The following is a 72,089-nucleotide window of genomic DNA, read 5'->3' as shown; positions in this document are numbered from 1 at the left end:
AAGTCAGAGATAACTGCTTCTGAGACCTTCATTTTGGGGTATCATTTTCTGAGACCCTACAACACCTATCTTTTCCTTTGCTCAGAGTTGAAAACCAACTTGCCCATCAGCTTCAGAATTCACAAAAATGGGCACAGCAACTGAAAGACAAGTGTCATTATTCTTTTAAAATCCGAAGAAGGCCAATCCCAATGACTTTTATAAAGCTGTATTTCCTGAGTTAATGGAAAGAAAACTTTAGTATTAGACATTTAAGGGTGTCATGCTTTATTTTCTCTTATCCAAATAAGGTTTATTTCATAGCTTATCTTTCTTGTCTGTGTCCTTATTTTTGGAAGTTTTAAGTTTGTAGTACCTTTATCCTGACTACAGATCAAAACCAGTTAAACGCCCTTTAGCGAAGAAGAACATATTGAGAAATCACAAATCATTGCTGTGTTTACATTTCTATTATAAGAGTTAAATATTTGTTTTAAGTAAGGGATTATTGTTACTCTTAGTTGCTTCCTAATGAAGGTTGTTTAGCAAAGCCACTTCAAAGCTGTGAGAACATGAAAATTTTGTATCTTTCTTCATATTTTATAGCAGGAATCAAAGTTCAGTCAGGGCTCCAACTTGCAGAGACCTCCAACTTAGGTTAATAAATAACTAGTCTTTTATGTGGATTTTGTCGTTGTTGGGCAATATTTAAGGGACTTGCTAATAGTTCTTTGGAAATTAAAGAGTTAGTTGTGGAAGACCAATAGAAGGGCAGGGAAAACATTACTTGGGTGAAGTAGCCTGAAAACTTAGTTCTAAGGCCATAACTTATTAACTGAATGACCCTGGGCAAATCACCTTGCTGAACCGAATTATTGGAATTGCACTGGAATTGAGGAAAAGGTAGCTGAAAAACCCTAACATGGAACAATTAGTATATTGGTCCTGAGCAAGCACTCTGGAATCAGACTGCCTGGGTTCAAATTCCAGCTTGGTTGCCTGCTGCATTTGACCTAGAGCAAGTTACTCAACCTTTCCATGTGTAAATTCACTATCTATAAAATGTGGACGAAAATAGTACCTACCACATAGAGTTGTATGGTGAGTAAATGAGCTGGTATATGTAGAGCACATAGGAAGTTCTATTACTTCCAAATGTGAGTTAGTATGCTTACAGTGGTCTTAATATTGAAATCGGTTAATGATCAGTTCACGTACAGAATAATTTGCCACATACGATGCTTAAATTTTTATGATCATGAAGAAGAAAAAGGCCTTACAGATGACAACCAAAACCATCTACACCCACAGAGCTCACTATTTACAATCATTGATGTGACTTTACTACTCCATCCTCCACTGTCTTTATTTTTAAAGTTTTAAAATGTTTAAAAATTTTTATTTTATTTTTTATTTTTTATTTATTTATTTTTTTTTTTTGAGACGGAGTCTGGCTCTGTCGCCCGGGCTAGAGTGCAGTGGCCGGATCTCAGCTCACTGCAAGCTCCGCCCCCCGGGTTTACGCCATTCTCCTGCCTCAGCCTCCCGAGTACCTAGGACTACAGGCGCCCGCCACCTCGCCCGGCTAGTTTTTTGTATTTTTTAGTAGAGACGGGGTTTCACCGTGTTCGCCAGGATGGTCTCGATCTCCTGACCTCGTGATCCGCCCGTCTCGGCCTCCCAAAGTGCTGGGATTACAGGCTTGAGCCACCGCGCCCGGCCAAAAAAATTTTTATTTTTAAAAAATATTTTATTTGAATTTTGGTGGGTACATAGTAGGTATATATATATTTATGAGGTACATGAGATATTTTGTTACAGGCATGCAATGCATAATAATCACCTCATGGAAAATGGGGTATCCATACCCTCAAGCATTTATCCTTTGTGTTACAAACAATCCAATTCGACTCTTTTAGTGATTTTAAAATGTACAATTAAATTATTATTGACTATAGGCACCTTTTTGTGCTATCAAATACTAGGTTTTATTCACTCTTTCTGTTTTCTGTGTACTCATTAACCATCGGTAACTTGCCCCCACCACCCACCACTATCCTCTCCAGCCTCTAGTAATCATCCTTCCATTCTCTATGTCCATAAATTTCATTGTTTTGACATTTAGATCCTACAAAGAAGTGAGAACCTGCAATGTTTATCTTTCTTTGCTGGGTTTATTTCACTTAGCAGAATGGCCTCCAGTTCTATCCATGTTGTTGCAAATGACAGGATCTCATTCTTTTTTATTGCTGAATAGTACTCCATTGTGTCTAAGTACCACACTTTCTTGATTCATACCTCTGTTGATGGACACTTAGGTTGTTTCCAAATTCTGGCCATTGTGAACAGTGCTGCAAGAAACATGGGAATGCAGATATCTCTTCAATACTCCAATTTCCTTTCTTGTGAGTAAATACAGTATATCCAGTGGAATTACTGGATGATATGGTAGCTCTATTTTTACTTTTTTGAGGAACCTGCAAACTGTTCTCCATAGTGATTGTACTAATTTATTCCCACCAACATTGTACAAGGGTTCTCTTTTCTCCACATCCCCGCCAGGATTTGTTATTGCCTATCTTTTGGATTAAGCCATTTTAAATGGGGTGAGATGACATCTCATTGTAGTTTTGATTTGCATTTCTCCAACGATCAAAGATGTTGAGCACCTTTTCATATGCCTGTCTGCCATTTGTATGTCTTTTTTTGAGAAATGTCTATTCAAATTTTTTGCCCATTTTAAAATTGGATTATTAGATTTTTCCAGTAGAGTTGTCTGAGCTATTTATTTATTTATTTATTTATTTATTTATTTATTTATTTATTTTGAGACGGAGTCTTGCTCTGTCACCCAGGCTGGAGTGCAGTGGCCGGATCTCAGCTCACTGCAAGCTCCGCCTCCCGGGTTCACGCCATTCTCCTGCCTCAGCCTCCCGAGTAGCAGGGACTACAGGCGCCCGCCACCACGCCCGGCTAGTTTTTTTTTTTTTTTTTTTTTTTTTTTTGTATTTTTTAGTAGAGACGGGGTTTCACCGGGTTAGCCAGGATGGTCTTGATCTCCTGACCTCATGATCCGCCCGTCTCGGCCTCCCAAAGTGCTGGGATTACAGGCTTGAGCCACCGCGCCCGGCCTAAACTATTATTCTTACCCAATAATAAGACTCCTAATTGAAAGGCCTGCCTTAAGTCAGATTTCAAACTCTCATAAATATCTTGACTTTCCCCTCCCTGCCCAAGATTCTGTCAAGGTTTCTTTCTTTTACTTCAATAAGAATAAAGTCATCTTTGTCTGATCAACAAGTCATCTTGATGATATTTATGGGAAGCCAGTCTTCCACATGGATTAATGGAATTAGCTCTGGAATTTGAGTTAGAAGAGTTTAAGTCATAGTTCTGCTACTTGGTCCACTAATTTTTAGATACCTCTTCTGTAAAATGTATGTGTATATAAAAGTGCCGGGCCGGGCGCGGTGGCTCAAGCCTGTAATCCCAGCACTTTGGGAGGCTGAGACAGGCGGATCACGAGGTCAGGAGATCGAGACCATCCTGGCTAACACAGTGAAACCGCGTCTCTACTAAAAAATACAAAAAACTAGCCGGGCGAGGTGGGTGGGCGCCTGTAGTCCCAGCTACTCGGGAGGCTGAGGCAGGAGAATGGCGTAAACCCGGGAGGCGGAGCTTGCAGTGAGCTGAGATCCGGCCACTGCACTCCAGCCTGGGCGACAGAGTAAGACTCCGTCTCAAAAAAAAAAAAAAAAAAATTAAAAAAATTAAAAGTGCCTAGTATAGTGTGTGATAAAGGATACTTAATAAATGTTTCTTACATTATCCTTACTTTTCTTTTTGGTTACCTGCTGGAGAAGGGAAAGCTGGGGAAATGAGTATACTGTTAGTCTGTTTAAGCCATCATCTTTGGGTAAGTGCTCCTTGGCCACTAGGAACTCACCTTATAAATATAGCTAGTGCTAGTTGAAGACCCTGGGGGATGGGCATACTTCTCTCTGCCAGGGCCACCATAGTTTTCTGAAAGCAGTGCACACAAGACCCAGAGCAAATAGTAACTTTTCATAACTGCAGAGAACTAGTAGCTAATCCTTATGGGCAGAGGGCTGAGGAGGACCAGCACTCAACTACTTTCTATACATAAGAACCTTGTGTGTATGCAGGAGGTGTCCTATGTAGGCATTTCCTAGGCCTTCCAAGGGTTTTCCCCATGAACATAATCTTGCTCACTGGCTCCTCTCTGCTTTCTTTCTCACTTCCTGTGCCAGTTATTGATTCATTGACTCTCAGATCCATATTCACCCTTTTTGCCTGCTATGGGAAAATGGATCTGGGCCTTTTAAATATGCTTCTTTTGCCAGCTGCACAAAGTTCATCTTTGTCAGTAGAAGGTGCTAGAGAGACGTTGTAGGAGAAAAGTATTTCATTTCATGCTCTGGTATGCTTGCTCAGGCACTCTCCTGTAGGGCTCTGGGCTTCTCCAGTGTAGACAGTTTCTCCAGTCCCCAGTCCCCACAGTGCACAGATGCCAGCAGCATGTAGTGTCCAGCAGCTTCACCTGGCCCCCATCTTGGGTGGTTTTGTAGTAGAGTGCCTCTCATGAGAAACCTCCCTGCAAACATCTTCTTGGGAATCCTTGATGATGGATTTTTTTTTCTAGCAAGTTAACAGAAGGTGGGTTTCTAGCATTAAAGTATTAAATTTCAACAAATTGATTTTTAAAAATATAATTGACTTTTATTAGTAATTTATGAACTGGGCATCATCCAGTCTACAAAATAGACAGAAATTCCACTGGGCATAGCAGAGCAGTCAGTTTTTGTAAGATAACTTTGGCAGGAACAAGGAAGCAGCATAGTGCAAAAGGTGAATTGGTTAACAACAGGTTACTTTTCTTGTATGAGTTAAAGCAGAGGGGATTTTCTTATCCTGCAGGCTCAGGTTGCCTTGGCCCCTTTTGGTTGGTTGCTCTGAATCTCCTGTTTTTGTTTTAGAAAACTGGCCCATTTGGGAATTTGGCTCTCATTTCTTTCCTGATTTCTTGGAAGGTCAAATCTTACAAGTAAAGAGCTTAGGTTTCAGTTTGATTATATCGAACCTTAGCATGAGTGACTCCATTTTGGGCTGGTTTATTGGGGTATAGTACATCAGCTCTGTCCAAATCAATTGCCTTCCATAAATTTTATTTAACACCAGCAAATTCTGCTGGTGAGGCACCACAACTTCTCTGTCAGTGAGTCATAACCATGACTTGCTGACGAGGTCTGGATCTCATCCCTGGGTGAGGTAATCTTCCTTGGGAACTCTATTTTGGGACCTGGTCTGTTTACTTCTGTATCTGCTATTCTTATATTCTGTAGTGTTCTCCTTACCTTTTACTAGGCAGTCTCTCATTTCTCCAATCCTCTGTTATAGTTAATAATTGTTTTTTGTTGTTGTTTTGCTTTGTTTTGTCTTGTTTTGTTTTTTTGAGATGGAGTCTCACTCTGTCACCCAGGTTGGAGTGCAGTGGTGCAATCTGGGTTCACTGCAACCTCTGCCTCCCAGGTTCAAGTGATTCTCATGCCTCAGTCTCCCAAGAAACTGGGATTACAGGTACCTGCCACCACCCCCAGCTACTCTTTTTTTAAATTTTATTTATTTATTTTTTTTTGAGATGGAGTCTTGCTCTGTTGCCCAGGCTGGAGTGCAATGGCGTGATCTCAGCTCACCACAACCTCCACCTCCTGGGTTCAAGTGATTCTCCTGTCTCCGCCTCCCGAGTAGCTGGGATTACAGGCATGTGCCACCATGTATGGCTAATTTTGTATTTTTAGTAGAGACAGGGTTTCTCCATGTTGATCAGGCTGGTCTCAAACTCCTGATCTCAGGTGATCCACCCACCTCGGCCTCCCAAAGTGCTGGGATTACAGGTATGAACCGCCACGCCTGGCTACTCTTTATTTTTAGTAGAGACACGGCTTCACCATGTTGGCCAGGCTGGTCTCGAACTTCTGACCTCAAGTGATCCGCCCACTTTGGCCTCCCAAAGTGGTGGGATAACAGGCGTGAGCCACTGTGCCTGGCCAATAATTGTTTATAATAACATTTCTTTGTGTATTTTTCCCCTGATTGAACCCAAACTGATATGCTTCTCAAGCCATTTCTTTATCTTATCCTCTTTGATTTAATGTGGTGTACCAGGCTGTTCTTGCCTTGCTATAAACAAATACCTGAGACTGGGTAATTTATAACGAAAAGAGGTTTAATTTGCTCATGGTTCTGCAGGCTTTACAGGAAGCATGCTGCTGGCATCTGCTTGGTTTCTAGAGAGGCCTCAGGGAGCTTTTACTCATGTTGGAAGGTGAAGCAGGAGCAGACATTTCACAGAGCGAAAGCAGGAGCAAGAGAGAGATAGAGCCGGGGGAAGTGCCAAAGACTTCTAAATGACCAGATCCCCTGTAAACTCAGAGCAAGAGCTCATTTTATCACCAAGGGGATGGCCCAAGCAATTCTTGAGGGATCTGCCCTAGGATCCAAACACCTCTCACTAGGCCCCACCTCCTACACTGAGGATTACATTTCAACAAGAGATTTGGGCCAGGATAAACATCCAAACTATATCACTGGGAAAGGAGACAAGGCCCTGCCCTAAGTATTTGCCAAATCCCCCATTAGAAATAACTAAATCACAGTACTCATCGGTCTTTTCTGGAGCTTTGGAGATTTTGTAGCTTCAAGTACCCCTAATTTCAATGTTTTTTTCTCCTCCTTCCAGTCACCACTGCTCCAAGGCAGACAGTTTCAGAGCCTTGTAGTCTGTATTATGGAAAGAGCATCATAGGGAAGGGGGGCATAAAGAAGAGGGGCTCTAGTTGATCTTCTAGAGAATTTGAGAGCAAACACGTCCTGCCTTCACAGAAATTAATTTTCTTTGAAAACTTCCTCTACAAGAGGCAAAAGACCCAGTTATATAAGAAAAATCCATTGTTCCTTTTATTTCCTTTTATTTATTGGGAGCTAGAACCCTGTCTGAATTACGTTAAAAGAGCATTTTGGGCCGGGTGCAGTGGCTCATGCCTATAATCCCAGCACTTTGGGAGGCTGAGGCGGGTGGATCATGAGGTCAGGAGTTTGAGACCAGCCTGGCCAACATGGTGAAACTGTGTCTTTACTAAAAATACAAAAATTAGCTGGGCGTGGATGCGTGCGCCCGTAATCCCAACTACTTGGGAGGCTGAGGCAGGAGAATCTCTTGAACCCGGGAGGCGGAGGTTGCAGTGAGCCGAGATTGCGCCATTGCACTCCAGCCTTTTTGAGACTTCGTCTTAAAAAAAAAAAAAGAAAGAGCATTTTGCCTTCTTTCAGCCATAATTTACATTACAAGGCATGATACATTATCTGGTAATGTCCGGTCACAATGATTGCAATCTCCTTCCTCATGTGCTGTGTGTGTATTTCCCTGTTTTTTAAATTTAAATGAAACAATCTCAAACTTCAAAAAATAAGACAGGCTACTAACAAAATACATTTAGAAATAATTTATGAAATTGAGAATAAACAGCATTTATTTATAAAATTGCTTCCCCTTTCTGTACTAACTTTTTACTCGATTGAAGTTATTTTTACATTCTTTTAACCCACAAGGCAGCTGCTATTTGACCATGTCCCTCATTCTGTTCATTACTTATGAGTGTTTGTAATCCTCTCCTGCATCTTCCATTCCAAGGCAACCACTGATCTGTTTTCTGCTGCTATTGATTAGTAAGCATATTCTAGAATTTTATGGAAATGGAATCATACAGCATGCACTCATTTTTGTTTGACCTTTATCACACAGAAAAATTATTTTGAGGTCCATCCATGTTGTATGTGTCAGGCCCCTGAGCCCAAGCCAAACCATCATATCCCCAGTAACCTGCACGTATACATCCAGATGGCCTGAAGCAACTGAAGATCCACAGAAGTGAAAATAGCTTAACTGATGACATTCCACCATTGGTGATTTGTTTCTGCCCCACCTTAACTGACCAATGTACTTTGTAATCTCCCCCACCCTTAAGAAGGTTCTTTATAATCTTCCCCACCCTTAAGAAGGTTCTTTGTAATTCTCCCCACCCTTGAGAATGTACTTTGTAAGATCTGCCCCCTGCCCCCAAAACATTGCTCTTAACTGCACCGCCTATCCCAAAACCTATAAGAACTAATGATAATCTCACCACCCTTTGCTGACTCCTTTTTCGGACTCAGTCCACCTTCACCCAGGTGAAATAAACAGCCTTGTTGCTCACACAAAACCTGTTTGGGGGTCTCTTCACACGGATGCGTAAAACAGTATGCACTGCTAATCCATTCCTTTTTCAGTTCAGCAAATGTATTTCTCAGTTCCAAGATTTGTTTTTATTTTAAATTATTTCAATCTCTTTGTTAAATTTCCCTGATAAGTTTCTGAATTGCTTTTCTCTGTTATCTTAGAGGTCACGGAGTTTCCTTGAAGCTACTATTTTGAATTCTTGGTCAGAGAGATCACATACCATCATCTTGTTAGGGTCAGTTACTGGTTCCTTGTTTTGTCCATTTGGAGAGGTCATGGTTCCCTGTTTGCTGTTGTTTCCAGTGTATGTCTTTGCATTGAAGGATGAGTTATTTATTCCAGTCTTCTCTGTCTGACTTTTTTTTTTTTTTTTTAAATTAGATATATTTGCTTAGAGGTTGTTTACTGCTAGGTCACTGCCTCCTTTTAGCTCTAGGTGGTGCTTGAAGCTCAGGTTCACCTTTGCTCTAGTAAACAATCAGAGCACTGCCCAACCCAAATCAGGGAGGTCCTAAAGGGGATAGCCCAGCATTTTGGGAAGGCTATCTAGTGGTTCATGCCCAGGGGATCTATAGGATGAACCTCCTACAGCATGGTGATACTGAGCAGCCACTCTGATTTGGCGTCTCCTGCTTATGAGTTTTCAGGTCTGGGAATGGTAGTCCTGCCTCCCGCCTTTGTCACTGCCTGTCCTCAGGATTATTTTTCCCTTCAGGCATTCGCGATGCTTCTGGTGGGTTAAGGCAGAAACATCCTGCCCAGGAACCCAAGATGGTGGGGAAGTTGATTGTGCACCTCAATCTTACTTTTTCCAGTGTAGAAACAGTGAGTTGGGGGAAAACTTTCTATGCACTTGGTGCCAGGCAGAATGGGGCAAGGGCACTGTGGATGTTGAAGTTTGATTCTCTTACCGTCGGCTTAGAGTTTTTTACTTCTCTGCTGCCCTGGAAACAGTCTCATCTTCATATATAAGATCTAGGATGTTTCTGGTGATAATCTTGGCAATGTATATTTGTTTTTGGTTTTCTGTGGGGAGGAGAATGAAGTGAATTTGCTTCTATATCATCATTTTGGAACAAGGAGTCCCAATCCTTTTTATGGTTTAGTAGTATTCCATTGCATGATACATCACAATTTTTTTTTTTTTTTTTGAGATGGGGGTCTCTCTGTGTTGCTCAGACTGGTCTCAAACTCCTGGGCTCAAGCTATCCTCCCACTTCAGCCTCCTGAGTAGCTGGGATTAGAGGCACACACCACTATGCCTGGCTTACATAATTTTTATTCATTCACTTGTTGATGGATATTTGCGAAGTTTCCGGGTTTTGGCTACTGACAAATAAAGCTGCTATGAACATTTGTATACAAATCTTGTGTATGTATGCTTTGATTTCTCTTTCGATGAGCAAATACTTAGGTATATGTTTAACTATTTAATAAACTGCACAATTGTTTTCTGAAGTGGTTGTACCATTTTACATTTCCACCAGAAATGCGTAAGAGTTTCAGTTGTTCCACATTCTCACCAACACTTGGTATGATCAGTCATTTTAATTTTAGACATTCTAATAGGTGTGTAGCAGTTGCTCATTGTGATTTTAATTTGCATTTCCCTTTACTAATGATGTCGAATCATCTGTTAATGTGCTTATTTGACATCCATATATCTTCTTTGGTGAGGTGTCTATTCAAAATTTTTGCCCACTTTTAATTGAGTTGCTTCCTTTATATATTCTGGATACTAGTTCTTTAACAGATATGCAATTTGCATACATATTATCCCAATCTGTGGTTTGTCTTTTTATTCTCTCAGTATTTTTTTGAGGAGTGAAAGTTCTTAATTTGGTCGAAGTCCAATTTTCATTTCTTTTATTATATGTATCATGGTTTTGATGTTGTATCTAAGAAATCACTACCAAACCCAATGTAACAAAGATTTCCTCTTATTTTTTTTTCTAGAAGTTGTACAGTTACAGGCTTTACCTTTGGGTCTCTGATATATTTTTAGTTAATTTTGTATATACTGCAAAGCGTGAATTTAAGTTTGCTTTTTCGAATATGGTTGAATATCCAACTGTTCCAGCACTTGTTGAATAGACTAGCTTTTCTCTGCTGAATTGCCATTGTACCTTTGTAAAAAGCCAATTGACTATATTGATATGGATCTACTTATGGATTCCCTATTCTGATCAACTGACCTATTTATCAATCCTTACACCAACACCAACTGCAACTTTATAGAGTAGCTTACTCTTATCCTCAGTGTATATGTTCCAAGACCCCCAGTGGATGCCTGAAACCATGGATGGTACCAAACCTCATCTATACTATGTTTTTTCCTATGCATATAAAACTATGATAATGTTTAATTTATAAATTAGGCAAAATAAGAGATTAATAACAATACTAATACAGTAGAATGATTATAACAATATACTCTAATAGAAGCTGTGTGAATGTGGTCTCTCTCAAAATATCCCTTTTTAAAAGTTTTATTTTATTTTTAATTGACACACCATAATTGTATTTGTGGGATACAATGTGATATTTTGATACATGCATATTCAAAATATCTTCTTGTACTGTATACATCCTTCTTCTCTGGCATATCTGAATTGCTGGCATCACTACTCTTGTACTTTAGGGCCATTATTAAGTAAAATAAAGGTTACTTGAACACAAGTACTGCCATACCATGACAGTCAATCTGATAACTGAGATGAATACTAAATGACTAATAGGTGGGTAGTGTATACACAGCGTGGATACACTGAAAAAAGAAATGATTCACATCCCTGGCAGGAAGGCACAAGGTTTTATCATGCTACTCATAATGATGTGCAATTTAAAACTTATGAATTCTTCATTTCTGAAATCTTCCATTTAATATTTTTGGACCATGGTTGACTGCAGGTAACTGAAACCACAGAAAGCAAAACCATGGATAAGGGGTCACTACTGAAGTCAAGTAATATAAGTCCTCCAACTTGTAGGAGTTGGAGGACCCCTACAAATCAAGTAATATAAGTCCTCAAACTTGTTTCCTATTTTTCAAAGATATTTGAGACATTCTAGGTTCTTTGCATTTCCACATTAATTTTATAATCATCTTGTTAAGCTTTAAAGACAATCATGCTGACATCTTATTTGGGTTTGCTTCAAATAGACATCTTCACAATATTGAGTCTTTCAATCAATGAACATGGTGTAGTTCTCCATTTATTTAGGTCTTCTTCAATTTATCTCAGCAATGTTTTTCAGTTTTCAGTGTGTAGGTATCACATGCACTTTGTCAGGTTTATCTTCAAGTATTTTATATATATACACATACTTGAGATAGGTCTCACTCTATTGCCCAGGCTGGAGTGCAGTGGTGTGATTATGGCTCACCACAGCCTTGACCACCTGGGCTCAGGTGATCCTCCCATCTCAGCCTTCCAAGTAGCTGGGACTACAGGTGCACACCGCCACACTAGGCTAATTTTTTTTGGATTATTTTGTAGAGATGGGGTTTCGCCATGTTGCCCAGGCTGATCTCGAACTCCTGGGCTCAAGTGATTTGCCTGCCTTGGCCTCCCAAAACGCTGGGATTACAGACATGATAGTATTTTATATTTTTGTTGTCACTGTAAAAGATATTGTTATAATTTATAATTTAAATTTCCCATTTTCATTGCTAGTATATAGAAAACACAATCTATTTTTCATTATTTATCTTGTATCCTACAACTTTGCTAAACTCACTTATTCTAGTATCTTTCTTGTAGATTTCACAGGACTTTCTGCGTAGACAGGAATGTCATTTGTGAATAAAGACAGTTTTATTTTTCCCTTACAATATGAATGCCTTTCATTTTTGCCCTATTTCACTGGCTGCAGCTTCCAGTACAATTTTGAATAGAATTGGTGAGAGTGGATCCTTGCCTTGTTCCTAATCTTAGGGGGAAAACATTCAGTCTTTCACCATTAAGTGTGAGGTTAACGGTAGGTTTCTCATAAATGCCTTTTATTAGGTTGAGGAGGTTCCCTTCTATTCCTAGTCTGGTGAGAGTTTTATTGATTAAGTTTTGAATGCTAAACCCATCTTGCATTCCTGGGATGAACCCCACTTGTTCATGATGTATTTTCCATTTTATATATAATTGGATTCAATTGCCTGGGGCAATTATAGAGCTCACTTAGTTTGTTTCTTGTTTCTCAGCGATTATTGTTCATTGCCCAATGTCCAATGTCTTGAAAACTGCTGTTTTACAGTTTTGTCCCTGTAAATTTGGTCCCCATTACTCCATCTTGACTAGAAGCAGAAGTTCAAATGTTGCATTATCAACGTGAACTCTGGAGAAACTGTGATTTAAAAAAACTGTCTTTTCTGAATCATAAGCCAAAATAATGTGTATGTTTCCACACTAAATAGCGATAACAGACTCAGAAATGCAGCAAATAGAAATGGAAATCCAAGGCTCAAGAGGCATCTGTAAGTTTGAGAAAGTTTGCTATTTTATTTAAACAGCAAATTAAACATATTTTGTAAGGTTAGCAGAAACAGCTCTTTTTAAAATGATATTCATAATTTCTATTCGAAGAAAAGAAATCACTAGCAAGTGTGTATACACACACAGAGGAATGAGGAAGCCGTGAAATTAAAATTTTTTTTAAAAAGCAACCTTTACATCAATTGGCCTAGCTCATGCAGAGATCCTTTAAATTGAACCTAGGCATGTTATGCCCAGACCGTTTATTCCCCGAAGAAGACCACCAGAGTCCAGAGTCAAAGCTAAGCAGCAAGGATCTTTATTACAGGTTCGAACCTGGAACTCTCCCTTGCTCCTGAAACGAGACGGGCAGGAGAGCTCCCCCACTGAGCTCCGAGCAGTGTTATATAGTCTAAGAAAAGTGGGCATAGAGTTATTATACAAATCAGATATATGATTGGCTAGTGTTTGAACAAGGCGATTTGGCTAACTATGATTGGTTCCCGCCATTTCTGATATTTTGGTTCAAACTTTGAGGCGGGAGAGCAGGTTTATGGCAGCAAGAGTTTATCTTACTTAAACACGTCTTGTGACCTTGCCTCAGAACTTACAAAATCTCTGGTATGTGCAAAACAAAATCTCTGGTACGTGCAGAAAACCAGGTACTCACAGAACTTACGAAATCTCTGGTATGTGCAAAGATTAGAGAGCAGAACAAGGGTGTAGCGGGTGGGGGGCGGGTACACATCTATCTTTGTGTCCTTTCAGGCACTCCAAAAAGAAAATCAATCAAGAGTGGTACCTTCTTATAGGTTAAAAAGACATTCAATATTCATAGAATTGCTTATCTGCAAAACTTTATTTATTTATTTATTTATTTAGAGACAGAGTCTCGCTCTGTCACCCAGGCTGGAGTGCAGTGGTGCGATCTCGGCTCACTGCAAGCTCCGCCTCCTGGGTTCACGCCATTCTCCTGCCTCAGCCTCCCAAGTAGCTGGGACTACAGGTGCCCGCCACCACGCCCGGCTAAGTTTTTGTTTTTGTATTTTTAGTAAAGACAGGGTTTCACCGTGTTAGCCAGGATGGTCTCCATCTCCAGACCTCGTGATCAGCCCGCCTCAGCCTCCCAAAGTGCTGGGATTACAGGCGTGAGCCATCGCGCCCGGCCAAAACTTTAACTTTAAAGATAAGTATACTTGTTATTAGTTATCCCACAAGTTCTGGAATACTTTGAGAATATATTCCAATTTTTGTGATTCTTATTTCTTATTAATTTACAAGGGGAAGTTAAACCTTTTTAGCAGAAGTGGTGGTTCCAGTAACATCTGGTGTTTATAAAGAGTAGCTTGTGGGTGGAGACTATGTCTCCCTAATTTGTCAGTAGTTCAATACTGCATTGAAAAACAAATTGAAGTGGCCTAAAAGCTATAATTTTAAGAATTATGTTAGCCGATTTGAGCTTTGGATCCATTGTTCTGGAGTATTGATTTTCTTTTCCCAGGGATCTTAATTTAGTTTAGTTTTACTTTTCAATGAATTATTTGTTCATTCATATAATGGTGCTTTGAGAGAGGATTTGATATACTGTTTCAGAATCTATTCAAAGGCTCAGATCCAGCAGGAACAAAACACTGCTACAAGGACTTCCTCTAGACACACCTCTTTTCACCTCTGCAGCAATTCACTTTTCACACTATGGACTGGGCTCCCTTTGAGTAACCAATAAATCACAAAAGGTGTGTGTAAACTGTTTTTGTTTCAGTTATACCCGACTGTCTTATTAGGCATAGATCCAAGTGCAGGCTACAATCATGATTTTCTTTTTTTTGAGATGGAATTTTGCTCTTGTTGCCCAAGCTGGAGTGCAATGGTGCGATCTCCGCTCACTGCAACCTCCGTCTCCTGGGTGTCATGCGTGTCCGTGTGAAGAGACCACCAAACAGGCTTTGTGTGAGCAATAAAGCTTTTTAATCACCTGGGTGCAGGCGGGCTGAGTCCCAAAAGAGTCAGCGAAGGGAGATAAGGGTGGGACCGTTTTATAGGATTTGGGTAGGTAAAGGAAAATTACAGTCAAAGGGGGGTTGTTCTCTGGCGGGCCGGAGTGGGGGTCACAAGGTGCTCAGTGGGGGAGCTTTTTGAGCCAGGATGAGCCAGGAAAATGAATTTCACAAGATAATATCATCGCTTAAGGCAAGGACCGGCCATTTTCACTTCTTTTGTGGTGGAATGTCATCAGTTAAGTCGAGGCAGGGCATTTGCACTTCTTTTGTGATTCTTCAGTTACTTCAGGCCATCTAGGCGTATACATGCAAGTCACAGGGAATGCGATGGCTTGGCTTGGGCCCAGAGGCCTGACATTGGGTTCAAGTGATTCTCCTCCCTCATCCTCCCAAGTAGCTGGGATTATAGGTGCCTGCCACCATGCCTGGCTAATTTTTGTACTTTTAGTAGAGACGGGGTTTCACCCTGTTGGTCAGGCTGGTTTCGAACTTTTGACCTCAGGTGATCCGCCCACCTCGGCCTCCCAAATTGCTGGGATTACAGGAGTGAGCCACCGCACCCAGCCTTACAATCATGATTTTTTAAATCTTAAATTTCATCTCCTAATTTAAGATTTCATCTCTTTTGAATAAAATAAAATCTCAGCTACTGGAGTACATTAATTAATGCACCACTTCATATACATAACAGTTTCCCATGTCAGTCTGAAATCCGACTTACATTTTCCTTCAAAACACTTTCCATTTTTTCCAAAATTTAATTATCTATGGAGCAGCTAAATCTCTGCTCCAAAGACCATTAGTAGAATGTCAATGTAATTTAAAGAGGTATTAATAAGATAGCATACCTTAAATTCTGGTTTCAGATTGAACTGAATTTAAATATTGGTTTTTTTTTTTTTTTTTTTTTTGAGACGGAGTCTCACGCTGTTGCCCAGGCTGGAGTGCAGTGGCGCGATCTCGGCTCACTGCAAGCTCCGCCTCCTGGGTTCACGCCATTCTCCTGCCTCAGCCTCCTGAGTAGCTGGGACTACAGGCGCCCGCCACCGCGCCCGGCTAATTTTTTGTATTTTTAGTAGAGACGGGGTTTCACTGTGGTCTCGATCTCCTGACCTTGTGATCCGCCCGCCTCGGCCTCCCAAAGTGCTGGGATTACAGGCTTGAGCCACCGCGCCCGGCCTAAATATTGGTTTTATTAATTACCAGCTGCAGGACTGTTCCTCAGTTTCCTCTTTTTGTTGCTGGGGGGAGACAGGGTCTCACTCTGTTACCCAGGCTGGAGTGCAGTGGTGCTATCATGGCTCACTGCAGCCTCTACCTCCTAGGCTCAGGCAATCCTCCCACTCAGCCTCCTGAGCAGCTGGGACTACAGGCATGCACCACCATGCCCGGGTAATTTTATTTTTTTGTATAGATGAGGTCTTGCTATGTTGCCCAGGCTGGTCTCAAACTCCTGGACTCAAGCAATCCTCCTGCCTCAGCCTCCCAAAGTGCTGGGATTATAGATGTGAGCCACCGTGTGTGGCCTGGTTTTCTCTCTCTCTTTTTTTTTTTTTTTTTTTTTTGAGAAGGAGTCTCGCTGTGTCACCCAGGCTGGAGTGCAGTGGCACAATCTCGGCTCACTGCAACCTCTGCCTCCAGGGTTCAAGTGATTCTCTTTCCTCAGCCTTCCAAGTAGCTGGGATTATAGGCGCCCGCCACCACACCCTGCTAATTTTCGTATTCTTAGTAGAGATGGAGTTTCACCATGTTGGTTAGGCTGGTCTTGAACTCCTGACCTCAGGCGATCCGCCCTCCTCGGCCTACCAAAGTGCTGGGATTACAGGCATGAGCCATCGCACCTGGCCAGTTTTCTCATTTTTAAAAATGGGATAAAGGCTGGGCACCATGGCTCATGCCTCTAATCCCAGCATTTTGGGAGGCTGAGGCAGACGGATCACCTGAGGTCAGGAGTTTGAAATCAGCTTGGCCAACAGGGTGAAACCCTATCTCTACTAAAAATACAAAAATAAGCCTGGCGTGTTGGTGCATGCCTGTAATCCCAGCTACTGGGGAGGCTGAGGCAGGAAAATCATTTGAGCCCAGGAGGCAGAAGCTTCAGTGAGCCGAGACTGCGCCACCGCACTCCAGCCTGGGCGACAGAGCAAGACTCTGTCTCCAAATAAATAAACAAAAATTAAAATGGGATAAGATTAGTATCTAACTCATAGGGTCGTGGAAGAGAGTAAATGAAATAAAACATATAAAGGGTGTAGTACTGTGCCCAACACATGGCAAATGCTTCACAAGTTGCTGTTTTTGCCTCAGATTAAAACCACTGGGAATGTTTTCAGTGGAGTGTAGAGTTTCTTTTTAAAAAAGATAGAAAATTTGGCCGGGCGCGGTGGCTCAAACCTGTAATCCCAGCACTTTGGGAGGCCGAGATGGGCGGATCACGAGGTCAGGAGATCGAGACCATCCTGGCTAACACGGTGAAACCCCGTCTCTACTAAAAAAATACAAAAAAACTAGCCGGGCGAGGTGGCGGGCGCCTGTAGTCCCAGCTACTCGGGAGGCTGAGGCAGGAGAATAGCGTGAACCCGGGAGGCGGAGCTTGCAGTGAGCCGAGATCCCGCCACTGCACTCCAGCCTGGGCGACAGAGCAAGACTCCCTCTCAAAAAAAAGAAAAAAGAAAAAAAAAAAAAAATTTCTGATTTTGAGGGCTTCAATATTTAAAGGGGAAAAGCAGGCTGGAGGGGAAAGAGGGAGGGCATGGTCACATGACTGAATTTACATATTGCAAAAGAACAGGAGCAGGTAGGGGAATAGAATAGTCAATTATGTATTTGTCTAACGCTTAGTAAATTGGCGCTTTACATAAGATAAGCTGAACATGGAGTAGTTACCTGTGGAGATATTTAACCTTGTATGTGTAGCTATTTGCTTTGAAACAAAAGGAAAGGCAGTTTCCTGCATGACTCAACTTTTAGTTTAATTTTTTCATTTGGCAGAGTGAATTGGGTTTCCAAGATTTTATTTTCCCAAAATAAAATATTGCACCCAAAGTACATGACACAATCTGATTTTATTTTCCCAAATCTAATTTTATTTTCCCAAAATAAAATATTGCACCCAAAGTACATGACACAATCTAATTTCATGTGGCCAACAATAACTTTCACATTGAGCATATGAGAAATCCAGAGAGACTCATGGCATAGACTGTGATATAAATAGAATCCTTAAGTTGTGAAGTGTACCCACCTATACATGGACTAAATCTGTTTTTATGAGATCATCACTGACTCCATATTGAGCATATTAAGGAACCCAGAAACATCTATGGAATAGGGTGTAATATGAATGGTCTGCCTTCAGCTGTGTAATGCACCCAACTGTATATACAGTAAGTCTACTTTCATGGAGTCATCACTCCCTTCCACACTAAGCAAATTAGGAATTCAGAAAGATCCCTAGCATAGACTGTGGTGTGATTGCTGCCTCCTTGATTTGTGTAGTCCTCTCAACCATGCATAGACTAGGTCTACTTTGATATGACCATCTCTAAATCACATTCACATATGAATAAATCTGAATAATTTATGATATATACTGTGCTATAAATGGCAGCCCTTCCGTTGTGCAATGGAACAATCTCTACATGGTGGACCTGTTCTCTATATTTATCCATTCTTTTTTCTTCTTTGAATTTTCAAGTACAGATTCCCTGAATTTTAGCTGAAGAAATGACCACCAAAATAAAGACAACATTTCTCAGCCATTTTTGTAACAAATTGTGGCTATGTAACTACATTCTAGACCATGTGTATAAGGCATGTGAAACTTCCAGGAAGCGTCTTCAAAGTGAAGTAGATACTTTTCCAGAAAATTTGAATGAGGCTGGATAGTTGAGGCTAAGAAGTCATATTCGGACATGAAGTGGAAGCTATGTGTGGAGGATAGTAGAGCAACAAACTGGAATGGGCCTGTTTCTTAATGATTGGAGGGTTACTATGCCAGTCCTGGGTTGCTGCCTTTCACTACTTACTTGAGAACTATCTTGTTTATAAGCCACTCCTTCATGTAAGATGTGAGTCCAATGTAGCCATTCCAAATCCCAACTGTTAGGGTTATTTTTCTGTGTCAACTTGGCCAGGCTGTTATGCTCAGTTGTTGGTCAAATGCCAATCTAGATGTTGCTGTGAGGCTATTTTTTTAGATGTGATTGATATTTAAATCAGTAGATTTGAGTAAACAGATTACCTTCCATAATGTGGGTGGGCCTCATCCAATTAGTTGAAGGCCTTAAGAGAAAAGACAGGAAGTCCACTGAAGAAGAAGGAATAATGCTTCCAGATTGCCTTCAGACTCAGGACATCAACTTCTTGCTGGAATTTCCAGTGTGATCTGTGGGTTTGGGTCTTTTCAGCCCCCGCAATCACATGAGGCAATTCCTTAAAATGAATCTTACCATCTCTGTCTTTCTCCTTCTGTCTTTCCGTGTGTGTGTATACACACGTTCTGTTTTTCTGAAGAATCCTGACTAATCCATCAACTAATTCAGTTTTCGGTTTATTTTAGTTCATATATTCTCTTCTACTTCAAAGACCGCCTGCTTAAAAACTATAAATAAATGTTGCAGAAACCAGCTATGAGCCAACAGTGTAACTTTCAGACAAGTGATTTTATACGTCTAAAATTAGGTACAAATAATTAGGCAATAATACTCTGCCTTTATCACAGAACTATTTTGAGGACAAAACAGCTGTGTTTGGAAAACAGAGGCAAAAAAAGCACTTTAAAAAATATAAAAGACCATAATTCTTGATATCCAGAATGAGTTATATATCAACTGTCGTGCTTAACAACTTACTCAACAGCTAAAAAGAACAGACTTTGCAGCTTGTAAAGAAATATGACTCAATTTTCAAGTCAAGCACTTCAAACAGAACTTGAAACGTATGCCTGCAAAATTTCATTCATGACTGGGATATTTTGTCTGGTTATTGCGTCAAGTTAAATGGATAATTGCTTTACTAGGTTTGCATGCCTGGCAGCCCACTATCAGAGTTTTATGGGGATTTTGGGATCTGTAGAAGCTGCATACAAGGAGGCACACTTTTTCTACCTTTACCTCTGTAGCTGAATCTTAGCATCAGAAGTTTACTAGCTAAAGAGAAAGCTTATCCAACCTGCTGCCCGCAGGCTGCATGTGGCCAAGGACAGCTTCGAATGCAGTCCACTGCAAATTCATAAACTTTCTTAAAACACTATGAGATTTTTTTCCTGCAATTTTCTTTTTTTAGCTCATCAGTTATTGTTGGTGTTAATGTATTTTATATGTGGCCCAAGACAATTCTTCTTCATCTTCCAATGTGGCCCAGGAAAGCCGAAAGATTGGACACTCTTATGAGAGCATCTCTTGTTCTTGACCCAAATGGTAGCATAAGTGACTATTCCATCGCTTATCTTTGTTATGAAGAAACCCCTTAAGTAATAAAACAAAACAAAAAACTTTTCTCTTTTTTGATGTATTCCATGTACACAATTATCAATATTTTGGAGTGTTGCCTCAATTGGTCCTTGTGGCAGCCCTAAACTTTTTTTTTTTTTTTTTTTTTTGAGACAAGGTCTCGCTCTGTCACCCAGGCTGGAGTGCAGTGGCTCAATCTCAGCTCACTGAAACCTCTGCCTCCCTAGCTCAAGCGATCCTCCCACCTCAGCCTCCTGAGTAGCTGGGACTACAGGTGTGTGCCACCATGCCTGGCTAATTTTTGTATTTTTTGTTGAGATGGGGTTTCGCCATGCTGCCCATTCTGGACTTGAACTCCTTGGCTCAAGCAATCCTCCAGCCTTTTCCTCCCAAAGTGCTGGGATTACAGGCGTAAACCACCATGCCTGGCCTAAACTTCTTATAAGTCTTGATTAATTCTATCTAAACTCCAAACTCACCTAACAGATACCATTTTTTTTTTTTTTTTTTTGAGACAGAGTCTCGCTCTGTCGCCCAGGCTGGAGTGCTGTAGCCGGATCTCAGCTCGCTGCAAGCTCCGCCTCCCGGGTTCCCGCCATTCTCCTGCCTCAGCCTCCCGAGTAGCTGGGACTACAGGCGCCCGCCACCTCGCCCGGCTAGTTTTTTGTATTTTTTAGTAGAGACGGGGTTTCACCGTGTTAGCCAGGATGGTCTCGATCTCCTGACCTCCTGATCCGCCCGTCTCGGCCTCCCAAAGTGCTGGGATTACAGGTTTGAGCCACCGCGCCCGGCCCAGATACCATATTTATCTATTCTGTTAACCCCATTGGTTTCTGCCATATAAATGTTTTCATCATTCCTCAGTAACAGTCTTTCTCATTATGCCACAGTGATTATACACTCATCATACTAAATCTCTTATTCTCTGGGATATGTCACTCTTTGGCATCTTTCCCGAGTCTATCTATGTGTTTTTCTTGTCTTTACATGTTCATAATTACTGTAATATCTCCTAAGCAGGAGTCTTTTTTGCAGGTCAAAGTTAGGTTTCAGCTTGCCTAATGTTAGGTATAATTGTGACTTGTTTCTCAGGCCATTCTTGCCATGGGGAAAAGGTTAAAGACCATCTACCAAAAAGAGGTATTTGGAACAAGCCTGCAAGAATTTTTTAAAATTAATTTTTTGGGGGAATACGTAATACAAATACATAGTACAAAATGGCAGAAAGCTCCCTAGGCACCCAGTTTCTCTCTCTGGAAAGTAAACAACATTGTCGATTTCATGTGACTTCTTTCAGAGATGTTCTAGCATTTAAAAGACATACACCAAATAAAAAAAAAAAATAGAAAAAGACACACACACATATTTGCAAACACACACACACGAGAGAGAGAGAGAGAGAGAAGGGAGGAGAGCATACTGCATGTACATTATATAACTCCTTTTTTTCACTTAATATATCTTGGGAAATGTTTTATATCAGTACACATACAGCCATCTCGTTCTTTTAAATAGCTGCATTATACTCCATTATATAAATGAGCCATTATTTATCCAATTCCTTATTGAGAAACACTTGGGTAATTTCTAATCTCTTGCTATAATAAAAAATGCTGTAATGAATGTCCTTATACATACATAATTTCACACACCTATGAAAATATCTCTATAATAACTAAGAGCAAAACTCCATAGTCAGAGGGTTTGTGAAATTACAATTTTTTGTAGATATCTTTGACCATTAGTATAAGGGGAAAATGGAATCTCTCTGTAGTTTCCATTTGCATTTCTCTGATCACAGTGAAGTTGAGTAACTTCTCCTAGCAAATTGTTTTGTTTTTGGTTTTATTTTGTTTTGTTTTGAGATGGAGTTTTGCTCTTTTTTTTTTTTTTTTTTTTTTTGAGACGGAGTCTCGGTGTGTCTCCCAGGCTGGAGTGCAGTGGCGTGATCTCGGCTCACTGCAAACTCCGCCTCCCGGGTTCACGCCATTCTCCCGCCTCAGCCTCCCAAGTAGCTGAGACTACAGGCGCCCGCCACCACGCCCGGCTAGTTTTTTGTATTTTTAGTAGAGACGGGGTTTCACCTTGTTAGCCAGGATAGTCTCGATCTCCTGACCTCGTGATCCACCCGCCTCAGCCTCCCAAAGTGCTGGGATTACAGGCTTGAGCCACCGCGCCCGGCGGAGTTTTGCTCTTGTTGCCCAGGCCAGAGTGCAGTGGCACGATCTTTGCTCACTGCAACCTCCGCCTCCTGGGTTCAAGTGATTCTCGTGCCTCAGCCTCCTGAGTAGCTGGGATTACAGGTGCCTGCCACCATGCCCGGCTAATTTTTTCATTTTTAGTAGAGACAGTGTTCCACTATGTTGGCCAGGCTGGTCTTGAACTTCTGCCCTTGTGATCTGCCTGCCTCGGCCTCCCAAAGTACTAGGATTACAGGCGAGAGTCGCCGCACCCGGCCTCTTCTTAGGTTCTTAATGCTGAAAATCCTCAAGGTATCAATATATCACCTCATTCCCTAGAGTTCTTGATATGCCTATCAAAGCCAGGTGCCTTTTATATGCAGAAGTGATGAGAATGTCCATCCTTGCTCCCCTGGTGTTCCTTACCTCCTAGGCATTTTTTTTTGTTTGTTTGTTTTTTTGTTTTGAGACGGAGTCTCACGCTGTTGCCCAGGCTGGAGTGCAGTGGCGCGATCTCGGCTCACTGCAAGCTCCGCCTCCTGGGTTCACGCCATTCTCCTGCCTCAGCCTCCTGAGTAGCTAGGACTACAGGCGCCCGCCACCGCGCCCGGCTAATTTTTTGTATTTTTAGTAGAGACGGGGTTTCACTGTGGTCTCGATCTCCTGACCTTGTGATCCGCCCGCCTCGGCCTCCCAAAGTGCTGGGGTTACAGGCTTGAGCCACCGCGCCCGGCCCCTCCTAGGCATTGACTCAGGCCCCTGTTTGTGTCTCAGTGGCATTTCCTTTTTTTTTTTTCTTTTTGAGACAGAGTCTCACTGTTGCCCAGGCTAGAGTGCAGTGGCATGATCTTGGCTCACTGCAACCTCTGCCTCCCGGGTTCAAACGATTCTCCTGCCTCAGCCTCCAGAGTAGCTGAGACTACAGGTACATGCCACCACAACTGGATAATTTTTATATTTTTGTATTTTTTCTTTTTATGAGATGGAGTTTCATTCTTGTTGCCCAGGCTGGAGTGCAATGGCATGATCTCGGCTCACCGCAACCTCTGCCTCCCGGGTTCAAGCGATTCTCCTGCCTCAGCCTCCCAAGCAGCTGGGATTATAGGCATGCACCACCACACCCAGCTAATTTTTGTATTTTTAGTAGAGACAGGGTTTCTCCATGTTGGTCAGACTGGTCTCGAATTCCCGATCTCAGGTGATCCACCTGCCTCTGCCTCCCAAAGTGCTGGGATTACAGGCGTGAGCCACTACGCCCAGCCTAATTTTTGTATTTTTAGTAGAGACGGGGTTTCACCATGTTGGCCAGGCTGGTCTCGAACTCCTGGCCTCAAGTGATCCATCCACCTTGGCCACCCATGGTGCTGGGATCACAGGCTTGAGCCACCGCGCCCAGCCAATATTTCCTTTTAAAACCAGCTCTTCAGCTTCTGCCTACAGGACATATTCTCAAGGCAGGTCGGTCTGGGAGCAGGGAATTGATATCTGGGACACACAGGCTGTTTTCTTCATTGCCTGAAGCCATCCTGATACAAATAGAGTTCTCCTGACCTTACTCACCAGTATATCATGTAAGCCTGAATCCCAGTTCAGGTGAAACCTGGGGTCACAGCTCTATAAGGCATGCTAGGTCCATCCCTGTGGGGGTCCCTACCCTGCTTTCTCTTTCTATTCCCTGTGCCTCCTGTCTTACACCCCACCTCTAAGTCTCTGTGCTCTAAGTATAGTGAATTATTGGCTATTCCCTAAATGTGCATCAACTTTCACATCTCCTTAACTTTCCCCATGCTGATGTCTCTTCCTGGAATCTTCTTTCACCAATTTCTACTTGAAGATTGCTTCTTCATTCTTTATGACTCAGCTTCAATGTTCATTCACCTGTCAAATCTTCCTCAAGGCCCTTCCGCATTGCAGAGGCCTCTAGCATCCCCCTAGGCTCCTAAATTAACATCTAGTTATTTATCTTTTGTCTATAAATAACTATTTTATAACTACCATACTGTTTTAGTAGTGCTTTTAAAATAATTTTCCTACTAAAAAATTAATGATATTCTGACTTGGAACTATTTCTTAGCCAATCCTGGCAGTCTCTGACTGGGAAATCAAACACAGACAGTTGCTTGATGGTAGGAGTTATTTCTCAGGCACTAACACAGAAGGTATGGTCAAAAAGTATTGGCGATGTAGATGACTAAGTGATTGAATAGATAAGGAATGATGTGGCAGACAAGACAGCAAGCAGGGAGCAAATGGCAGTGCCACAGCTGGGGGCATGTAAAAATGACAAGTGTTTTCCTACTTCTGGGAGTGACAAATTACTTCAGAAAACTAAGAAGGGGATCTGCTGAAATTCTTGACTCATAGGTTAAGGTGCTTTAATGGTACATTCAAGGAGAAGAGGCAGAGTTCCTGAAATCAGGACTTGACCCAGTCTGGGCAGTGGGTCAACTAGCTACTCTTGGGAAGGGGTGTATGTCCTAGATGATTCTGGACTAAGAATATCCTGAAGAGGGGGCTCTTAGGTCTCTTGGGTGTAGGAGGATATCTTGATAGACACAAAGATGTGCCTTGTGGGTGTGTATTTATAGTAAAAAATATGGCACTCGATATATTTAGTGAATAAATAATAGAAAATAATTTAACTTTCAACTGGGCAGCTATTAGGAAGGTATGTATGGAATTGTGTACCGTATATTTCTGTGACAAGTCTGATTTCCACTTTCCCTTGCTTTTTTCTTATTCCTTGAATTTATATAATTTTGTCTTTTATATATGGCAATTTTCCATTCATCTTATTTTCTACTTTATTTTAGATATACAAATAAAACATATTTATTATAAAAGTAGAAATCTCAAATAAGCAAAAATGGAGAGGGAGAAAAATTTTTCCCAAATATCATCTTTTGAAGATAACCGCTGTTAAATTTTGGTGGCTACCTTTATAAAGACGAACATTTTTCTTAGTAATCTTTTTATAATATTGAGTAGAAAATAGCTTTTCTCTCACACTATAACTTTAGTTTTGAAATATTTACTCTCTGCCGGGCGCGGTGGCTCAAGCCTGTAATCCCAGCACTTTGGGAGGCCGAGACGGGCGGATCACAAGGTCAGGAGATCGAGACCATCCTGGCTAACACGGTGAAACCCCGTCTCTACTAAAAAAATACAAAAAACTAGCCGGGCGAGGTGGCGGGCGCCTGTAGTCCCAGCTACTCAGGAGGCTGAGACAGGAGAATGGCCCGAACCCGGGAGGCGGAGCTTGCAGTGAGCTGAGATCCGGCCACAGCACTCCAGCCTGGGCGACAGAGCGAGACTCCGTCTCAAAAAAAAAAAAAAAAAAAAAAAAGAAATATTTACTCTCTTTTGGCATACCTTCCCAGAGATAATGTATTTAGAACCATAAATATATTATATATAGTTATTACATTCTAATATATAATAGATTATATTATATCTAGTGGCTGAGATCAGCCACTAGAGATAGGAAGGGAAAGAGGAATTTATGGAGAATGAGCAAGAACTATTGAAATCCTAAAGAATCCCTGGTTTTGTTCTACTCTGTATGTGTGGACAGGGGAAATTCCTGCCTAGCTGCCATTCCCAGTTTGTGCTTTACAACACTGCGTTGTAGCCTATCTGAGTTTCTGTCCTACTTGGTTCTCCTGCCTCTTGCAGTTCTTCTCTCAGCAGCAGGGCTGCCCTGATGTGAGGGGACTCTCAAGGCCAGTCTTGGGCCTGTTTTCTCTGGCCTTGCTTGAGGTGCCTTCTTCACCATGGCTGATACAGAGGCCGGGAAGGACTCAACCTCCCCTCCCCTGAGACTCTCCTAGGGAGTCCAGAATCCTCATTCAATATCTTTCCTATCACAGTGCTGTGTTGGAAAAGCACTGACTTTTCACAAATCCTTCTCTGTTCTTTGCCTAGAGGTGGAAAATCTTGGAGAATTAACAGCCACTTCCTGCTTTCTAAGGGAATGGTCTTCTGCTAACCTTCCGAGGGGCTTAGGTTATCCTTTGTGTAATAATTCTTGAATTGGGGTGGGAATTTCTGCTTACCTCCAGTGACAGTCTTCGACTTGGATCTAGGATTGGTCTTCTTCATGAAAGTAGAGGTTTTGTTTTGTACAATGCCTAAAATAGTCCTTAGGAGAGTCTGTATTCAGAAGAAATATCTGTCGAATGAGTGAGTGGATAAAAATGTAGTTAGGTTTCTAAGGTACCAAAAAAACTAACTTAAGCAGACTGGAAGTGGAGTCTATGCTAAGAAAACTATGGATGAGAACCAATAAGTGTAGCAATACTCGTAGGGGAAATGTCTTCAGAGATTCCTGACCCCTTGAGGCAGCTTTAACTGGGAGAGTACATCCTTTAGTTCCAAGCTTCCAGTGGAGTCCATCTGAGCAGAGACTGGAGTTCTAGAGTTAGGAAACAGAGACTCAAATAGACGATGGGAAGGCCTGAGCAGGGAGTAGCCCATATTAGGTTTGGGGCGGAAGGGCTGGAGTAGGCATGAGGGAGTGGATGAGCGTGGGGAAATGAGGGTTCCTGTGGAGAGGACAGGTTGATTGTCCCTTTCTTTTTCACTTATATCACTGGGGAGTTCTTAGATGGAATGAGCAGAGACTGAAACCTTAGGGTGGGCGGAAGAGGGTAAGTGGAAAGAGAGAGAGAGAGGAGAAGCAGCAGCAGTTAAAATGCTTGGAGCCCTTAGTTACAAAACAGGATTTTCACTTCTCTTTTTTTTTTTTCTTGCTGGTAGATGCTGTTGCCCGCTGAGGGAGGGTGTTCCTGTCCCCAAAGCCCCTTCCCTTTTTGCAGAGCCCCTTCACCTTACTTTTACCTGGGAAAGCCGAAAGGAGCTATCAGGACTCAGGAAGTAAGACTGAGAAAAAATGTAGATGTAGCAGGGAAACAGAGTCAGAGTCCACAGCAGGGTGTACAGTAGGGGACAGGGAGGTGATGAGGGAAGAACTTCTATTTCCCAACCCCAGCATGATCCAGAGGGAGGCAATTTTTAATCACACAGGAAGGACCAAGTTGTTTGCCTTTGTGTGCTTTTTCATAAGTAAACACGAATAACCTTTCTTTCTGGATAAGGAGTCTTGCATTGGCTGAAGAAATGGAGTTCCATTTAGGAAAAGGAGCTCTTGTCTTGGAAGTTAACATATAAACCCATTTTAGCAGATTGAGTAACAATACCGCACGATTATTTTTAGAAAAAGGAAATATACCCCAAGACGACTAATTATTGTGATGGCAAATGGCAAACGAAATGGTTTTATTGTCAGACCCGTGATTTTTCCAGTGCCCTGGTCTTCTCCAGGAGCAGGTGTGTTCTTTGATGGTCTGTCATACGCTCAGTGTGACATAGACCACATTCCTTTCCCATCTGCAGACTTGACCACGACATCCTGATCTCAAAATCTGAAAATGTAAACTGAACTATACCCCTTTTAGGAATCTATTCTTAGTGATTTCTGTGAATTAACTTCTTGCTAAAATTTCCACACACTTAAGGTTTTTCCACACATGATTTTGTCTCTCCTCGAGGAAACGAAACAAATAAACCAAGATCTTTTGATCACATGACATTTTAGATGCAAACAGGCAAAAGTATTTGTTTCAAGCATTAAAATAGTTCCTTTATTCAAGTAACAATTACAAGTATCTTAATTATAATGTTTTTATTCAGAGTTTTTCATTACTATTTTTAGGAGATGTTGTGTTTTTGTTGTTGTTGTTGTTGTTTTGTTTTGTTTTTTGAGGCGTCTCGCTCTGTTGCCCAGGCTGGAGTGCGGTGGCGCGATCTCGGCTCACTGCAAGCTCCGCCTCCCGGGTTCACGCCATTCTCCTGCCTCAGCCTCCCCAGTAGCTGGGACTACAGGCGCCCGCCACCTCGCCCAGCTAGTTTTTTGTATTTTTTTAGTAGAGACCGGGTTTCACTGTGTTAGCCAGGATAGTCTCAATCTCCCGACCTCGTGATCCGCCCGTCTCGGCCTCCCAAAGTGCTGGGATTATAGGCTTGAGCCACCGTGCCCGGCCGAGACGGAGTTTCTCCATGTTGGTCAGGCTGGTCTCGAACTCCCGACCTCAGGTGATCCACCCGCCTCAGCCTCCCAAAATGCTTAGATTACAGGCCTAAGCCACCGTGCCTGACCAGGAGATGTTTTAGTAAAATGGTTTTGAAGCCAGTCCTCTTGGGCTAAAATCTTAGCACCATAGTTACTAGCTGTGTCCTTGAGAAGTTCTCTGGGTCTCTGTTTCCCTGCGTTCTAAAATAGGGTGTATATGGGTATTCGCCTGTTAGGAGGATTAAATAAGTTAATACATTTAAAGTTCTGGGAACTGTTTTTAGTGCATAATAAATGCTTGATATGCCTTAGTATCTATTACTTACACCCTCAACGGTTCAATAGAAGGAAAACAACTTGGTGTAGTGGCGACAGAGTAAGCTTAGAATCAGGAATATATCGATCTAAATCCTGATCCTTGCTTGATCTTAGAAAATTATTTAGCCTTTCTGAGCTTCAATTTATTTATTTGTAAAATAGGAATAGTAACATCTAGTTTATGGATGTTATTGAGTATTAAGACAATAAATAAATAACCCAAGTAATGTGAATACTCTAATCTCAGCAATAAATAGGTAAATACATGCTAAACTTGCCCCACCCACCTCCCCTACCAGTACGGCTTTGTGCTCTTTTAGGTCAGCAGTTCTCCAAGTGTGCTTCCCAAGGCATTTCAGGGGAGTCCATATCAAAACATTCTCAAAATAATACGAAGATGCTGTTTTCCTTTTTCACTGTATTAATGATTGCACTGGTGGTGCAAAAGCAAAAAACAAAATTCTGACCCCTTAGCATGTATCAAGGCAGTGGTGCTAAACTATACTAGTAGTCATTGTATTTCTCATCCCCACACACTCACAATTTTAAAAAGCCTCTCTCGATAGGAGGATCACTTGAACCCAGGAGGCGGAGGTTGCAGTGAGTGGAGATTGCGCCACTGCACTCCAGCCTGGGCGACAGAGTGGGACTCCATCTCAAAAAAATAAAATAAAATAAATAAAATTAAAAAAAATTAAAAGCCTCTCTCATTTAAGAATGTCCTTGATGAAACAGCGAGAATTATTAATTTTATTAAATCTTGACTCAAGTACACTTAAAAAAATTCCCTGCAATGAAATATGAAGCATGCATAGAGCACTTCTGCTGCACATTGAAGTAGAATAGATGTCGCCAGGAAAAGCATTTGAGTGATTGGGTTGACGGCTTAACAAGTGGCTTTTCTCGTGAAACACTCTTTTTACTCCAAAGAGCAACTGGCAAACTATGGTTTTTCAGACTTGGAGATTTGGCAAACATTTGCTTGAAAATGAATGAAGTCTGTTTGTCACTTCAAGGAAAACAACTGACAGTATATGTGGCCAACAATGAAACTCAAGTGTTCAAATGAATATTACAGTTTTGGAAAACTTATTCCACTATTGGGATTTTGACATCTCAGTACCTACCGACTCTTCTGATGAGACCAGTTGTGATATTAACAAATGTGATGTTTTGATATTATACAGTAGGAAATGTGCCAGCATTTGGAAGGGCTGCATAACTCAGGGAACCGATATTTTTTCAAATGACCAATGTATGATATAAAATCTTGCATGAGTAAATGATACATTAAAAATATCAGATAGATCAATGGATTTTAATATAATGAAGTATAAGAAGTTCATAACAGACTTTCTGTTCCACGTTACAAGCAACCTTTAAGAAATCAAGTTTTGGTGTTGTGTCCGAGAGGAATATCCACAGTTATCTGAAAAGCTTATTAACATACTCTTTCCTTTTTCAGCAGCATATTTCTGAGGGGCCAGATTTTCTTCATATACTTCAGGTTGAATTCTTCAATCAAAACAACTTATCCCAATAGATAAAATGCAGAAACTAGTTGTCTTCTATAAGCCAGGTGTTAAAGAAGTTTGTAGAAACAGAAAAGGATGCTATTCTTCTCATGAATTTTTTGAAAAATATTTTTTTTTTTTTTTTTTTTTTGAGACGGAGTCTCGCTCTGTCGCCCAGGCTGGAGTGCAGTGGCCAGATCTCAGCTCACTGCAAGCTCCGCCTCCCGGGTTCCCGCCATTCTCCTGCCTCAGCCTCCCGAGTAGCTGGGACCACAGGCGCCGCCACCTCGCCCGGCTAATTTTTTGTGTTTTTAGTAGAGACGGGGTTTCGCCGCGTTAGCCAGGATGGTCTCCTGACCTTGTGATCCGCCCGTCTCGGCCTCCCAAAGTGCTGGGATTACAGGCTTGAGCCACCATGCCCGGCCTGAAAAATAATTTTTAAATCAAAAGTATGTTATTTATATTACCACATAATGAGTCTATTATTATAATTATTAAATGGGCCAATAAATGTTTCAAAATTTCTTAGTTCTAATTTTGTTTACGGACAATATCAATATAACCCACATGAGAGCTCTTTGAAATTCTCCATAATTTTGTTTGCTTGTTTTGTTTCTTTATAGACAGGGTCTTGCTTGTTGAGTGCAGTGACTATTTGCAGTTGTAGTCGTAGCTCACTGCAGCCTTGAACTCCTGGGCTTAAGCAATCCTCCTGCCTCAGCCTCCCAAGTAACTGGGACTGAAGGCATGCACCACTCTCCACAATTTTCAAGCGTGTAAAGGAATCCTGACACCAAAACGTTTTATAACTGCTACTTTAGATCATTATTTCTGAACACTAGAATGTCTCAACACTAGCATCACCTAGGGAACTTTAAAAAATGAACAACGCTTGGCACCACCCCAGATAAATTAGAGTATTTGTATTTGCAACCCGGGTATTAAGATATATGTACTTTTAGAAACTCACCAGGTGGCGCACCTGTACTCCCAGCTACTAGGGGGGTTGAGGCAGGACAATCGCTTAAGCCCAGGAAGTTGAGGCTTCAGTGAGCTGTGATTGCACCACTGCACTCCAGCTTGGGTGACAGAGTGAAACCCTGTCTCTAAAAAAAAAAAAAAAAAAAAGCGAAAAAACTCCCCAGATGATACTAATGTACATCCAAAGTTAAAAACTATTGCTGTAGGGTAGTCTAATCATAAGAATCTTCTGAGGCAGTTGTTAAATGTGGCAGTCCCAGGTCCAAATCTAATGAACCAAATCTCCAGGGGAAGGGCCTAGAAAATCTGCATATTTAATAAGCACATCAGGTGATTCGTAAAATGAGATAATTTGGGAAACATTGCACCATTCTCTTCCCAACTTCCTCATTCTTGATGACAGGCTCGTTAGTTGCTAACAAAGGCATTATTCAACTAAATTCAACCCACAGAAGATTGCAGTATATGCCTTAAAACTTCCCCTGAGCAGCTATCTTTTAATGTGAGATTTTGCTGCAGAAATGACTTCAAAACTTAAAGTTTTGAAAGTATAAAGACACAGTAGTTAATTGTTTGACAAGGCACTGTTCTTGTGTGGAAGGTCTCTCATCCAGGCTACTCAAATTTCACAGTTTTGTGGGGGGCACTTTATGAATTTGAGTTGGGTAAATGAATGAATTCTGCATAGGCAGCTGACTCTTTACCTTAAATATTCAGAGGCACATATGTCAGAGGACCAGCAAGAACCAGTTTTTCTGACTTGATTGTCTTGTAATTCAGATAAAAGCTTTGTAAATACAAAAATATCATGTCCTTATGAATTGCAAGAAGGCAAATAGATCCAAGGAGAGGTTCAAATGGATTACCTTGGAGTGCAGACTTGAAAGGGGTTTATGGGAATCACTGGAGAAGTGAAACTTGCCCGAATAGAATATATCCTCAAATTTCGACTTTTTCTCTTCTGGTGAAACAGGAAGAAGGCACTGCCAGTATTAAATAGTAATTTCCTGTCTGCAACACCACAGTCATTTTTTTTCCTGATCAGAGAAGTCACTGAACTATGAGCCTTTTGGAGGTAGAAATCGAACCTTAGTGGTTTTTACGTGTAAAATGCCTAATACCTGGCTCTTAATAAATGCTCAATAAGTATTTTCTGAATTGAATGAAGTAGTGATCAAGTCTAGATCTCAATGTTAAAAAGGTACAACAATTCAATAATTCTATATGGAACATTTCTTTTTTTTCTTTTGAGACGGATTCTCACTTTGTTGCCCAGGCCGCGTACTGTGGTGTGATCTTGGCTCGCTGCAACCTCCGCCTCCCAGATTCAAAAGCAATTCTCCTGTCTCAGCGTCTCGAGTCCTGGGACTATAGGCGCACACCACCATGCCCGGCTAATTTTTGTATTTTTAGTAGAGATAGGGTTTCACCATGTTGGCCAGGCTGGTCTTGAACTCCTGACCTCAGGTGATCCACCCGCCTCGGCCTTGCAAAGTGCTGGGATGATAGGCGTGAGTCACCAAGCCCGGCCTATATGGAACACTTCTTTTTTTTTTTTTTTTTTTTTTTTTGAGACGGAGTCTCGCTCTGTCGCCCAGGCTGGAGTGCAGTGGCCCAATCTCAGCTCATTGCAAGCTCCGCCTCCCAGGTTCCCGCCATTCTCCTGCCTCAGCCTCCCGAGTAGCTGGGACTACAGGCGCCGCCACCTCGCCCGGCTAGTTTTTTGTATTTTTTAGTAAAGACGGGGTTTCACCGTGTTAGCCAGGGTGGTCTTGATCTCCTGACCTCGTGATCCACCCGTCTCGGCCTCCCAAGGTGCTGGGATTACAGGCTTGAGCCACCGCGCCCGGCCTGGAACACTTCTTTAAGGTAACTTGTGCTCAACAAAGCTCACATTGAAAATTGTAACAATCTGTAAGAGAAACTTAGTTCTTCCAGAAAAGATATACATAAAATTGAAAACAATGTTTTCCTTTGGAAAGTGGGAATAAGGGAGTTAGGGGAGAAGACTTTTTCCTTTATAGCTCTGTACCATTATATATATTTTAAACCACGAGCAGGTATTTTATATAAATTATTTTAAAATGTCAAGTTCAAAATTTGAATTACATAATCATTTAAGTGGAGACGTTGAAGGGACTTTGGAAATCCCTCTCTCTTCCGCAGCCCCAACTCACAGAAAAGTTCCAACTGCCTCCTCACTATTATCTACATGCAACAGTTGTTAGAGTGCCCACAGTTGTCCACTTCTTCCATCAAGAGGTCGATTAATGAGAGTTAATCCAAAGTAATTGTACAGAAATGTATTGATTAATTTTATCCTTTCCTATCCTATTACTATTTAATTAACTCAGTAATCTATACTTCTTTGATAGTTGCACAATACCAAATTAAAAACCGTAATTTATCTCTTTACGTATAGTCTGATTTCTGCCATTGTACTGTTAATTCTGAATGGTAGAAACTTTTTCTCATCTCTGTCTCAAAACGCTGTGTACTAGATGTTGTATATAATGCATAGAGAATAGTCCTCTGGCTTTGGAGTCAGAAAAACCTGGGTCCAAATTCCTGGCACTGACTTCCTGTGTGACTTTGGACAAAGTAATTAGCCTCTCTGAAATCCAAACTTTTCTTATTTTTAAAAATAATCAAACATGCTCTATAGGATTATTTTGAGGATTAAATTACATAAATCAAATCTTTTAGTCTATAATGCATGTATAGTAGGCATTCTGCAAATAAGAGCTTTTGCTATATAAAGCCTTAAGATGCAGAACATACCTTGTTACTTAAAGTGCAGTCCTCCACAGATGAGCGGCATTGTCATCCCATGGGAGATTGTTAGAAATATAGAATGTCAGGGCACACCCCAGATTTACTGAATCTGGATTTAAACAAGATTCCCAGGTGATTCATATGTGTGTCAAAGTTTGAGAAGCGTTGTCTTAAAAGACCATTCTTATTGTACATGTTTAAAGTGTACAACATAATGTTTTAATATATTGATATTAATATACATATACATAATGATTACTATAGTCAAGCAAATTAACATACCCAGCATCTCATAAAGTTACCTTTTTTCTTTTCTTTTTTGTGATAAGAGTACTTAAAGTCTAAGAGATTTTAAAGTAAAGCCAAGAGATTTGTAAATCAATTTGATATGAATATGTGCAATTAAGCACTTACATCTACTGGATTAGATTCTCATTAGATTAGATTCTTATCTCATTATTCGATGGGAATTTCTGATAATGAACCCCCAATAGAAAGTTTGCATTATCATATGCTTCATAGTAATCCCTTCAAGAGACTTGATAAAAAGGATTTATTTCTGCTCTAAATTTTGAAACTAATTAGTTGATTTCTACTAAATGTGAATGTAGAGGGATTCATGAATTTAAAATTTATCTTGAAAGATTTTTTTTTATTAACCTCAAGCATTGTTCTTCTCACCTGCAGGAGTTAAAGAGCAAGGGAAAGAATTACAAAGAATAGGAATTGCTTTATTGTTGTAAATATGTGCCTGTAAATAGACAGAGTTGCTTAAACAAAACTAGCTCTTGAATCTATAATCTGATATATACATTTGCTTGAACTTTACTTATAGAGGGACAGGACCCAAAGAGGGGTTTGATGTGGTCAGTTGGAGACAGAGATGAAAAATTTCTACCCCAGAAGCCTCTCCATAAAGCGAGGAAATCTGGAGTCTTAAGGGCTCAACAGCACTACTTTCACTTCTCCATTGCTTTGTGAAATAACGTTACTTGGACTGAAGTTCCAGTTTCTCCTCCATAGGACTCATGTGTCCCTGACTGTCTTTATTAACATGAGCCAGTGCTATGGCATGATAAAAATAGAATCAAGGGGGAAAAAAAAACTAAGAAGCTTTCCAAAGAGAAAGTAAATTGCAAAAAACCTGGAACTTTCTCTGGGGTGTAGAAACCCCCCACTTGGCTTTGGAGTGTCTAGTCCCTTTTCCTTAAAAAATATGCCAAAATTGCACAATCTCGTGGGATTAGAGGACACCAAGATTATTCAGGTTTAATTTTTCCAGGCTCTTTTATCTCTGAATATAAGTCTGAGAACTGTTCAGTTGGCTCTCACAAAGGAACCTCTGAACTTCTAGCAACTACTTGATGACAGAAACTAAACTTTTCATAAAAGCTTGGATAAACAGCAATATTTAAACTGCTTGGAAGCTTTGCTCTTGAGAGCCACTGTCCTAAAACAGTCAGGTTGGAAGAGAGAGATGGTTTGGGGAGCCCACTATCATCTTTAGAGTTGAAGGTTTACCAAGCTCATTCTTTCTGTTATAGTTCAAATTATCTAAACATGCAGAGAAAAGGATGCCAAGGAAAACAGAATCCATATCTTACCTCAAAATACAGTTTTAACCTCTTAGTTTAATGTGTCTTTTTCATTTAATTCAGTTCTTTACAGAGTACCATATTTTGGATGTTTCTCCCTTGCAAATCTCATGTTGAAATTTGATCGTCAGTGTTGGAGGTGGGGGTCTAGTAGAGTTTGGGTCGTGGGGGCAAATCCCTTACAAATGGCTTGGTGCTATCCTTGCAGTAATGAGTGAGTTCTCACTCTATGGGTTCTGTGACAGCTGGTTGTTAAAAAGAGCCTGGCACCTCCCACCTCTTGCTTTCTCTCCTGCCATGTGATCTCTGCACACACCAGCTCACCTTCACCTTCTATCATGAGTAGAAGCAGCCTGAGGCCCTCACCAGATGCAGATGCCCAATCTTGAACTTTTCTAGATGTCAGAATCATGAGCCAAAAAACCTTTTTTCTTCATAAATTACTTGGCCTCAGATATTCCTTTACAGCAACGCAAATGGACAAAGATGGAAAATTGGTACCAAGGAGTGGGTTGTTGCTATAAAGATACCTGAAAATGTGGAAGCAACTGTGGAACTAGGTAATGGAAATGAAGTCTCAGATGGAAATGAGGAACTTATTGGGAACTGGAGCAAAGGTCACCCTTGCTGCATAGCAGAGAACGTGGTTGCATTATGTCCTGTGCTCTATGGCTTCATGGAAGGCCAAATTTAAGAGTGATGCCCACCTGGGGTATCTGGAAGAAAAATTGTCTAAGCAGCAAAGCCTTCAAGAAGTGGCATCATTGCTTTGAACAGCTTATGATCAGAAATGTCAGCAAAAGAAGGATCTAAAGTTGGAATTTGTGATTTAAAAAGAAGCAAATATCAAAACTACAATGAGATATCAACTCACCCCAGTTAAAATGGTTTTATCCAAAACCATTGGATAAAATAACAAGTGCCTGCAAGGTGTGGAGAAAACTGAACCCTCATACACGGTTGGTGGGAATGCAAATTAGAATAACTGTTGCAAAGAGCAGGTTAGTGGTTCCTCAAAAAACTAAAAATAGAGCTGCCATATGATCCAGCAATCCCACTGCTAGATATATACCCTAAGGAAAGGGAATCAGTATATCTAAGAGATATCTATACTCCTGTGTTTATTGCAGCACTGTTCACAATAGCTAAGGTTTGGAAGCAACCTGAGTGTCTGTCCATCAACAGACGAATGGATAAAGAAAATGTGGTACACACACACAATGGAGTACTATTCAGCCATAAAAAAGAATGAGATTCTGTTATTTGCAAAAACATGGATGGAACTGGAGATCATTATATTAAGTGAAATAAGCCAGGTCGGGCGCGGTGGCTCATGTTTGTAATCCCAGCACTTTGCCAGGCTGAGGTGGGCGGATCGTGAGGTCAGGAGTTCGAGACTAACCTGGCCAGTATGGTGAAGCCCTGTCTCTATTAAAAATACAAAAATTAGCTGGAAGGCGGAGGTTGCAGCGAGCCGAGATTGTGCCACTGCACTCCAGCCAGGGAAACAGAGCGAGACTCCATCTAAAAAAAAAAGAAAGAAGCCAAGTACAGAAAGACAAACATCACATGTTCTCACTTAGCTGTGGGAGCTAAACATTAAAATAATTGAATTCATGGACATAAAGAGTAGAAGGATGATTAACGGAGGCTGGGAAGGGTAAGAAAGGGATGTGGCGGGGAGGTGGGGATGGTTAATGGGTACAAAAAGTAGAAAGAATGGGCTGGGCATGGTGGCTCATGCCTGTAATCCCAGCACTTTGGGAGGCTGAGGTTGGCAGATCACCTGAGGTCAGGAGTTTAAGATCAGCCTCACCAACGTGGTGAAGTCCCGTCTCTACTAAAAAATGCAAAAATTAGCCAGGTGTGATGGCGGGCAACTGTAATCCCAGCTACTCAGGAGGCTGAGGCAGGGACAACTGCTTGAACCCAGGAGTCAGAGGTTACAGTGAGCCGAGATCGTGCCACTGCACTCTAGCCCGGGCAACAGAGTGAGACTTCGTCTCAAAAATAAATAAATAAAAAGAATGAATAAGATCTAGCGTTTGCTAGTACAATAGGGTGACTATCGTCAATAATAATTTCATTGTGTGCCGGGCGCGGTGGCTCACGCCTGTAATCCCTACACTTTGGGAGGCCGAGACAGGCGGATCACGAGGTCAGGAGATCGAGACCATCCTGGCTAACACGGTGAAACCCCGTCTCTACTAAAAATACAAAAAATTAGCCGGGCGAGGTGGCGGGCGCCTGTAGTCCCAGCTACTCGGGAGGCTGAGGTAGGAGAATGGCGTGAACCCGGGAGGCAGAGTGAGCCTCTGCACTCCAGCCTGGGCGACAGAGCGAGACTCTGTCTCAAAAAAAAAAAAAAATTTAATTGTGCATTTAAAAATAACTAAAATAATATAATTAGATTGTTTGTAACACAAAAGATAAACGTGTGAGGGAATGAAGACCCCATTTACTCTGATGTAATTACACATTGTATTATTATCTATATCAAATTATCTCATATACCCCATAAATATATACCCTACTATCCACAAAAATTAAAAATTAAAGGCAATAACAATACAAAGTATTTCCTTAAAGTAAAAAAAAAAAAAAAAAAAAAAAGAAGCAGAACATCAAAATTTGGAAAATTCCCAGTCTGATCATGTGGTAGAGAAGGAAAGAGTGTTTTCGGGAGAAAAATCTAAGGGTACTGTGGAGCAACCACTTGCTAAAGAGATTAGCATGGCTAAAAGAGAGCTAGGTGCTAATATTTAATACAATATAGGGCCTGAAGGCATTTCAGAAATTTTTGAGGCTGCTCCTCCCATCCACTAGCTCAGAGGCCTAGAAAGACAGAAAAGTTTTGGGGGAGATGCCAGGGTATTGCTGCCCTGTGCCATCTCAGGATGCTGCTCCCCAGATCCTGACCACTCCGAGTGGAGCAGCCATGGCTGAAATGGCCCTAGGTACATCTCCAGCTGACACTCCAGAGAATACAAGCTGTGCACTCTGGTGACATCCATGTGGTGCTAAGTCTGCAGGCATGCAAAATGCAAGAGCTGTACCTAGTGGAGCTGTAGGAGCAGGGCTACCACTCTCCCGACCTCAGAATTATAGAGCCACTAGTAGTGTGCAACTCCAGCCTTGAAAAGTGACAAGCCCAAATTCCAGTCCATCAGAATAACCACCTGGGCTGTACCCAAAATAGCCATGGGGGTGGGGCTTCCCAAGGCTTTGGGAGCCCAACCCTCCCACCAATGTGCCCAGTATGTAGGTAAGGGAGATTATTTTGGAGCTTTAAGATATAATATCTATCCTGCTGGGTTTCAGAATTGCTAATAGAGCCTGTTACCTTTTTCTTTTGGCCTATTTCTTCCTTTTAGAATGAAAATGTTTACCCAATTACTACACAACCATTGTATTTTAGAAGTAAATAATTTTTGAATTTACAGGCTCACAACTCTAAGGAACTTACTTTAAATCTCAGATGAGACTTTGGACTTTGAACTTTTAAATTGGTGCTGAAACAAGCTAGAACTTTTGAGGACTATTGCTATCGAATGATTGTATTTTGCAATATGAGAAGGACATGCTATTTGGGGGCCAGAAGCAGAACGGCAAGGTTTGCATGTTTGTTACCCCAAATCTTACATTGAAATTGGATCCCCAGTGTTGGAGGTGGAGCCTTGTGGGAGATGTTTGGGTCATGGGGCAGATCCCTCATGAATGACTTGGTGCCATCTTTGCAGTAATGCGTGTGTTCTCGCGGAATTAGTTCTATGAATGCTGGTGGTTAAAAAGAGTCTGAAACTTCCCTCCCATCTGTTGCTTCCTCTTTTGCCATGTGATCTCTATATAGCAAGCTACCCTTCGCCTTTGCCTTGAGTGGAAGCAGCCTGGGACCCTCACCAGATGCAGATGCACAATCTTGAACTTTCTAGTCATCAGAATTGTGAGTCAAATAAACCTTTTTTCTTTATTTTATTTATTTATTTATTTATTTTTGAGATGGAGTTTCGCTGTTGTAGCCCAGGCTGGAGTGCAATGGCGTGATCTCAGCTCACTGCAACCTCCACCTACCGGGTTCAAGTGATTTTCCTACCTCAGGCTCCCCAGTAGCTGGGATTACAGGCATGCGCCACCACGCCCGGCTAATTTTTTGTATTTTTAGTGGAGACAGGGTTTCTCCATGTTGGTTAGGCTGGTCTCGAACTCCCAATCTCAGGTGACCCACCCACCTCGGCCTCCTAAAGTGCTGGGATTACAGGCATGAGCCACTGCACCCAGCCAATCATTTTTCTTTACAAATTACCCAGCCTCAGACATTCCTTTATAACAGTACAAACAGACTAAGACACAGAAGCATGAAGAAGAAGAAATAGCAACAGATTCAACTTTCCCTTTTCCTTTCTTCTTTTGAAAGGCACACAGCAGAAAGGGTAATGAAAGACTTGAGTTTAGGATAACAATCAATGCATGAAAATTGAGATTCTCTACAAATTTGGCTGAGTCTTTGGCCTCCTGGTCTTAACAGAAGCAAATTGTTATGAGGCCAAAGCAGAGTTCATATAAATATTCATTTGTGCCGGGCGCGGTGGCTCACGCCTGTAATCCCAGCACTTTGGGAGGCCGAGGTGGGCGGATCACAAGGTCAGGAGATCGAGACCACGGTGAAACCCCGTCTCTACTAAAAATACAAAAAATTAGCCGGGCGCGGTTGTGGGCGCCTGTAGTCCCAGCTACTCGGGAGGCTGAGGCAGGAGAATGGCGTGAACCCGGGAGGCGGAGCTTGCAGTGAGCCGAGATCGCGCCACTGCACTCCAGCCTGGGCTGGGCGACAGAGCCAGACTCTGTCTCAAAAAAAAAAAATAAATAAATAAATAAATAAATAAATAAATAAATAAATATTCATTTGTACGAGCTTCAAAGAATAGGTAAATACACAGCATAAGTACAATGGAAATTCTCAGTTGTTCAACTACGAAACAGAGCAAGTGTTTTCTCTTTAATATCAATTTATGATAGAAGCAATAAAGCATTATCTTGGCTTGAGGAGGAAGTGTCTCTGTGTCCCAAAACCTGAAAATCAGACTGGGGGAGTGATAAGAGGTTAACAAAGGAAAACATAAAAACTAGGGAAGTGAGGCAGAAGTTTGTCAAAAGGGGCTTAAAAGAAACAAGCCCTTGTAGCAAAACTCTGTCAAGTATTTCCAGGGGTTGATTTACCTTAGAGTTAATAATAGAGATTTGAGTTTTGGTGTTAGAGATTTTTGAGAGATTGTTAAAGCAGATAATGTTAGGTAAAAGCAAAGGGTGACAATTAAAAAGCAGAAATCAAAACATTTCATGAGATTGCCAATTCCTTCATCATTCAGGTATTTGTTTTACTGACTCCGAGTAATACCAACTAAAGGGTAATGGCCAAAAAAAGAGGAGCTATTCTATGTACTATACGTGGTCTTAAAATAAAACGTATGAGGATTACATTCAATTTCCCCTTTAACTTATATCATATTTCATTATAAAACATTTTTCAACTGAAAAATATTTTAAAAAGCTTCAGAAACTTTACAAATGCAATAATCATATTATTTGATGCTGAAATGGAAGTCTCTCTGAGTTGGAAAACGGGAGTTATTCAAGAGCAAACAGTATACATTACAATCAATTACATCCTAAATAACAAAATCTCTAGTGCACAAGAAGCCATTACAGCTTCATAGAAATTCAGAATGTTGTACTTAATAAAGCAATTATAGGCCGGGCGCGGTGGCTCAAGCCTGTAATCCCAGCACTTTGGGAGGCCGAGACGGGCGGATCACGAGGTCAGGAGATCGAGACCATCCTGGCTAACACAATGAAACCCCGTCTCCACTAAAAATACAAAAAAATTAGCCGGGCGTGGTGGCGGCGCCTGTAGTCCCAGCTACTCGGGAGGCTGAGGCAGGAGAATGGCGGGAACCCGGGAGGCGGAGCTTGCAGTGAGCCGAGATCGCGCCACTGCACTCCAGCCTGGGCGACAGAGCGAGACTCCGCCTCAAAAAAAAAAAATAAATAAATAAAAATAAAGCAATTATAATCTGTCATCCCATCCTCAAGATAAGCAGTATTGTTCCAGAGCTTACCTTATGGATTTCTTTGGTATAAATTAAACCTACTGAAGTATAACTAAGAATTTTTAAATGTCATATTAATTTTACCCTATGGGATACGTAACATGTTCCTAAATTCTAATATGTTCAGGTTAATTTTTATAGAATGTCAATTAAAATTAATCTTCTGCAGAGGAAGTGCATTAATACCTTATATGTAATACCGTAATTGTGTCTGCAGGCAATAGCGATTATAAAAATTACTAAGGTAAACTATGAAAGTGAATACGGGATAATAGGGCTGTGTTTCTAAAGATGTAATGTTAAACATTATTAGGAAAAAACCTTTATTTTTATATCATTATGTACTCTCATATGGGCACCAGCACTTTTTGTTTTGTTCACTTTTCTTTTTTTTTTTTTTTTTTTTTTGAGACGGAGTCTCGCTCTGTCGCCCAGGCTGGAGTGCAGTGGCCGGATCTCAGCTCAATGCAAGCTCTGCCTCCCGGGTTTACGCCATTCTCCTGTCTCAGCCTCCCTAGCAGCTGGGACTACAGGCGCCCGCCACCACGCCCGGCTAGTTTTTTGTATTTTTTAGTAGAGACGGGGTTTCACCGTGTTAGCCAGGATGGTCTCGATTTCCTGACCTCGTGATCCGCCCGTCTCGGCCTCCCACAGTGCTGGGATTACAGGCTTGAGCCACCGCGCCCGGCCAGAGGCGGAGTTTCACCTTGTTGGCCGGGATGGTCTCCATCTCTTGACCTCTTGATCTGCCCACTTGGCCTCTCAAAGTGCTTGGATTACAGGCGTGAGCCACCGCGCCTAGCTGTTTTGTTCACTTTTCTTAGAGGCATTTCTGATGTTATGACAGCTATGATGTCACTAGGCAGTAGGAATTTTTCAACTCCACTATCATCTTATAGGACCACTGTGGTGTACACTGTCATGTATGCGGTCCATTGTTGACTAAAACGTTGTTATGCAGCACATGACTGTACAGTGAAAATTATTATTATTATTATTTTGAGATGGAGTTTTGTTCTTGTTGCCCAGGCTGGAGTGCAATGGAGTGATCTCGGCTCACTGCAACCTCCACCTCCTGAGCTCAAGTGATTCCCCTGCCTCAACCTCTCAAGTAAGTGGGATTACAGGTGCCCACCACCATGTCCAGCTAATTTTTGTATTTTCAGTAGAGACAGGGTTTCACCATGTTGGCCAGTCTGGTCTTGCACTCCTGACCTCAGGAGATCCACCTGCCTCAGCTTCCCAAATTGCTGGGATTGCAGGCATGAGCCACCATGCCTGGCCCTGTCCAGTGAAAATTAAACCTCTCTTCCTATCTGTTATTTGTCTCTCAGATCTCCTCCCCAGAGGCAATCACTATTGTCACCTTCTTGTGCATCAATCCAAAAATTATAACTAGTAGTATGCAATGACACAATATCAACTGGGAGGAGGTGTGGTGACTTTCTTAAAGGAGGGGCTACATCAATAAAGAACTTGTTAAATACATTACTATTGGCCGGGCGCGGTGGCTCAAGCCTGTAAACCCAGCACTTTGGGAGGCCGAGACGGGCGGATCACGAGGTCAGGAGATCGAGACCATCCTGGCTAACATGGTGAAACCCCGTCTCTACTAAAAAAAAATACAAAAACCTAGCCGGGCGAGGTGGCGGGCGCCTGTAGTCCCGGCTACTCGGGAGGCTAAGGCAGGAGAATGGCGTAAACCCGGGAGGCGGAGCTTGCAGTGAGCTGAGATCCAGCCACTGCACTCCAGCCTGGGCGACATAGCGAGACTCCGTCTCAAAAAACAAACAAACAAAAAAATACATTACTATTGGAACATCCAAAACCTGGAAGTCTATGTAGTTATTTAAAAGGATGAGATCAGTCTGCAAGTACTAATGGTGAAAAATTATACAAAAAAGGTAAGAGAACAGCACATGTAGTATCCTACCATTTGTATACAAAGAAGGATATATATAATTTTTGGATTGATGCACAAGAAGCTGAGAATGGCAATTGCCTTTGGGGAGGAGATCTGAGAGATAAAGGTCAGATAGGAAGAGAGGTTTAATTTTCACTGCAGTCATGTACTGCATAATGAAGTTTCTGTCAACAATGGACAGTGTACATGACAGTGGTCCTATAAGGTTATAATGGAGCTGAAAAATTCCTGTTGCCTAATGACATCATAGCTGTCATAATATCATAGACAATTACTTTATTTTAAAACTAAAACATGTGTAGCCTAACTGCACAGTATTTATAAAGTCTACAATAGTGCTCAGTAATGTCTGAGGCCTTCACATTCACTCACCACTCACTCACTGACTCACCCAGAGCAACTTCAAGTCCTGTATCCTCTATTCGTGGCAATTGCCCTATACAGCTATACCACTTTTCATCTTTTATACCATATCTGTACTGTACCTTTTCTATGTTTAGGTATATTTAGATACACAAATACCACTGTGTTACATTTGCCTACAGTATTTAGTACAGTCACATGCAGTATAGGTCTGAAGCCTAGGAGCAATAGGCTATACCATATAGCCTAGGTGTGCACTAGGCTATACCATCTAGATTTGTGTAAGTACACTCTGCGATGTTCATACAATGAAATCACCAAATGCTGCATTTCTCAGAATATATCCCTGTTGTTAAATGATGCAAAACTATATTTTTGTACCATTTACAGTTTTTAAAAACATGTATGTAATTTTTTAAAGAAATAAACTATTGAAAAAGAGAGGGAATAGTGAACAGTGTCAAATACTATAGAAGTGTCAAGGAGGATATAGGGTGAGATAAAGGCTATTAGACTTGATGATTAAGGGGCTTTGGTAACTTTGAGAAAATAGGTTCAGTTGAGTCATTTGAGTATTGAGAGTGGTCAGAGAGCATACTTCAGAAAGACAAATAATTTATCCTGAGATAGTTGAAGTTTGATGGATTACATTTGTGATTGGACTGTTGTGTGTGTGTATATATACATATATATTTAATATATACTTATATATACCTTTCTCTAGTTATGGAAAGGCAATAATGGATTTTTTTTTTTTTTTTTGAGATGGAGTCTCGCTCTGTTGTCCGGGTTGGAGGGCAATGGCGCGATCTCCGTTCACTGCAACCTCCACCTCCCAGGTTCAAGTGATTCTCCTTCCGAGTAACTGGAATTACAGGCACCTGCCTCCACACCTGGCTAATTTTTGTATTTTTAGTGGAGACAGGGCTTCACCATGTTGGCCAGGCTGGTCTTAACTCCTGACCTCAGGTGATCGGCCCACCTTGGCCTCCCAAAGTGCTGGTATTACATGCATGAGCCACTGTGCCCGGCCAGGCAATAATGGATTTTATATGGGACTGGGAATTGGCAAGTAGGATGTGACAGAAAGACATATTGTTGTGGAATTTAGAGTGCCACTAGGAGCACTTAGAGTTGAATAGAGGGTAGCCAGGGTGGAGGAAACCTGGTGAGGACTGAGAGTGAGCTAGGAGGGATGCTATCATAATGGAAATAACTTGGAGGGTGTTTTGTACAGCAGGAAAAGTAATTGAATAATAGGAATAATGTCCATTTAGAGGCACAGATATCGAGGCAATAACTTTAACTACTATTCAGCAGATTAATAGAAAATCATATTATAAGATTTCAGCTACAAGGGATATAATTCTATTTTATTTTAACCAATGAAGAAAAAGCTGTTTAAAGCTGATTTTGTATGATCAGGTTTTATCAAACGAGAAATAGTAGAAATAGTAGGCTAGCTTGACCTAGTGCACACTTTTTCATTACAGAATTTTTTTTCTGCAAAGGAGGTGTTTCCATCAAAGGGGTAACTTATAGAGACAAAATAAAGAATGGGCATAATCAAAATTCTGCATATTGTATTTGAATAAAACAGTAAGTGTGACTTAAGACAACGTGGAAAAGATGGAATCACCGCACAATGGTTATTTCATTGTACTTCCAGGTGAGTTCTTGGTAACCCACCATAAAGTGTTTCTGGAGGTCGGTGAGACCTACTCTACGGTGTCTCACGATTGTGATTGAAGCTACACTAAAGTGAAATAAATCAATGTTTGTCCCTACAGGTGTTATGGTCTCTTGATCACAGCTAAATCCTTGATGAGCTAAAAATGCCTGAAGACATCCCTGAACCTGATTTTGTATGATTATACTGTAACTGAACCTGCCCCTAGGGCAATGAGTCTGGTGTTTCCTGTGATGGCAGGTCAAGTCAGATTCAGGACTAGTTGAGAAACTGTCCTTATCATGGCTCATACATGAGAGCATGCCTTCTGAAGTGGATTTAAGTAATGTTTCATGAAAAAAATAACGCAGAAAATCATGACTAACAAAAATAAAAATGCTAGTATACTTTTAAATATATGATATTTTAAGACAAGTCATTGAACAAAAGTAAACAAAATCAAATCCATTACGTGGAAATGTTCACCTCTTAAGGGTTTGGAACTTAGCTTTTTTTTTCTTCTCCCCATAGAACTTAGCTTTGATTGGAGTTAGGTAGAAAATGATGAAGTGGTTATGATGTGGGCAGGCTTATTCTTTGTTGGTTAACTTGAAGCAGTCAGGGTAAACCAGTTAAATGATTTTGAAACCCTTAATTTTTCTGCTTTTGGGCAAGAACTGACCCATTTGCAGATAGACTTGTCTGTCCTCCAGAAAAGACATAGATCATAATACATTTGGGCTGTATAATCAAAGTTAAATATGACTTAAGAATGCTAGTTTTTAAAGTGAAAAAGTAATACATACACATAGAAATTTCAAAAAGGTATAGAATGAAAAATGAGTCTTGTTCTTGAAACACAATTGCTTATTTCTGCTTTCTTGTGTAGAGTATAGAAAAAGAAATATTCTAGAAAGGCTATAACAAATGCTGGTGAGGATATGGAGAAAAGGGAACTCTCATACTCTGTTGGTGGGAATGTGAATTAGTACAGCCACTATGGAGAACACTTTGGAGGTTCCTCAAAAAACTAAAAATTGAGCAACCATATGATCCAGCAATCCGACTGCTGGGTATCCACCCAAAAGAAAAGACATCCGTACATCGAAGAGCTATCTGCATTCCCATGTTTGTGGCAGCACTGTTCACCATAGGTAAGATTTGGAAGCAACCTCAGTGTCCATCAACAGATAAATGGATAAAGAAAATGTGATACATATACACAATAGAGTACTAGTCAGCCACAAAACAGAATAAGATTCTGTCATTTGCAACAACATGGGTAGAACCGAAAGTCATTATGTTAAGTGAAATAAGCCAGACACAGAAAGACAAACATCACACATTCTCACTTATTTGTGGGATCTAAAAATCAAAACAATTGAACTCATGCACATAGAGAGTAGAAGGATGGTTACCAGAGGCTGTGAAGGGTAGCGGAGGGCTGGTGGGGGAGGTAGGGATGGTTAATGGGTACAAAAAATAGTTAGAAAGAATGAATAAGACAAAGTTATTTAATAGCACAACAGGGGTACTATAGTGAACCATAACTTAATTTTACATTTTAGTATAACTAAAAGAGTATAATTGAATTGTTTGTAACACAAAAGATAAATGCTTGAGGGGATGGATACCCCATTTTTCATGATGTAATTATTATGCATTGTATGCATGTATCAAAATATCTTATGTACCCCATAAATATATACACCTAGTATACCCACAAAAATTAAAATACAAAATTTTAAAAGGAAATATTCTATTACATAAGCATGTGTATACATATATTGCTTAAAAATACAAACTGAAAAATGAGTTCTTGCTAAACAAGAATATGTTAGAGATCTTTTCTTTTCTTTCTTTCTTTTTTTTTTTTTTTTGAGATGGAGTCTCACTCTGTCGCCCTGGCTGGAGGGCGGTGGCATGATCTCGGCTCACTGTGACCTCCACCTCCCGGGTTCAAGGGATTCTCATGCCTCAGCCTCTGAGTAGCTGGGATTACAGGTGCCCACCACCACGCCCGGCTAATTTTTGTATTTTCAGTAGAGACAGGGTTTCACCACATTGGCCAGTCTGGTCTCAAACTCCTGACCTCAAGTGATCCACCTGCCTCGGCCTCCCAAAGTGCTGGGATTACAGGCGTGAGCCACCGCACATAGCCTACATAGGATTTTAAGTATGCATACATTCTCATTTATTTGGCCAATATCTTATTTATGGATATAATTTTTTCTAGTCATGTATTTTCTCAAGCAATGCCGCAACAAATATCTTTTCACATAAGTCTTTGTGTACAAGTGCAAATATATAGCTTGGATAAATTTATAAAAATACAATTGTTGGGTCAAAGGGTATGAATATTTGCATTTGAGAGATACTGGGAAATTGCCATCTAAGTATGTTTACAATCTCATCAGCAGTGTTTGAGAGTGCTTATTTCTTCACAACTTTGCCCACACTGTGTATTATTGTTTTGACCTTTGGTATTTGGAGAGAGAAAACTTTTTTCATTTACGTTTTAAAAAATTATAAGTACCATTGAGAAATAATACTTCTTAAAAATTATAGATGAGTAATGAAACAGATTTCTCTAAAGTCATATCTGACTTTGGCTCTCTTTTGGGCGAAGGATCCCAGATAGCGTACTGTTCTAGAAAGAAACTTTAATTCTGTTGCTAGGGTTCTTACAAAATGTGTAACCATAAACTATTTTAATAAGAGACAGTTTCGTAGATAGGTTTCATTTTTCGAAAAAGGGGAAGAAACACCATTCTGTGGCTTGATGTGGCTTTGTCAGTTACTGCCTCCCCACCTCCCGGGACTTCCCACTGCCTCTTTAGCACAAATCAGACTTAAGCAAAAACAACTCTTTTTCCATGGGATCAGTTATAAAAAGAATGGCTTTGCAGTGAGCAGTTCAGTCTACTGGTCTCGTCAGTGAAAGGCTTGTGAAAATTTCTGGAAAGAGCACTGGCCGGCTTGTTCATCTCTCTGTTTGGTCAATTGCTGTGTTTCTGCTGGATCAGATGAGCAGATTGGTTAGTGAAGGTAAGAAAAAGAAAGCAAAGGACCCTAGAACTCTGCTATTATTTTTTGTCATCTGTCTTCTCACGCTTTCTTAACCCTTTATCACCAGAGCACAGATCCATTCTTATGACATCTAAAATGCTTTTCTAGCTTACCGTATCAGAGGCAAGTGGGAGTTTAAACAAGCATTCAGTGGAGTTGAAAAATAAAGAGAAATTAAGCCCAATACTTCCTTTTCTTACCTCCTCGTGTCCACATTCTAAGCATTTCTAAAATACATATATTTTTGCCTACAATTTTTGACTGATCTGATCAAATATTTATTGTATCATTTTTGCAGTCCTCTTTCACTAATTGCTACACTGGTTTAGCGTCTGCATTTTTAAAAGAAGGCCTAAAAACCTAAGCAAGGTTTTGCAGGGACAACACAGCTCTTGAATTCAGTTATGGTGATGAGTTTTAGAGACGAACACAATCATAATCCTTTCCAGTTGGATTTGACTCTCAATTATTCAGTTCAGCAAGCTTGTGATAGTGTTTTTCCATGTGGCAGGATGTATTCAAAATGAATGTGATCTATAGTGAGGATGCTTTTCAACTTTCATCTGGGTGATTTGGGGAAAGCTTCCCTCTTGGTATTAAAGATAGCGCATGTACGAGTGGATTTTTGTTTGAATTATCTTTAGACTCGCTTGAACATTCTTTGTCTTGTGCATATGAATCTGTGCTTAAATATAGACCTGGTTTGGACAGAATATTTATACTGATATTTTTATAACATTTCTTGCGTAGGTCAGTGTGAGATGATTGTTTCTGAGCTTGAGAAGCTTCTGGAGGATTGAAGAGTATTTGAAGTCTGTGTCAAACATCCACATCATAAGTGGAATTTTGGAGATATTCAAAGGTAGTACACTAATTCTATTATCTCAGAGCAAAGTGATGTTTGGAGTATTTATATCAAGTCACTGAGACATTTCCCATCACATATGTAATGATTATTTTAGATACATAAGATATTGTCCCTCTAGGCTCTTAATAAACATTATACAATGTAAATATGCCTTCATTAACTAAATATGGTTATTTCCCCTCCCAATTTTTGTTTAAAAACGTTTCAAATCTATATAAAAATTGAAAGAATAGTACAACGAACACCCATATTTTCATCATGTATATTAATCAGTGGTATCCTTTTGCCACATTTACTTTCTCTCTTGCTTTGTCTTTCTGTCTCTGCTTGTCCTTTTATATATATGTATAAATGTAAATAAATATAAATATAAATACACACACACACACACACACACAGTTTTTTCCCTGAATGGTTTGAAAGTATGTTGCTGACTTTAGGACACATGTCACCCCTAAATTCTTGAGCATGTATCTCCTAAAAATAAGAGCAGTCTTCCATAACACTGTTACAACACCACGGAAACATAACATCGACACAATACTGTTATCTAAGATGTGCTACACATTCAAATTTTCCCAATTATCCACATGTCCTTTAGAACCTTTTTATTTTTTAAATCCAGGATCCAATCAAGAATCTTGCATTGCATTTGTAGTTGACATGCCTACAGTTAAGTAAATGTTAATGATAATTGGCATAATTAACATGATTAACAATGATTAACAATTATAACACCAAGGAAATTTATATCAATACAATACTATTATGATAGGTTTTCTTATTTTTGTAGTCCTCTCATTTTGCATCAAAATACGTTGAAAGTGATTCAAGAAAACGATCCATAAGGTTTAATTTTTCAATTTATGGTATATCAAGAAGGAGTATAAAGAAAAATCCAAACTATGATAAAAATATATTTACTAATATTTCTTCACCAAAGTTTACATCTTCTGAACTAAGAAAATTCACACATCAGATCGTCCTTGGAAGTAGCCATTAACTTTGGTCATAAGAATCTAAGCAGAACCAAACACAAAATTATTTATTTACTTGGTCATATTAATATGAAGAACAGAGGGCTTTTGATTTATGATTGTACTATCTTAGCCATCAAGTTATACTTTCAGAAATTAATTTGTTAAGTAAGAATTGCTTCATATTTGATAGAAGAATAGATAATCCCAAATTATATGATTTGTAACAGAAATTGAAATATTAATGAGCAATATTTTAGAGCATTCATCAGTAAATTCAGTACAAGTTGAAATAATAGGGATATAATCTAAGGTATGTGATGAAGTGATTATTTCCAGGTCTAAGGAACAGGTATTTTTAAAGATAAGAGTAAGGAAACTGCAGATGCTATTTTATACAGGGAGGTCCTTCCTAAAGAAGCTTTTTGTTTTAGATAAAGGTCTTGCACCATTCACTGAAAAAAAAAATTGGAACATGTAATACAGATTTGGTTACATTATCATAATTAAATCATGAACAAAACAATATTCAAGTTTTTCAGTGATCACTTTTCAGCAATTTACCTGCAAGTCCCCCACATCAAGAAAGTCTTAAAAAGTTTACATTGGAATTATGGGATTTAGAATTTATATTATAGGATAATATAATATAGAGGTAAAGAGATGAAATACGGGATTTTGAGTTTTGCGGGTATTAAAAAATAACACATGACCTACATACAATCTTAACAAGACAGTTCACTCTCTAATTTGAGACAAACATAAATTAGCTCATTTGATTGGAAAATTAAAAAAAAATAATGTGCTAAGGAATGTCAATGAAAACAATCTCAAACATTGCTGGTGAGAGAATACATTGATCCAAGCTACTTGAAAGGAAATTTGGCAATAGCTTTGATCCGGTAATTCTGCTGCTCTAAGTCTGGCCTGTGGAAATACTCACGGAGGCATATGCAATAATTATACATAGAGGAAAAGCAAGACTAACCTCAGTGTCCCTCAAGAGAAATGATTTACTAAAATAAGATGTGTCTTTAGATGTACTATTTCAAAAACTCTTTTTTTTTTTTTTTTTTTTTTTGAGACGGAGTCTCGCTCTGTCGCCCAGGCTGGAGTGCAGTGGCCGGTTCTCAGCTCACTGCAAGCTCCGCCTCCCGGGTTCACGCCATTCTCCTGCCTCAGCCTCCCGAGTAGCTGGGACTACAGGCGCCCGCCACCTCGCCCGGCTAGTTTTTTGTATTTTTTAGTAGAGACGGGGTTTCACCGTGTTAACCAGGATGGTCTCGATCTCCCGACCTCGTGATCCGCCCGTCTCGGCCTCCCAAAGTGCTGGGATTACAGGCTCGAGCCACCGCGCCCGGCCTTCAAAAACTCTTAAAAGTTATATCTCTGTAAGCAGACATGTTGACAGGTAGAAGCCAAACTGCACCCCTGCTAGCTAGGCTCAAGATCTATGAAACAGCAGATAACAAATGTTTTCCTGTCTATAATTGCAAGATGTTATAGCCCATGATGGTGGAAGGCAGTCCCATCCCATTGCCTCCATTTGTGTGTGGCCGGTAGAAGTTTTTGCGTCCATCTCAATCCAGCCTCTTCGGGTGTCTTAGTTCACACACCTCCACAATGTTCTTCAAGAGGCAGGATCTGTTTTGCCTCATCATCCAAAATTTCCACACTCCCTACCAATCCTCAATCTTGTTTTCCTTTTGCTCGTGTCAATTTTTCCTTCTTTCCAAAGACTATTCCAGTGATTTATCTTTTCTGTTTTATTAAAGTTTCATGAAATCCTGATGAACACCTTGGGGTAGGGGAGAGAAGAGCCTAGAATCATTTTTCTAATTCAGATGCAAGGATTCTGAGTAGATGGCCAAGGGTTCTGAAATGTTAACATATGAGGTGAGACTTGAAGGTTATGGGTGGCGGACCAGAGGATGGGTAGGGAACCAGAACTCTCAGGACAGAAGACAAAAAATGCACAAATCCCTGGGATAGGCATGGGGCTCAGGTGAACTGGGAAGGGATCAGCATGGCTGGGGTCCTGGGTCCTGTGGGAAACAGGCAGAGATGAGATTAGGAAGACAGATAGGGAGCACACATCACAGGCTTACCCTGTATGAACTTAATCCCTGAGGTGATGGGAAGTGGTTTGTATTTAAACAGAGAATCTGTATTATTTATTTATTTATTTATTTATTTATTTATTTATTTATTATTTTTGAGATGGAGTCTCGCTCTGTTGCCCAGGCTGGAGTGCAGTGGTGTGATCATGACTCACTGAAACCTCCACCTCCTGGGTTCAAGCAATTCTCCTGCCTCAGCCTCCTGAGTAGCTGGGACTACAGGCACTCACCACCACACCAGGCTAATTTTTGTATTTTTAGTAGAGACAGGGTTTCACCATATTTGTCAGGCTGCTCTCGAACTTCTAACCTCAGGTGATCCACCCACCTCAGCCTCCTGAAGGGCTGGGATTATAGGCATGAGCCACCGCACCCAGCCTGTAATATTAAATTACCCTGTGAAAGATGGTTGTAAAATTAAAGATGAGGCAATGCCAGGCTATAGCAGTGTCATGGTTTAGGAAAATGTTCATATGGTTAGATTAAAAAACAGAGGATAAATTAATTGTATTCCTGAAAGACATATGAGCATTGATACACAATTGGGACATACGTGTAGTCATCTGGGCCACCCCTCTGGGGTGAGTGCTGGCTTTCCCCTGGAGCCTTCCTTTTTGCACTTCACTGCACCTTCCTTCTTTTATTTGGCAAGTGCTGTTGTTACTACATGGAATCAGGGCTGATGCCCTTTTCCTGGAAGGACTAATTGCTTGCTATTATGATTGCGTGATATTAACTGCTCTTAGCTGTACAATAGTGTGATATGTTCTAAGAACAGAACACACACTTTGGAGTTTGTAAACTTGGGCTTGAATCTTGCCTGTAGTACTTAGTCATTGTGTGACCTTGGAAGGGGTATTTATCATATCTGAAACTCAGTTTTCTCATTTAGAAAATCTAGATAATGATAAAGAGAAAAAAATTAAAAGATTTTTAAAGAGATATGTCCGCATCTAGATTATGATCATGTCTAATCTGCAGTGTTGTTGGAAGGTTAGGGGCTATGCCTGGAAAGCACTTGGCATACAGCTGTCATTATGATGCCTATCCCATTTATTGCATCTGCTTTTTGACTTAGGTCAAGGGTAGGCAAGCCACAGCCCAGGACCAAATTGGCCCCCTGCTTGTTTTTGTAAACTTTAGTAGGAGCACAGACACAGTCATTTGTTTACATATTGTCTATGATTTCTTTCTTGCTATGCCAGCAGGGCTGCAACAGAGTTTGTATGATTTGCAAAGCCTAAAATCTTAACTCTCTGGCCCCGTATAAAAAAAGTTTACTGATCCCTAACTTAGGTTTTTTTAAACGTTCCCCCTTATAAAGTTCTTCTCTCATTAAGTTTTCTCTTTGACTCCACGCTTGTGTCGTTTAGATGTAAATTAAAAGTGTGTCCTTTGATCAGCATGCTCAAAGGATACAAAATTACAGTTATATAGAAGAAATAAGTTCAAAAGATCTCTTGTACAGCATGGTGACTATAGTTGATGATCTATCATATTCTTGAGAAATGATAAGAAACTGAATATAAGTATTCTCACCACAAAAATAATAACTGTGAGGTAATATATATGTTAATTAGATAGATTTTGCCATTTCACAATATATACACTTCAAAATACCATATTATACATGAGAAATTCATACAATTTTATCTGTCGATTTTTAAAAAAATCAATAAAAAAATGTGTCTATGTGAAGAAGTGATAACAACAGCTTTTGGAAAAACTAAATGCTAGTCTAGAAAGAAGAACCTATGTTGCAGTTTCTTCTGAAAAGCAAGTAAATGATTTAACAAGGCACTGCACTTTAGCACATATTTCTAAGTTGTGAATTTGCACATAAGGTTAATTTTGGCATTCCCCTATCTGTTAATGATTAATGTGGGCTAAATTTGCCTAGAACATCCCCTCTGCAAATGTTCTCAGGTGTCTCTTCCTTCACACCTAACCAATCTGGGAGAATTTTATACATTTTATATATGTATATTTTATATGGAATATATATAGCTTTACATATATATAGCTTTATATATATATAGCTTCTCTAAGATGAGAAACAAGAATTCAAGTGACAAAATATCATTGAACAACTGAAGTAACCCATTGGGTTAAATTTTGGTGTCTCCGATGAAATCGATTCTAACAAATATGTTAACATTTGTTTGAAGTGTACCTTTTATATACCTTTGAAGAGATCCAGTGACATCTTACTAGAATTTCAAAAATACTGGAAAATTATTAAGAAAAATGCCAAAAATCAGTCAAAATAAACTCAATTAACTTTTCTTGATGTCTCTAAAATTTTAGGATATTGTGATGTGCAATGCTGTCTTTATTCTAGTGGTGCATTAAAGGGTGCAGTAATGGGCCTTTTTTTTTTTTTTTTTTTTTTTGAAATGGAGTCTCGTTCTGTCACCCCGGCTGAAAGGCAGTGGCCCAATCTCAGCTCACTGCAAACTCTGCCCACCACCCCACCCCCATTCAAGCGATTCTCCTGCCTCAGCCTCCCGAGTAGCTGGGATTACACACATGCAGCACCATGCCCTGCTAATTTTTTGTATTTTTAGTAAAGACAGGGTTTCATCATGTTGGCCAGGCTGGTCTTGACCTCCTGACCTCATGTAATCCACCTGCCTCAGCCTCCCAAAGTGCTGGGATTACAGGTGTGAGCCACTGCGCCCGGCCTTGAATGGGCCCTTTTAAGTGCATTGAAGTGGAAGATGAATTGAAGCAAAGGGCCTAAACTAGGAAATTAATTATGAAGATTAAATGTGTTAGTATCTGTACTTTAATTTATGTTTTATTACTCTGCATAGCTTTAGAAAGATCTTTTAAAAGCTTCCTTAGTGTGCTCTCTGCTGCCCTCTGCTGCTAATTTTCAGAAATTAATTTTGATTCTGATTAATGCTCACTTTACTCTTCATAATCTCATTCAAAATTAAAGCTTGATGGTACTCAAGACAGAATTTAATCCCACACTCTCAATTTACAGATGATAAGTTGAGTGTCTGAGAGGTTAATAACATGAACTTGGGCTCCGTTTCCTGACTGCTGGTGATTTGGGGCACATTACTCAATTTTGTCATCTGTAAAACGAGCATAATAATAGTACCTAAATATTAGAGTTTTTTTGTGATGATCAATTAATTTAGTACACAAAAAGCATGCAGAATATTTTCTGGGTTGTAGCTAGTAGTATGTTAGCTATTTTATAGATTTGGCAACAACTAAACTAAAACCACTGCCAATGACAAGATCAGAGCTAGAACTCTGGTCTCTTAATACTAGTACGTGCTCTCTCTCTCTCTTCATATATATATTTATGTGTGTGTGTGCATTTATGTACACACACATATATATTTTATAAAATACATACAATTCTCCATGATTTGTTAAGTGTGAAGGAAAAGACACCAGAAGACATTTGCAGATGAGATGCTCTAGGTAACATACATATATTTATATATATACACCACATATGTATATTGCCTGAGTGAGTATGAAATTAAATTTTGCCTTCAAATATAGGGTTTTATTTTTTGATGGAGTCTTGCTGTGTCGCCAGGCTGAAGTGCAGTGGCTCAGTCTCGGCTCACTGCAATCTCCACCTCCCGGGTTCAAGCGATTCTCCTGCCTCAGCCTCCCGAGCAGCTGGGATTACAGGTGCACGCCACCACATCCAACTAATTTTTGTATTTTTACTAGAGATGGGGTTTCACCATGTTGGCCAGGATGGTCTCGAACTCCTGACCTCGTGATCCATCCACCTCGGCCTCCCAAAGTGCTGGGATTACGGGCGTGAGCCACCGCACCTGGCCTGAATATAGATATTTAAAATGTGACTTGTTCACTGCATCCAAAGCTCTTGTAGTCTTTACAAAGCCCTTGCTGCTGCTCCTTCCTCCTTGTACTGTTCCAGGTGGGCTCCCCACAGAAGAAGCTACAAACCTAGAAAGCTCCTCAAGCCCCCAGTATAAATTCCTACTGCCTGCAATTGGAAGGTGACTTCACTGTGGACTTTAAGTAGCTTCTCTAATGAGCCGCCTACCTGAATCTCCAATGGACAATGACACACTTGCACCCAGATAGTCTATCTCTTGTCAGGCTCAAGAAGAGCTAAGCTAAACCCATTGCTTCCTTCGCAGCTCCTCCTGATCTTCCCATTTTGGTCAATGATGGTGCCATTTTCCCTACATACCCACACTCAGAGTTACTTTTGGCTCCTCTCTCTCCTTCACTTCCATGTCTGGGGGTCTTGGTCTCTCAAATGCGTTCCTTCTCTTTCTTTTCTCCTACCTCCCTCTTGGTTCCTGTCCCAGTCATCTCAGGCTGGGATGAATCCAGCAGCCTCCTAACTTGGGTCCTTAACACCAATCTCACTCTGCTGAAATTAATTTTGCACTTTATTGCTATATTATATCATGTGGTGAATCAGCTTCCTTACTTGCCAGAACATTGTATCGCCTACAGGATGAATCAAATGTACTCAGTCTTGCATGTCCCAACTTACCTCCCTGACCTGACCTTATCTCCCACTCCTCCCTCCCAGGAATCTTTTTTTCTTTCTTTCTTTTATTACAATTTTTTTTTGGCTGGGGACACGTCTATCCCTAGAGACTAGGATGCACTTTCTGCTTTTCCGGCATCGGACCCACCACTTTACTGGTCTGTCTTGGGTCCTGCACATCAGAATGATAGAGTTCTTATTCTGCTGGAATTAAGATACCAGCAAATTTCTCAGTTGATAACAAATAGGAAAAGGGGCCCATCACTGTACTCAAAATTCTAGGCCCTTTTCCTTCATTGCTATGAAGGACTGTGGAGATTATCTGGAGTACTTATAAACCTCATCCGCATACAATGAAAGAAGACTCCGTTAGGGCTGATTGTTTAATATGAAGAGAAATAAGATAAATAGTGGGAGACTTGGGGTATGTCTGAATGGGGGTCCTAAAGGGGGGATTCGGCAAACTGGGACATTTCAAGAAATGGCTTTCTGGGCCTTCAAGAAAGGCTCTTAGGTGAGCATGACACTGACAAACAACGCTTGCACCCACCTATATTGGTGTCTGTTACTGACCCACGTGAAATTGACAACAGAAACCTCTTCATTTTTATTGCCCTTCTCTCCTCTGTCTGCAATGTTTTCCCTCTTCTCACTGCCCTTATGAATCCTTTCTGTCTGTAGGGCCAAATAAAGGTTAACCTATCACGCAGTCATCTCTCTCTTCTTCACCCTTAGAATGTGCATCATCTTTAACCACAAACAGCTGTACAGGAAATGCCATCTGCTTCTCCCCCCACCCCCTTAGTTACTATTTATTTATTTATTTATTTATTTATTTATTTATTTATTTATGAATGACAGAGCAAGGCTCTGTCATCCAGGCTGGAGTGCAGTGGTGCAATCTTGACTCACTGCAACCTCTGCCTCCCCAGTTCAAGTAATTCTCCTGCCTCAGCCTCCTGAGTGGCTGGGATTACAGGCGTCTGCCACCACGCCCGGCTAATTTTTGTATTTTTTAGTAGAGATGGGGTTTCATCATGTTGGCCAGGCTGGTCTCGAACTCTTGACCTCAGGTGATCCGCCCTCGGCCTCCCAAAGTGCTGGGATTACAGGCATGAGCCACCGTACCTGGCCCTTGGTTACTTTAAAATATTTATCTTTAGTTTTTATTTTAATTAAAAATTTAATCACAGTTATACTTGCACATAAATTGGGTCAAATAATTCTGAGAAGTTTGTTATGAAAAACTGCTGTCCTTGCCTCCTTTTCCAGAAGCAACTACTTTTATCTCCCTTAACTAATTACTTGATATTTACCATCATTTCTTTAAATGGCATGCTTGTGCTGCAACTTTTGGATTGGGGGCATTATTTCTTGACTTGTCATCATGAAGAGGAGGATTTAGTTCTCATTCCTCTCCTGGCCTCACCAAGGATATACAACTTTGTCCCCTTCCTCTCACTATACGGAGTGGCCACCTAGTCTGGACTCACAGGCCAATGCCTAGGATGATTTTTATTGGTATCATTGTACTATATATATATTAAAATAGTATTTTATACATACATGATATTCTGCTATATATGATAAAAATATTTTATCTTTGTTTACTGACTTTATGGTCACCTTGTGGTTATATTTTAAATTGAGTTAGATCCATTTTCAGTGCTTTATATTATTATGTGCTGTATTATCATGACTCTATAAAAGCTATTTATAGCTCAGCCATGTAGTAGATCATGGGTTGTTTTTGTTTTGCTTTGTTTTTTGCAACACAACTTTCTTTCCTTTTTTTTTTTTTTCTTGAGACACGGTCTTGCTCTGTTGCCCAGCCTGGTGTACAGTGGCACAATCACAGCTCACTGCTGCCTCGAACTCCTGGGCTCAAGCGATCCTCCCACCTCAGCCTCCCAAGTACTGGGACCACCACACCTGGCTAAGTTTTGAATTTCTTGTAGAGATATGATCTCCCTATATTGCCCAGACTGGTCTCAAACTTCTGGGTTCAAGCGATCCTCCCGCCTCAGCCTCCCAAAGTGCTAGGATCACAGGCATGAGCCACGGTGCCTGGCTTTACTGCTACACAACTTTCTTAAAATTATGAATTGGAGATTATAATTGTCTGGATCTGTCTATATGGCAGCTACTAGCCAAATGTGGCTATTTAAATTAAATTAGATTAAATCAAATTAAAATGTCAGTCACAGTAGCCACATTTTAAGTGGCTATTGGCTATCATATTGGAAAGCACAGATATTTGACATTTTCATCACTTCAAGACGTTCTATTGGATAGCACTTTTGTTGCCTCGGAGTGACCTAAAAGAATGCACAATTAAAATGAAAATATCTTTACAATTTTTCTTTGAACAATTCACACAGGCATTCTAGACTTCTCCAAATGGAAGCATTTAAAAAACTTTAAAATAAATTCTGTATCTTCCTTGTTTCAAAATAGTGAAACAAACAAACAAAAAGCCTCAAATAAGTGTTCTAGTCCCATTTCATTACCAAACATCTAATAGTTTATGCTCTGGCTTTGCCATCTCTTTTTTTTTTTATTTGTTTTTGAGACAGAGTCTCACTCTGCCACCCAGGCTGGAGTGCAGTGGCTCAATCTCGGCTCACTGCAACCTCCACCTCCTGGGTTCAAGCGATTCTTCTGCCTCATCCTCCTGAGTAGCTGCGATTACAGGCATGCACCACCACGCCTGGCTTATTTTTGTATTTTTATCAAAGATGGGGTTTCACCATGTTGGCCAGGCTGGTCTCAAACTTCTGACCTCATGTGATCCACCTGCCTCGGCTTCCCAAAGTGCTCGGGTTACAGGCATGAGCCACTGTGCCTGGCCTGGCTTTACTATCTTTTGTTAGCTCCTTTCTGACATCCCTTGAAAGGAATACAGAAACAAATTAATTACTCAGATGTTACTTTAGTATGCTAAAAATAACTGTCATAGTATGCTGTGATGGCGATCCACCAATGAACTTTAAATTGCAATTATTGGCCAGGCGCAGTGGCTCATGCCTGTAATCCCAGCACTTTGGGAGTCCAAGGTAGGCAGATCGCTTCAGGTCAGGAGTTCAAGACCAGTCTGGCCAACATGGTGAAACCTCATCTCTACTAAGAATACAAAAATTAGCTGGGAGTGGTGATGTGCACCTGTGATCCCAGCTACTCGGGAGGCTAAGGCACAAGACTCACTTGAACCCGGGAGGTGGAGGTTAGAGTGAGCCGAGATCACACCACTGTATTTCAGCCTACACGAAAGAGCGAGAATGTCTCAAAAACAAAACAAAACAAAAAAACCAAAAAACTGCAATTATAATTAGCAGTCTTCAGTATTTAAAAATTTTATGTTATCACCTTCACTATTTTCTAAGTCTTTGCTGTTCCATAGAGTAGTCATGTGACAATTAAAATCAAATTAAATTAAATTAAAAATTGAGTTGCCTTAGCCATATTACAAGTGCCCAATAACTACATGTGGCTATTGGCTGCCATTTTGGACAACACAGATATTGATTATTCCATCATCCCAGGAAGCTCTGTTGGACAGTGCTGGTCTAGATTTTTCATTTGCTTAGCTTTTTCTAATTTATCCTCAAAGTTTGTGGTCAATTATATAAATTGTATTTCATGATGGTCAGACCTTTTCAGTTGTCTTTAATTTTATCTTTAGCTTCAGAAGCCTTCTGATCTGTTCTAATCACCTGGTTGCCTTTTTTTTTTTTTTTTTTGAGACGGAGTCTCATTCTGTCGCCCAGGCTGGAGTGCAGTGGTGCGATTTCGGCTCACTGCAAGCTCCGCCGCCTCCCGGGTTCACGCCATTCTCCTGCCTCAGCCTCCCGAGAAGCTGGGACTACAGGCGCCCGCCACTACGCCCGGCTAATTTTTTTGTATTTTTAGTAGAAACGGGGTTTCACCGTGTTCGCCAGGATAGTCTCGATCTCCTGACCTTGTGATCCGCCTGCTCAGCCTCCCTAGAGTGCTGGGATTACAGGCGTGAGCCACCGTGCCCGGCCCCTGGTTGCCTTTTAAGCCTGTTACATACGCAGCTTTCATCCTGGAATGTCTTTTCACTGTCATCATGGGTAGGTCTCCTCTTCACAACTCCTGGGCCTAGGACGAAAAAGGGGAGCCTCAGTCTTCAGCCCTTCCACCTTCTTTGCCCAGTCCTGGCTATCCTTGACATTCGGCCCATATACCTAAGCTCTGTCTACAGCCCTCGTTAAAAACCACCTCTTCATCATCTTTTGGGCCTAGGGGTGTGTGCACATTCAGTTTCCCCAAGTCTGTCCTAATCGTGATGGATTTGGGGCAGAGCCTGTACAGACTCTGTAGCTGGGTCTGCCATCTGAGCAGGGAATTCCGAGGTCCTGAATACCAGAAGTGTGAGCTAGAAGGCAGCAGTATAGAGGCTGGGTGGCCTCCCATCATGTTGGACTCTAGAACTCCTTACCCTGTTGGGAGAGGTGCAACTTAAGGAGGGCCAGAATGAGGCCCTTTACATTACTGGGTTCAGAACAAGGGCTCAGGCTATCCTGGTTTAAGGGCTGTTTGTTTCTCTCCTGTGCTGTATTTCCTGTTTCCGGTATCCTTTGTCTCCATTTTATTGTTTTACTTACTCCTTTCAGTGGAGCACATATTCTATTGACTTTCTGAGAAAGGTGCTTGGAAAATCAGCTATTTGAGACTTGTAACCTAGAAATATCTTTATTCTATCATCACACTTAATTGATAACTTGGTCTTGGTTGAAAATAACTAGTTGAATGAAAATTCAGAATTTGTAGACATTTTTTCATTGTCTTATTGTTTCTTATGTTACTGTTAAAAAGTCTGAAGATTCTGATTCTTGGTCTTTTTTTGTGACTCTTTTTTCATTCTAGAAGCTTATAGGATATTCTCTTTGTCCCAGGTGTTCTATCATTTCACATTCATGAGAGGAGGTATAAATCTATTTTCACTCACTATTTTGATAACTTATGTCCTTCCATTCTGGGAAATATTCTTAAATTGTGTCTTTGAATTTCTCCCCTATTTTCTCTGGTCTTTCTGAACCTCCTATTATTCAGATAATAGATCTCCTGGACTGGTCCTCTCTAATTTTATTTTCCATCTTGTAATTTTGTTCTCCTTTCAAAATAATAATTTGCCTCAACTTTACCTTTCAGTCCTTCCATTGAGGTTTAAAATTCTCATTTTTAATTTCTAACAGCTTTGGAATTCTTCTTTTTTATAGCATCCTATTTGTAATTCATGATTATATTATACCTTAACTCTTTAAGAATATTGATGGTAGAATCTGCCACCTCCTTCACCCCGCCCTAACTTTGTTACCTCCAAATGACTATTTTGGTCTTTCTCATAGCAGACCTTTCCTCAGATGTTTCAGAATTCTACTCATATTTAAGGATAAAGATCCAAAAAGCTGAATAGGCTCTATTAATTGTGGACTTAAATAAAGAATGATCTGGTTGCCTGTTGAGTTGGGGAACCTCTGATGTCAATTGCTCTTCTCAGACAAGTCAGATTCCCCAAGACATTCTTCCCAATATCCTGCTTAGAAGGTGGATACTCCTCTTGTTATCATTCTTTGAGCTGAGTAAGGGGAGAGAGGTCATGGATCTCAGCAAAAATATGCATATGTTTATTTAATTGATCTATTAGCAATTCAATAATTTTACCCTCAATTGGTATTCCCTACTCCAGAGACCCTCTGTTTCACTCTTTAGAGACTACATTTGAAGTTTTTCTTTGGGGTTCAGGATAGGGAGTGTCACCTGGCTGCATGGCCAGGTGTGAAAGATGATCTGGGTTTCTCACTGCTTTTTAAATAGACTTTCAATATTTCTTACCTTAGATATATCCCCTTTACTCTCACTCCAGAAAGGTATGTGATACCACCAATTCCTCAACACTGAGGGCAATTTAAGTCAGATTGGCTCTTCGCTTTTCCCATGTATATTAGTCTGTTCTCATGCTGCTTTAAAGAACTGCCTGAGACTGGGTAATTTATAAAGGAAAGAAGTTTAATTGACTCAGTTCTGCAGGGCTGGGGAGCCTCAGGAAACACAATCATGCTGGTAGGCACCTCTTCACAGGGTGGCAGGAGAGAGAATGAGTGCCCAGAGAAGGGGAAAGCCCCTTATAAAACCATCGGCTCTCATGAGAACTAACTCACTATCACGAGAACAGGATGGGGGAAACCACCTCCATGATTGAATGATCTCCACCTGGTCCCTCCCACAACACATGGGGATTATGGGAACTACAATTCAAGATGAGACTTGGGTGGTGACACAGCAAACCATATCCCCATGGCTCTTGTAAGATTCAGTGTTCTTAGGTCTCCTGTCATTAATCCTCAATCTCCTGCTTCCCAGCTTCTAAAATGTTATTGTACTGGTCTCTTCTCCTGTTTTTTCGTGTGTGTGTGTGTGTGTATTTGTGTGTGTATTTGTGTGTGTGTGTGTGTGTGTATTATACCTTGTTAAAAACCATTTATTGTTGTTTTAGTGAAGTTTGGAAAGGAAGAAAAAATACATGCATGTGCCTATTCTGCTGTCTTTCCTAGGGATCCTTGCTTTCTTCAACCTCAGTTGAATATCTTTTTTGAGCTCACGTTCTCCAGAGTGGTGGGAAAGTACTCACTGTCAATCAGGATTTCCTCAGTCACTTCAGGGCTCCCTCCTCCTTGGATGTGTGTCTAAGTTTTAGATTGTTTATATAAAACCATAGGGTCAGCTGAGGATGGGAGTGGGTGGGAGATATCTTTGGTTGTCATCATGTAGCTGTACTGGTATCCATGGAAACTTATCATTCATCTGGTCCCTGGTTTGTAGTCTATGGAGATCATGTCTGCAATCTTTCCATCCCAACTGTAGGTCTTCTCCAGGGTTTCAGGTTCTCAGCAGCATGCTCGTGTGTGAGCAGACTTGATGAGGCAGCCTCATGCTGGCCTGCCCAGGTGATGCATGTGGCTGTCTCTCCTTCTGCTCCTGCAACATGCTGGTCATGAGATAATTTTGCAAACTTTTCTACTCTTGGCTCCCAAATCTCTCTGGAGACATACTTTTTCCCTCTATGGGGGACTCAGTCTACTTAAGTTTATTATTACTGCATAAATATTATGCCTTAAGTCCTTCATGGTTCTGGATTCTGAGGTGTAGAAGCTCAGGTTATGGTTTCTCAAAAGTCATTTCTCCCAAACGATTATTTCTGCCAGGAGTTTCTAAAGCCCATTTAGATACTCAAAAGTCAACAGATCGTTTTTGCTCTGATTTTCCACAATGATATTCTGAGGACTTGAAGGTGGAACGCCCTAGCTATAGCCTGGGTGGGGGTAGGGTGTTGAGGGCCAGGAAGTAACTGCATCCCCATTAGTTCTTTATGATAAACTCTTTCCCTGTTTCTTATCTTTCCATGTAGGTAAGATTGGCCTTTTCACCTGGATATTAGGTTTGAGGGCAGAACTTCATATAGATTTTTAAGGAAAGGGCAACTTTTGTTTTTATCCCTATAAGTGTGTTCAGCCTACAGTAATTACTTCATGGATTTGTTGAAGACCTTTAACTTAGTATCTTCATGGCACATAACTGTGCCCAGAATATAGTAAACATTAAAAAAATTGAGATTTGCTAAATAAACCAGGAATAGTTCCAAAAAGAGAAAAAAAATTTTACAATCTGACCCTTCTACAATTTTTAAAAAAGGGAAACATTTTATTTACCTGGGAAACAATAATTACATGAATGTAAAAGAGATGTTAACAATTTTTAAAAGGACCTTTATGTATGGTTTAAAAAAAATCCTCCTTTTCTTATTTGACGTTTCAAGTTCAGGCTCAAGTTGACAGGTCTGTTTCAGAAGCCCAGCTCTCAAGGCCCAAGAGGACCAGTTTTCCTCGCTGTTGCCTCTTGCCCCAGTGCCAGGAATGCCAGTGTGTTCTGTTTTTAGAAAATGCAGCTGCTGGTTTCTAGCCTGTTCTAGCCACTCCAGACCAGTGACAATTGCTGGGGGTGGGGAGGGGAGGCAGATGTAGGGAAAGCCCGTGGTCAGGAAAGCTCCTTGGTAACTAGGAGGTAAACATCAGTTAGATACAGAGACATTTTCAGGATATATTCTGAGAACTGGGAGAGACAGAGAAAGAAATTTATTCTGGGATACAAAGACAGGGTAGACTTTGTGGTACTTCATGATGTATTGAGCACGAATTAATTTCATACCATGTCATTGTTGAAAATTCTGTAACTCAAATTAACAAATACCTTTTGAGTCTCTGTAGAAATGCAAATAACTGTGCTAGCTCCCAGGGATCCAATACAAAGTTAAGTAAGACACAGCACTTGTTTTCAGTAGAATTTGCCGCAAATTTTCTCATTGTTTGCTCATAACCCACTAGCCATGTTTCCAATCTGCAACTTCTAGGTCACTGTTCATTTCCTATGGGGCAGAATGTAAATGCTTTTGCCTGACTGCCAAGGCTCTTCACGATCCAATTTCAGCTTATTTTCCCAATTCCTAATGCTTGTGCTCAGCTTCTTTGTATGTGGTGGGTAGGTCATGCTGCCATATTCTCTTATAACCCTGTTCCTATGGCTGGAACTCCTAATTACTCTTCAGCATTCAGCTGAAATGTCACCTTCCCTATGAGACATCCTGTGACTTCTCCCCTTTGCCCCAGGCTAAGTTGGGGACCCCCACCCCCTGTAGTTCCTTTGTACCTATCACTATTATAATCCTCAGTGATATAATATTGGAATTGTTTATATCTAGTTAATTTTTTCCTATAGTGGGAAACTTTCTGAAGGATGGAATTGTATGTTTTTCATTTTTATATCATTAGCACATGCCATAGTCCTGGTACAAAGTAGGCACAGACTTAGTAAGAGCTTGGTGAATGTATAAAGTGAATTTATTCATTGTCCTTATTTTTGATATATCAAGTGCCAACTTCTAAAATTTCAGTATTCTTTTTCCCCATTCTTACTCATCGATTCTCTTTCCAGAATGCTGTCAGAAGGGTATCTCAGTGGACTTGAGTACTGGAATGACATCCACTGGAGTTGTGCCTCTTATAATGAGCAGGTGGCTGGGGAAAAGGAAGAGGAGACAAATTCTGTTGCTACTCTTTCCTATTCCTCTGTGGATGAAACACAAGTCAGAAGTCTCTACGTGAGCTGCAAATCATCTGGCAAGTTTCTCTCTTCAGTGCATTCAAGAGAGAGCCAACATAGCAGAAGTCAGAGAGTCACAGTGCTGCAGACAAACCCCAATCCTGTGTTTGAAAGCCCAAACTTGGCTGCAGTTGAAATATGTAGAGATGCCAGCAGAGAGACCTACTTGGTTCCATCTTCTTGCAAAAGTATTTGCAAGAATTATAATGACTTACATATTGCAGGGGGCCAGGTGATGGCCATTAATTCAGTGACAACGGATTTTCCCTCTGAGAGCAGTTTTGAATATGGCCCTTTGCTGAAGTCATCTGAGATTCCTTTACCCATGGAGGATTCCATTTCTACTCAGCCCAGTGACTTTCCTCAAATACCTATCCAGCGGTACTCATCCTATTGGAGAATAACAAGCATCAAAGAGAAAAGCAGCTTGCAAATGCAGAATCCTATTTCTAATGCAGTGCTGAATGAGTACCTGGAGCAGAAGCTTGTGGAGTTATATAAACAGTACATTATGGACACCGTGTTTCATGACAGTTCTCCTACTCAGATTCTGGCATCTGAACTCATCATGACAAGTGTAGACCAAATCAGTCTTCAAGTGTCTAGAGAGAAGAACCTGGAGACCTCAAAAGCCAGGGATATAGTCTTTAGCCGCCTATTGCAATTGATGTCAACTGAAATTACTGAAATTAGCACTCCTAGTCTCCATATTTCTCAGTATAGCAATGCAAATCCATAGAGAGAATGCTTCCATTACTGTCTCTCATTTACTTAAGCATGAAGCAACACTTTATCCATTTATTCTGAGAATGTGCAGGAGGGAGTGGTGAAGGGGAATTAAGGGCTAGAGAAGTAAAGGTCAGTTGGAAGTCATGTGTGAATCATGGGGAAATCTCATAATATTACACTTGATGAAGGAATATGGTAAGAAGAGCCATAAGGAATGATTTCAAAGAGAGGTGTGTACAGCAAGGAAGCAAAAATAAAAATGATCAAAAAAAGAAAAGGTTAATTCATTTAAAGAAACATAGGAATTAAAAAAGAAGACAGCAAATTAGATGAAACAAAAAGGCCAAAAGGTAGCTGGGCGCGGTGGCTCAAGCCTGTAATCCCAGCATTTGGGAGGCTGATGTGGGTGGATTACCTGACGTCAGGAGTTCGAGACCAGCCTGGTCAACATGGTGAAACCCCATCTCTACTAAAAATACAAAAAATTAGCCGGGCGTGGTGGTGGGTGCCTGTAATCCCAGCTACTTGGGAAGCTGAGGCAGGAGAATCGCTTGAATCCGAGAGGCGGAGGTTGCAGTGAGTCGAGGTCGTGCCATTGCACTCCAGCCTGGGCAACAAGAGTGAGACCCCGTCTCAAAAAAAAAAAAAAATAAAAATAAAAAGCCAAAAGGTTTCAGGGTAAAGAGTTAAGAAAAGAGTTAAGAATGTATTTGTTACCCAAATAAATTCCTCCAACTTGTTTATTTTTGAAGGAAATGAACTGTAGAAACCTGCTATATTTGGGTGGAAAGATAGGGTCAAACAGTTTTCAAAATATGTTTCTCTCCCATTTGTCTATTCTGTATCAGATCATTTAAAGGTTTATTCTTTGTAAATATTAAAACTGTAACAAATTATAATTGTGTTTTTATTTTTGAATGGTTTCTTAGTTACAGACACAGTCACAGAACAGCCACTCAAATCTCCTACATCTATTTCCTGGTAGAAATGAAGTTGTCTAAATGAAAAACACCACATAGCACTAAATTTAGTGTTATTTTGCTGTGTATGATTTTCTTGGTACTAAGCTTCAAAAGAAATTATGAGTCCGGGCTCAGTGGCTCATGCCTGTAACGCCAGCACTTTGGGAGGCCGAGGCAGATGGATCACCTGAGGTCAGGAGTTCAAGACCAACCTGGCCAACGTGGTGAAACCCTGTCTCTACTAAAAATTCAAAAATTAGCCAGACGTGGTGGCAGGTGCCTATAATCCCATCTACTTGGGAGGCTGAGGCAGGAAAATTGCCTGAACTCAGGAGGCGGAGGTTGCAGTGAGCCAAGATTGCACCATTGCACTCCAGCCTGGGCAACAAGAGTGAAACTCCATTTAAAAAAAAAAAAAAAGAAATTATGAATCTTATTGTTTCCCTTTTTCCCCTCTTCCTTTTCTCCATGCTCTCTTGACCTGGAGCCAGGAAGGAGTCTTCCATGTCCTTGGAACAAGGTTACAAGCCGTAGGGTCCTATGATATCAAATTCTGTAAATTCATTCACTAGAATAGTAGCTTCACTGCTCTGCATTGCATCTTTCCTCTGGCTCAGGGATTGTCAAACTATGGCCCATTGACCAGATCTAGCCTGCTGCCTGCTTTTGAACTCCCATGAGCAAAGAATGGTTTTTCTAATTTTTAAATGGTTGGGGAAAAAGAAAAAAAAGCAAAATAAGAATGGTATTTTGTGATGGGTGAAAATTATATAAAATTCAAATTCAGTGTCCATAAAATACAGTTTTATTGGAACACAGCAGCGCCCATTTGTTTATGTGTTGTCTCTGGCTGCTTTCACACTAGAATGGCAGAGTTGAGTAAAAGTGATAGAGAATATGGCTCACCAAAGCCTAAAACCCTTACTGCCTGGACAGAAAACCCTTACTTACTTGACAGAAGAAGCTTGCCAACCCTGCCTAACAGTAGTGTGTTGTCCATATAGTGGTTGTTGGCTTAATTCAGGTTCGCTGGGAAGGCGACTCTGAGATGGAGATTGGTAAATTTCTTGAGGAGTGGTCTTGGGAACAACATCTGTGATGAAGTGAAGGAAGCAGAAGAGATTTCCACAGAGGCCTCCGTCCATCTCACAGGGAGCCCTGGAGCTAGGGTGACCCTTCAAAATGGTTACAAATGGAAACAAGAGGGTCAGATGTATACTCCAGCATCCACCAGGAGCGGGGTGTAACCTTAGCCGAGGCAGTTCAGTGGAGGGCAATCCCCAAAGTAGGAATCGACTGTGTCTTCAGCAGGCAAACTCCAAGCAGCTACTGGGAGAATGAGCTCCTCACCCAGAAAGAGCAATCTGGGTGGAGCAATCCTCTACATTTAGCAATATTTGTATTTGTAGAGTGAATGGATATATATATATATATTTTTTTTTGGATATATGTTTTCTCACAATATATACTATTGTGTAAGGAAATCTGGTTTTGAAATAATTGTTAGAAATGTTATTCACTGTTTTAAACCTATCACAATAATAACTGCAATGTACTAATTGCTTGCTCTATGTCTAGCACCACGTTAAGAATTTTACATGAATTATCTTACATAATTCTTATAATAATCTTATGAGGGGGAATGTCTATTATTATCACCATTTTACAGATGAGCCAGCTGGGCTCAGGGAAATTAAATAATTTGTCCAAGGGCACACAGTAGATAGTGGAACTGGCTTTGGGTTCAGTTTCATTTAACTTGAAAGCCCTGGTTCTTAACCACTGTCACCTACTCTTTCTGTTCATCACTCTATTTGTCTCACTAAAGATTTTTTCCTGCTCTGAGTGGAGTCAACTCATTAATTTCTTACGTTATCTCATCTTTCCTTTTTAGTGTTTTGCTTGATATACTATTTATTTGTATGTCTTCCTGCCCAGAATATGAACTTTGATTTATCCACATGCTTTTCCACATCCCAAACATTACTTGCATATAGTAGGCAATCATTTCATATTTGTTAAATGGATAAATACGTTTTGATCATGTTGGCTACTGCATTTGGTGACTGAAGTAAAAGACCATCAATATGAAAACCAGATAATTCTGACTAGGAAAAAAGTGCTTTGAGGTTTTCTCAAGGCATAAACTAACTAAATAAATGAGTCTAATTTATTATAGCAGGTTAGTAAATTATACAATAGAATGCATGGTTATTTTCCGTTGCTTCCCAAGACATAATTTGTTACAAAGTAAATTGGTTCATTTTATTTTTCAATGAATATTTATTTGATGCGGTGTTTTTGTTTTGTTTTGTGTTGATTTTTGAGTTGGATCACTGTGTATTAAGCATATGGAGGGAAGACATATGCATGTGTACACACACAGAAGTAGACCCTGCTCTCTGAAAACTTACCATATTGTCAGGGAGACCTGAAAGATAACTAAGGAAGAAGTAACAAAGCCATTTATTAGGTAAGAACTTGGCAAAGTGATACAAACAGGAATAAGATGATCAATTATTGCAACTCAAGTGTAGTGAGTGATGAAAAGGAGACATGGTAGGGAGTTCCAGACAGTGGGGGAGCCCAATGTAGGAAATGCTTCCAAGGGGGAAGTGACGGTTTAAATAACTCTTGAAGAACAAGATCAGATCTAAGTAAATGGATAGGAGAAGTGTTCAGGAGATTGCAAGTCGATGGCTGTAACTGGAGCTGAATGAATGCATGAATAGGCAGGATATTTGTTTTTAAAATTGCTATTGTAACAAATTGGTAGAGTTTAGTGGCTTAAAACGACAAAAGTTCATCATCTTACATTTCCAGAGATCAGAAGTTCAAAGTCATTCTCACTGGGCTAAAATAAAGTTGTGGGCAGGGCTGCCTTCCTTCCAGGGTCTCTAGGAAAGAGTAAGTTTTCTTGCCCTTTCCAGCTTCTAGAGGCTGGCAACATTCCTTGGCTCTTGACTTTGACCTCTGCTTCCATCCTCACATCTCCTTCTCTGACTCTGATTCTTCTGCCTACCTTTTATAAGGACCCTTGTGATTACAACTGGGCTCACCTGAATAATTGAGGATAACTTTCACATCTCAAGATGCTTCATTTAGTCATACTTGCAAAGTCCCTTTTGCCATGTAAGTTAACAGTTCACAGATTCTGGGGATTAAGATGTGGACATTTGCAAAGGGGGAAGGTAGAATTATTCTTTCCAACACAGACAGAAACAAAATCATTTTTGACTCTTAATTGTCAGAAATTTGCCTCTCTAACACTAATTCTCTTTAAGATGGATAAATCCATGTTTGTTTATTTATAAAATAGTTTGCTTCTCTTTTTGTCTCCTGTCATCCAACACTATATATATTTTTTCTGTATACATTAATTCACTCTCTCTTGCTCATTTTAGTTATCCTTCCCTGTACTTTAATTTTATTCTTATCTTTCTTTCCTTTAAAATATTTCTTTTTGCATTATAAAGATAGTACCTGCTCACTCTAGAAGACTTGGATAACAGCAAAGTAGAAAAGCAAAGAAAAAATCACTTTCAATTCTCCAATCCCCAAACATTCATAGTTTCAAGTGAATTTCAAGTGAATTTCTTTCCAGTTTTCTCTCCATGCATTTTTTTTTTTGTTTTTCTGAGTAGCAGTCATGTTATCTATGAAGAAAATACTGTCTCTTTTGTTGTTTGTTTTACTTACACTATAGCAGAGCTAAAAGTTCTAAAGCTGATAGATTTACATTGCTTGCCTGAGGATCATATATTAATTTTTCTTTCTTCTCCATTTTACTATTTGATAATGTCTGATATTTTGTTGACATTTTTCTTATCTGTTATTGAACACTGGGCCAATCTACTCAGGAAATTGTGTATATTAACAATAGGTCTCTCTTTGTGTTATGACTGCTAAGTCAGGTTGGCATGCAACATAATTTGGATTATTTCCCTTTTATATACTACTTGTCCATACTGAAAGTCAACTGCT

The 72,089-nt window shown here is 40.5% G+C and overlaps 1 protein-coding gene across 1 annotated transcript; it reads left to right on the top strand.

Annotated features, from left to right (window-relative positions):
- The first annotated feature begins 48,612 nt into the window (after window positions 1-48,612).
- On the top strand, window positions 48,613-67,812 carry TASL (TLR adaptor interacting with endolysosomal SLC15A4). Its single transcript, XM_005593229.4, has 3 exons — window positions 48,613-48,741; window positions 49,513-49,624; window positions 66,247-67,812. Exon 3 carries the CDS (start codon window positions 66,248-66,250, stop codon window positions 67,151-67,153), a length of 906 nt encoding a protein of 301 aa, XP_005593286.3. The 5' UTR covers window positions 48,613-48,741; window positions 49,513-49,624; window position 66,247; the 3' UTR covers window positions 67,154-67,812.
- Window positions 67,813-72,089: the final 4,277 nt, after the last annotated feature.

Source organism: Macaca fascicularis, chromosome X, assembly GCF_037993035.2.
Source record: "Macaca fascicularis isolate 582-1 chromosome X, T2T-MFA8v1.1".
Taxonomy (NCBI): Eukaryota; Metazoa; Chordata; class Mammalia; order Primates; family Cercopithecidae; genus Macaca; species Macaca fascicularis.
Note: the sequence above shows the minus strand (reverse complement) of the source record. Positions and strands in the feature narration are given on the sequence as shown.

What these genes read in the sequence shown, in the direction of transcription:
- TASL (XM_005593229.4), top strand. Translation starts at nt 66,248, where the DNA reads ATGCTGTCAGAAGGGTATCTCAGTGGACTTGAGTACTGGAATGACATC.